The sequence below is a fragment of the Dromiciops gliroides genome, chromosome 1, assembly GCF_019393635.1.
Source record: "Dromiciops gliroides isolate mDroGli1 chromosome 1, mDroGli1.pri, whole genome shotgun sequence".
Taxonomy (NCBI): domain Eukaryota; kingdom Metazoa; phylum Chordata; class Mammalia; order Microbiotheria; family Microbiotheriidae; genus Dromiciops; species Dromiciops gliroides.
Window position 1 is genome coordinate 387,246,663 of NC_057861.1, and position 71,674 is coordinate 387,318,336.

At 38.7% G+C, this 71,674-nt stretch overlaps 1 protein-coding gene across 2 annotated transcripts; it reads left to right on the forward strand.

The window, feature by feature from the left end:
- The first annotated feature begins 30,617 nt into the window (after nt 1-30,617).
- SERPINB2 (serpin family B member 2) lies at nt 30,618-60,735 on the forward strand. 2 transcript variants are annotated; one of them, XM_043977345.1, is made up of 8 exons: nt 30,618-30,680; nt 43,467-43,643; nt 47,608-47,727; nt 52,574-52,702; nt 54,490-54,607; nt 56,587-56,729; nt 59,271-59,435; nt 59,787-60,735. In XM_043977345.1, the coding sequence occupies exons 2-8, from the start codon at nt 43,476-43,478 to the stop codon at nt 60,189-60,191; spliced, it is 1,248 nt and encodes a 415-aa protein (XP_043833280.1). In that variant the 5' UTR covers nt 30,618-30,680; nt 43,467-43,475; the 3' UTR covers nt 60,192-60,735. The 2 variants fall into 2 exon arrangements, with proteins under 2 accessions (XP_043833280.1, XP_043833281.1); XM_043977346.1 differs by having other exon boundaries at nt 59,271-59,375.
- Nucleotides 60,736-71,674: the final 10,939 nt, after the last annotated feature.

The window sequence follows — 71,674 nt, forward strand, 5'->3', positions numbered from 1 at the left end:
TAGTACAAGCATTTAGACCTCAAAAATGGTCAAATACTACAAATCAGAGCTTGATTTATTATTTTGTTGATTAGCAAAATTAGAAAGTGATGGAGAAAATATGAATAATGTAGATTTAAAAGTATATTGTAGGGACAGCTAGGGGGCACAGTGGATAGAGCACCGGACCTAGAGTCAGGAGTACCTGAGTTCAAATCCGGCCTCAGACACTTTACACTTCCTAGCTGGGTAATGCTGGGCAAGTCACTTAACCCTCATTGCCCCACTGAAAAAAAAAAAGTATATTGTATATTATCAAAGAGCCAGTTGTTAAAAATTTACCAGTACAACTTTGAGCAAGGGTACTATGGGATGGGCAGGCAGTGATTGGTTGCAATCAATGTTGCTGGAAGGAACTTCTGAACTAAAGAGACTGATGATGCATTTAAATATTTTATTAAACACAAGGTAATTTCAAGGGGGTGTGGGCACTAGTAACTGCAGGAATCAGGAAATATCTCATGTAGGAAGTAGAGCTAAATTTTGAAAGAAACTAGGTATTTTGAGAGATGAAGTTAAGTTGGATACTCTAGACATGAGATGGAAGATGGAATGTTTTATGTAAGGAATAGCAGGAAGGCCAATTTGGGAGGATCATAGTGTCTATGAAGACAAATGATATACAACAAAACTGGAAAGGTAGGGTTGGAAGCAGATTGTGATGGGTTTTAAAGGCCAAATATAAGGAATTCATGTCTGATCCTAGAGGCAACACAAAGCCAGGGGAGGCTATTAAATTAGAAGAGCAACATGGTTATAAGAATTACATGAGAGGACAAGTAGGATGAAGATTGAGAAAAGATCATTAGAGACTGTCCAGAATAGATTGAAGAGGGAAAGAAATTGAAATCAGAAAAAAACAATTAGGATACCAATGAACATTAATCTAGGTAGGACATATTGAGACCTGGATGAAGGGGGTAGCTCTGTGAGTGGAGAGAAAGTGATGGATTGGAGAGATATTGGGCAGGTAAAATTAGTAAGCATAGATAGCTGATTGGAAGTAGAAAGTGAAGTAGAGTCAAGTCTTAAAGATGACTTTAAGGTTGCAAATATGAGTGACCTGAAGCATTGTGGTAATAGATGTACAACATGGTGTGATAGAGAATATGTGGCATTTGGAGTCAAAGGACCCGAGTTCTAGTTCTGCCACTTACTAGATAAGTGACCTTGGGCAAGTCAGTAACCTCTCTGAGCCTTAGCTTTTTCATCTGTAAAAGGAGATTAATAATACCTGTAGATCTTCCCTCACAGAGTTGTTGTGAGGATTGAAGGAAGTGCTATACGTAAAATGATTTTCCCATGATAAAAATATTAAATTTTAGCCATTTATAGATATATGATCCTATAATCTATGACCTCTGATTAAAATGCTTCTCTGACCCTGGCATCAAATTGTGTGAAATGTGGATTGATTGAAATGACTGAGGAAATAAAGGTATAAGCTTCTGAGCATATTAATTTATTAGGCAATGCATGCCAATTGCCTAATAAATCAGGACTAGGCCTCCTCAGCTTGGCACTGGATCCTGAATATAGTGAGAGACAGATTTTTATGCATTGAAAGATAACAATAGGGGCAGCTAGGTGGCTCAGTGGATAGAGCACCGGCCCTGGAGTCAGGAGTACCTGAGTTCAAATCCGGCCTCAGACACTTAACACTTACTAGCTATGTGACCTTGGGCAAGTCACTTAACCCCAATTGCCTCACTATAAAAAAACAACAACAACAACAACAACAACAACAAAGATAACAATAAGCAGGACACAAAACAGGATATATAATTAGGTAATCAGATTTCTAATTGGGGGAAGGGTTAGGGGCTTTCTGAGTTAGGAGGGGGAGAACAAATAGGTGCAATTCCCTGAATTAAGAAAAGAAGAGGTGTCCCACTCCCCCACAAACATCTGTATTCAATCAAAGGAGCATGCTTTTCACTCAAGAAACCATTCTTTTTCCCCCATTTATTTAGAATTTTATTTTTTCCCTAAATTACATGTAAAAACAATTTTAACATCGATTTTGAAGACTTTGTGTTCCAAATTCTCTTCCTCCCTCCTCCCCGTTCCCCCTTAAGAACTCAAGCAACTCAATATAAGTAGTGTAATGATTAGAATGATGCCACCTACTGGAGACTTGCTGTGGGAAAGCTCCTCCATGAGGAAAATGCCTCAGAGGCATTGTGGCTTTTCCTTGGCGTCAGGAAATGACGTTTACTCATGGGTGCTGTCTATCAAGGCTACCAGCCAATCAACTTGAGGAGTCTCCTATTTTCTGGGAGGAGACAGGAAGGAGGAAAGGGAGCCTGCGTGGAGAGCTCTCTCTCTTTTTGGGTTCCTGACTTGATGGTGATGGTGGCGGCAGAGGACTTCACAGGAAATTTGAGGAAAGATAGGAATGCCAGGCTGTTGGAATTCTGTTCTCAATCTTTTTCTTTCTATTTTCCAATAAACCCTTAAAAACCTAAACTCGTTTTATCAGTGATTTTAGTCAGTTTTCCCCAAAACTGGGGGAACAGATTAGAATCCACATTTAGAATCTTAAATTACACAGTTGTCATGCAAAACATTTCCACATTATTCAACTTATGAAAGAAAACAAACAAAAAAAGTTTAAGAAAAAGGAACTTTAAAAAAATATGCTTCAATCTGTAGTCAGACACCATCAGTTCTTTCTCTGGAGATGGATTGCATTTTTCGTAAGTCCTTCAAAGTTGTCTTGGATCATTGTATTGCTGAAAATAGCTAAGTTATTCATAACTGGTCATCTTACAATATTGTAAGCAAGCATTCTTAAACATGGCCCAATACAGGGCCAGTTTTCATATAAGACATATGGGTTTCTTGAAAAATACAGTTATGAGGAAATTCCTTTCATCAATCTTCAGATCTGACTGGGTTTCTGGTCAACATAATCTAGGTTAAAGGTCTCTAAGCAATAGGTGGAGGTGGTCCAGCTTCCCAGCTACCTGGAGGTTCAAACAATGCTATAAAGTTTTCTCACAACCACCATAATTGAGTAAAGTTTTCTCACAAGATAGAAATGGACTAGACCCATAACTGAATAGAAAGGAAACTGAGTTAGCTCCAGAATTGAATCACAGGATATAGTCACTTTGGTTCACTCAATTCTCACAATTCCCATAACTGTTTCATTGGATTGTGGAGCTACAGAAGGAGGTGATCTTAGAAGCTATTGAGTTCAATAGTCTTATTTTACAGAAAAGAAGAAAGAGCTATTATTTCTCAGAAGGAAAAGGATTGCTTTTCATTTCATCAGCATGATTCCTTGAACAGAGTAGGCGATTAATAAATGCTTGTTGAAATGAATTGAATGCTAATTATGGGTATTATGTCCACAGTTATTGCTTCAGTCATCCCTGGTAAGGGAATTTCCTTAAATATCTATACCTAGTTTTGAATTTAATATGTACTAGTATGACTAATGCCCCCATGCTTTTTTTAAAGCATATATACACGCCTACAGTATCCAAAAAAACTGCATAAGCTTTTCATCATTCTTTGTCTTCTTGCCTCACCCTGGATGCGTGACTTGGCTATGGTTTGGGGGATGATTAACAATTAATGGCCAGCTTATAGGAAGTGCACTTCCTGACCTTCTCATGCAAGGAACCATTCTTCAGCATGCCATTTAAATCTTAAATTTGACCTCTTTCTATTTGCCAAAGAGCAAGATTCAGTAGCTCTCAGACTTTCAGGATTTATGTTTCATTGTTCCTTGAATTTTTATCATTGAATATTGAATAGTTCATTGAACATTTATTGGGATCAGAATAATAATAGCATGTTATCAGAATAACAATAACAAAAATTAACAAATATCAGAAGGGACCTGAGAGATCATCTATATATGAAACTTCTTGTTTTCCAGATGAAGAAACTGGGGACAAAGAGAGCAAGCAACTTGCCCAGGGTCACACTAGAAAATAGAAAAGGCTCTTCATTGTCAATCTCTTGCTCTTTCTACCATACCAAGCTCCCTGGACTACAACAACATGTGCTTTTCAAGTGAAAAATTATGAGCTAAGTATTGAGGGAAAGGCAGGAGTAAAGATCCATAACTATGCTGATTGGGTACACTATAGATTCATGTTATCTGATCTCAAATAGGTCTTACAACTCTATGTTAATACTTTACTCTTTTCTGATTGACTCTCATATAGGATCTCTATAACTTGAGCTGATATTTAGGATATTCAACATATTCTCACCTCTTCCCAAGCCCTCTATCTGAGTTGCCAAGTCTTGTTAATCCACCACCACCATATCTCTTTTATCAGCCCCCTTTTCTCTTATTAGTGGGTAGGTAGCACAATGGATAGAGTGCTGGACCTGGAGTCAGAAAGACCTGAGTTCAAATCTGGCACAAAATAGCTGTGTGACCCTGGACAAGTCACTTAACCTGTTTGCCTTGGTTTCCTCAACTGTAAAATGGGAATAATAACAGTACCCAACTCACAGAGTTTTGAGGATTAAATAAGATATTGGTGAAATGCTTAGCACAGTGGCACATAGTAGGTGCTATAGAAAAGCTTATTTCCTCTTCCTTTTCCCAACTTTCCCTTTAGTCACACCTAGTCCTGTTTCTTGATCAACACCCTAGTCCTCATTGCATTTCTTCTGGACTATTGCAAAAGCTTCCTAATTGAACCTCTGCTTTCCCCATTCCGTCTGCAATGTAAACTACCCAAATGATTTTCCCAAAGCACATTTGACTAGATAACACCACTAAGCAAGAAACTTCTGTGATAATAGATATGCCTTTCCACTTGACATTGAAAGCCCTTCACTCTTTGGCTCCAGAGGACATTTCTAGGCTTTATATACATTATTATCTTTCAATCACTCCGTGTTCTAGACAAGCTCTCCCACTGGCTAGTGTCCAAATTCAGTCTCCATACTTTTGCATGGGCTATTGCAGATGCCTAGAATGCACTTCTTCCTTAAGTGTATTTTTTAAAATACTTGCTTCCTTCAAAGCTCAGATCATGCATCGCCTCTTATCAGAAGCCTTTTCTGATCTCCCTAGTTGTGAGTGGGCTCTCCTTTCTCAAATGATTATACACATACTTATCTCTTTACATGCCATATTCCTCCAGCAGAATGTAATTTCCTGGAGTATGGGGACTGGTATTCAATTTGTCTTCCTAGCCCCTGGCTCAATACCATACACACAATAGGCTTTTAAAGAAATGCTTATTGGATTGGATTAAGTTGAATATGCTTCATTTCTAGAAATAATGTCATCTTGATATGCTTCAGTTACTCTAGCAGTATGTTGAATCGTTGTTCACGAACACAGATCTGATATTTATTGTTGCTGTTGAGTCATTTTTTTCAGTCATGATCAAATAAGATAATACTTGTAAAGCACTTAGCAGAGTACCTGGCAAATAGTAGGCATTATATAAATGCTCGTTATCATTCTCCTCTTCTCCTCCTTTTGTCTTTGTGTAGGTCATGGATCTCACTAGCAACATTTGTTGTTGTTTAGTCATGTCTAACTCTCCCATGACGCCATTTGGGATTTTCTTGGCAAAGATACTGGAGTGGTTTGACATTTCCTTCTCCAGCTCATTTTACAGATGAAGAGATTATAACAAACAGGGTTAAGTGACTTGGCCAGGGTCACACTACTAGTGTCTAAGGCCAAATTTGGACTCAAATATTCCTGACTCTAGGCCCGCCATGTACCACCTAGCTGCCCAGTTAATATCTGAAGATGATGTAAAAATTGTGTGAATTTAGCACTCATTGCTTTTCTTTATGTCATTCTACTATCATCCTCTCTTGAGAGTGTATGATATGATTATGGATTTGAGTCAGATTAAACTCTGAGGATGGGGTCTGGAAGGTACCCAGCCCTGACCCAATATAGTTTGTTTAGAAGTATATTGCTTTTCAAATTCTCACTGTCTCCTTTAAGTTTAATTGCCAATTATTTCTTTGACTTCCCAACATAGCCGAAGATAAATTTTAACCCTGTCATCCTTATCTTTAGAGACAGGGGCCTGGAGAGGGGAGTCAGTGGGAACTGTGAGATTTGAAACATCTGACTCTCACTCCCCTGTTTCCTTTTCCTTTGGTTTGACCTTGTTCCCCCTCCCCTTTTCCCCCTTGCTCCTGGAACACGTATGCATGTCTCCATACATTGATCATGAGCTGAACACGCACCTTGGATGAGACAGGATTGGATGTTAGATTGTGAGCTCATCCACCTTAGGCGTACGTGGGGACAGTCCTTTTCAAGATTACTATAAAAACCTAGAGGATTGGGCATATCTTTGCAAGACTTCAATGTGTAATTGGGATTTGCCCGTCCTCATGAGGATGTAATAAATCTGTTTCTGCTTGACTTGGTGGTCTCCTCGAGTTATTTGGGTAAACTGAGGCAGTTTGCTCCATACAGTCTCATCTTGGGGGGGGGTCTCATCCCAATGGTTGAGTTTCTTTATTTGCCTAGTTGCCACAGAGTAAAACTCCAGGGAAATCTATGTAAAGCTTAGGAATGGTTCATTTCTAGGTTTCCTCAAATGTAAATAACAGGGTCCCCAACCTTCTGCACAAGAACTGAATGTACAATATAGGTAGTGGGTATGAGATAGCTTGTATTTTACTCACTGTGGAAAATTCTTAAGGCCCAAAGATCCCTCTAACCAACTGTAGATACATAAAGTACTCAAACTATTATGCTGTCACTGAAATAAGAAAGACACTTTTGAACAAGTACTTCCCATTCACCTAGACCTGTCTTTTGAGCAACTCACAGCAATATCTTGGAAAGTTATCAAGGTCAAGATCTCATGGCCCCTCTTGTCATGGTTTTATTCTTTCAGTTGCCAAGCAATATTTTCTGGAAGATTCTATTTTCCTCCAGGCAATGTACCTTTCAAAAAATCTCTCTCCAGGAGTCCAGAGCTTGCCTTTTTTTAAATTATAAAAGTATTTTATTGTTTTGCAGTTACACGTAGAGATAGTTTTCAACATTTGTTTTTATAAGATTTCTAGCTTCAAAATTTTCTCCCTCCCTCCCCTTTCTTGCCCCTCCCCAAGACAGCAAGTAATCTGATATAGGTTATATATATACAATCACATTAAACATATTTCTGCATTAGTCTTGCTGTGAAAGAAGAATCAGAGCAAAAAAGGAAAAACCTCAAAAAAGAAAAAAAAAACAGCACCAAAACCAAAAGAAATGGTATGGTTCAATCTGTATCCATATTCCACAGTTCTTTTTATTTTTCTGGATTTAGAGAGCATTTTCCATGATGAGTCCTTTGGACTATCTTGTACCATTGCATTGCTGAGAAGAATCAAATCTATCACAGTTGATCAATACATAATGTTCATGATACTGTATACAATGTTCTCCTGGTCGGCTCATCTCACTCATCATCAGTTTATGCAAGTCCTCCCAGGTTTCTCTGAAATCTGCCTGCTCATTGTTTCTTACAGCACAATAGTATTCCATTACATTCATATACCACAACTTGTTCAGCCATTCCCCAGTTGAAGGGCAACCCCTCAATTTCCAATTCCTTGCCACCAAAAAAAGAGCAGCTATAAATCCACAAAAAGGGCAGCTATAAATCAGAACCTGACTTTTGAACTCAGAAACTATCACTGTCTTGGGAGTTAGGAATACCCAAGAGACGAACTCAAGGCTGGAAATAACCACTTATCAGAATCACAAGTTTGTGATTTTTGCTAATGAAGGAAAATAGAAAAGCAGAAAAGAGCAACTGGCAACTAGGGATCTAGAAACTTTCAGGCTTACTGGACAAGTATAGATCTCTGACTATATGCTTCTCATACAAGGCACCATTCATTTCCTTCCTTGGGTGGGGATGAAGGAGAAATCTCCTCTGCCTTTCAGTAACTTCTTTCCAGAAGGAAGCACGTGTAGGAGTATGGAAAGAATTCTCTCTCCTTCCACTCCCTACTACCTCACACATAAAAATATGTACACAATATTCATGTAAATTCACCCACACTCACACAGACACACAGGTACACACACTTATATACATACACACAGGTTCATACACACATGCAGTCATACATATTCACACGCATGCACTTACACATGCATGAACAAACAGGTATACACAAAATCATACCACTTATGGGGATTGGGGGTAAGAGAGGAAGGAGATGGAGAAGAGCCACCCAAATAGTTTGCGGAGATAGAGGATCCTAACTATGGAAGTAAAATGAGCTAATAGGACTTTTCTTTTTCTTTTTTTTTTTAATTTTTTTTTATTTTAGTGAGGCAATTGGGGTTAAGTGACTTACCCAGGGTCACACAGCTGGTAAGCGTTAAGTGTCTGAGGCCAGATTTGAATTCAGGTACTCCTGAATCCAGGGCCGGTGCTCTATCCACTGCGCCACCTAGATGCCCCATAGGACTTTTCTTAACCCTAATCCAGGTAATTGTCTGATACCAGGGACTTTAAATCAGAACCAGATATAGTGTCTATAGGAGACAATAAGCATAGACCATTCCCTGTCTTCATTTGGTGGATAGTAGCTTAAGCTAAGCAATAAAAAAGGCATGAGCTTGTCTATCAGGATCAGACTTTCTAATCATTGTAACTTAGCAGGTAGGAGCAGAGAGGAGTTTCAGTAGTCATTATGTCAGTGTAGATTTCTAATGCAGATGATGTCAGTCAATAAATAAATGTTAACTAAGCACCTATTATATGTCAGGCACTGTGCTAAGTCCTGGAAATACAAAAAGAGATAAAAGTCAGTCTTTGCCCTGAAGGACCTCACAATTTCACGAAGGAGACAAAAAACCAAACAAAGAAACTATGCTGTTCATTCTTTCTGGTCAAGTCAAACTCTTCATTACCCTATTTGGGGTTTTCTTGTCAAAAATACTGGAATAACTTGCTATTTATTTCTCCACATCATTTTACAGATGAGGAAACTGAGGGAAATGGGGTTAAGTGACTTGCTCAGGGTCACCCAGCTACTAAGTGTCTGAACCTGGATTTGAACTCAGGTCTTCCTGATTCCAGGCCTAGCACTTTATCCACTGTGCCACCTAGCTGCCCCAAAAGAAACTCTATAAAAAATAAATAGAAAATAATTGAGAGGGAAGGTATTAAAATTAAGAAGGATTAGGAAAGGTTTCCCATAGAAAACAGAGTTTTGATTGGGGACTTAAATGAAGCCAGGAACCCAGAAAGCAGAGATGAGGAAGAAGAGCATTTCCAGACATGGGGGACAGCCAGAAAAAATGTCTGAAACCAAGAGATGGAACGTCTTGTTTGTGGAATAGCAAGGATGAAGAGGAGCTGGTGGGGAATAAGTGCAAGAAGACTGGAAAAGTGGAAGGGGGCTGTGTACTTATGTGCAAGTAAAGTTAAGAGTGATCCAAGACCAAGGCACGGCAGGGCACAAACATGCATGTAAGTAAGCTAGGGACTCAAAAGAAAAGGGTGGGAGGACAGGATTGGTTTACCAAAGGATTAAGATGGTTAAAAGAGGAAAGTGAGGAGTGTAGGGGAGATGGTCTGGGAGAGAACTGAGAAGTCACAGGATTGGAGGCATCATATGGAGGAAAGGAAAGATTTGGCAAGGGAAAGAAGAAGGCAAGGTAGGGGGCTAATAGATGATGATCACATAAGCTGATCTGGGCATTCCTGAATAAGGAGATAGCACATTTGTGAGTGATGGCAAAATCAAGGATATGAACGTCTTTGTGTGTGGCAGAGGTGGGGAGGAAAAATGGGTCGTGGGAAGTGAGTAGGTTGAGAAACTGAGTGGTTAAGATGTTTGAGGAGAGAGTCAACGTGTATGTTGAAGTCCCTTAACATGAAAGTGGGATTTGGGGAAGAAACTGTGAGCCAGGTACCTAACTCACGGAGTAAGGAAGAGGAATGAACTGGAGGTCTGGAGACAAAAGCTACCAGATTTTTTATTGCTGTCCCTGACAACAGAGACATAATGTCCAGCACAGAAATATGGCACCCCAGCAGGGATGATGTGTCCAGTGAAGAGCGTAGATAGGAAAAGGTAGCAAAGAGCAGTGTGGTGAGATCACTTTAGAATATTAAGCATCTCTGTAGTGTTAGAGATGGGTGACTCCAGTCCTCTTTGTATACTGGCCACATATATCCCTTTGTCTGTATCCTTCGTCGCTGCTGGTCATCTATGTTCTCCATGTGTACTTTCTCCACTGATGTTTGTGCGAGAGCTTCCTTCTTTGTGCATTGAGAAATCTTTTATTATTTAATTTTCTATGTCATTTAATTAAATTACAAGGCACTATGGTATGATAAGTAAAATACTAGACTTGGAATTAAGAAGACCCGGGTTTAGATCCCGTTTTGTATACTTTCTTTGTGACCCTGTGCAATCACTTAACTTCTCTGTGGTCCATTTTCCTCATCTCTAAAATCAAGGGGTTGGAATCAATGACTTATAAGGTCCCTTCCAGCTATAAATCTATAATGCTATGAAATGTCTTTAATTTTAAATTAATATGTCCTCTGACTGGTTGGTAAAAGTAAGTACTTTGATGAGGACCCATGAACTATGGTTTTAAGTGAGTGCTGACCCACAGAATACTTCAAATTTAGGGTAGCTTTTCTGGAGGTTCGTGGTTAAGAGAAGTGCTACAAATAGTTTTAATATTGTTACAATTTCAGAGACAATCATCAAATATAGTTTGCTGTTCAAACACCAGACTGGTGAATTAAAAACATTAATCTTCTGTTGCCTACCAACTAGGAGATGACTTCTTTGGTCATCATGACTCATCAAAGAAAATTACAAAATGATTACTATATTTCGTTGGTCCCTCTTGTATGGAGCAAACTGCCTCAGTTTACCCAAATAACTCGAGGAGACCACCAAGTCAAGCAGAAACAGATTTATTACATCCTCATGAGGACGGGCAAAACCCAATTACACATTGAAGTCTTGCAAAGATATGCCCAATCCTCTAGGTTTTTATAGTAATCTTGAAAAGGACTGTCCCCACGTACGCCTAAGGTGGATGAGCTCACAATCTAACATCCAATCCTGTCTCATCCAAGGTGCGTGTTCAGCTCATGATCAATGTATGGAGACATGCATACGTGTTCCAGGAGCAAGGGGGAAAAGGGGAGGGGGAACAAGGTCAAACCAAAGGAAAAGGAAACAGGGGAGTGAGAGTCAGATGTTTCAAATCTCACAGTTCCCACTGACTCCCCTCTCCAGGCCCCTGTCTCTAAAGATAAGGATGACAGGGTTAAAATTTATCTTCGGCTATGTTGGGAAGTCAAAGAAATAATTGGCAATTAAACTTAAAGGAGACAGTGAGAATTTGAAAAGCAATATACTTCTAAACAAACTATATTGGGTCAGGGCTGGGTACCTTCCAGACCCCATCCTCAGAGTTTAATCTGACTCAAATCCATAATCATATCATACAAGACTTAGTTTGTATAAAAGGATCAAATGAAATAATACTTGTGAGGCACTTAGCAGAGTGCGTGGCAAATAGTAGACACTATATTAATGCTAGTTATTATTATTGTTACCACTACCACCATCATACTTGTGTCCTTATGTAGGTTCACTGGTAACACTTGTTTATTGTTGTTATTTAGTCATGTCCAAATCTTTGTGACCCCATTTGGGGTTTTCTTAGCAAAATTACTGGAGTGGTTTGCCATTTCCTTCTACAGCTAATTTTACAGATAATAACTTGCCCGGGTTTACACAACTGGTAAGTGAATGAGGCAGAATTTGAACTCAAGAAAATGAAACTTCCTGACTCTATGCCTAGCACTCTATCCACTGTGCCACCTAGCTGCCAAAGATACTGGAGTGGTTTGCCCCATTTCCTTTTCTAGTTCATTTTATAGAGGAGGAAACTGAGGCAAACAGGGTTCTGTGACTTGCCCAAGTTCACACAGCTAGTATGTATCTAAGGCTAGATTTAAACTCAGGAAGATGAGTCTTCCTGATTCCAGGTCCTGCTTGCTATCCACAGCTCTGGTAATACTTAAGTACTATCTTAAATGCTGTGATGGTTAAATGATAGTGAGAAGGGGAGCAGCTCCTAATGTTCCTGCCACCTCTTTCCCAATGCTAAGTTCTGCTTTTGATGTAGAAGAATGTAAGCATTTCAAGCAGCATGTAAACATTCTGAAGACAGGGACATTTTGTTCTTGTCTTTGTATCCTGAATGTCTCGCATAGTGCCTGTCACTTGCCAGGTGTTTAATAAATTCTAATTGAATTGAATAAAATTGTTAATAACAACGACACTAGTATTTCTCAGATCACTGGCCATTTTTGCTACAACTCTTTCTCGGAGCCTGTTTTGGAGAGAAAGAATTCTCTGTAGAATAGTTAAAGACCCCTTGACGACAGTGTTCTGGGTTCTCTCATTTTATCAGTTCCAAAGTCATCTAACTGCTCTATCATCTAGCTTGTATCTATACATCTTGTTCACAAGATTAGCATGAGAATGTTATCAAAAACTTTGCTGAATTCTAGGTGTACACTGTCTACATAATTCCCCTGATTTACCAAGCTAACAGGTCAGTCAATAAAGGAAATGAAATTAGTCTGGTATGATCCATTCTTGATGAAGCCATGCTGGCTCTTTGTGATCACTGCTTCCTGTTTTAAGTACCCAGAGACCATCCTTTTAGAATACATCTAGATGTGACAGGAATCAAAGTCAGGTTTAGCTGTCTATAATTTGAAGATTTCATTCCTTTTTGAAAATATAGACCCTTTGCCTTTCTCTAGTCCATCAGCACCTTTCCTGCAAGACTATTCTCTGTGGTCTTTTAAAAATCACCAATAATGGCTCAGCAAACATAGCTTTAGTTCTTTTAAACACCAAAGATGTATTACCCTTGAATCTACTAAACTGACTTCACCAAAATCAGCTAGATGTTTATATCTCCTCATTTATCATGAGTTTCAAGTCCCTGATAACTACTTTTTCCTGTTCTTTCTAATCTGAAGATTATTCCACTTGGCAGGAAAAGTGTAGTTAAAATGAGTTTAATGGCTCACCCTTCCTTTCTTCATTTGTTACTACTGTCCTATTTGTGTCCTAGCCCTCCCTTGATCTTTCTCTTTTCTAAAGACAGTTTAGATTTATTTTATTTTTTCTGTTGCATCTTTTGCATCTAGAAGACTTTTGCCCTCTGGCTCCAGATCAAATATGCTTTCCACTATAGCACAAGTGGGCGCGCGTGCGTGCGTGCGTGTGTGCGTGCGCGCATACATACACACACACACACGCACACACACGCACACACGCACACATACAGTGTTTGTAATCTTGCCCTCTGTGAATCCACTGTAATATTTTATATTTCTCCTATATATTCCCTTCTCTAATATACTACATTCGGCTTTGAATTATTATTGATCTTTGTGTATAGAGTCTATCTCTTCTATATTGTAATCTCTTTGAAGAAAGGGACCGTGACATTCATCTTTGTATTTCCCCTTAGTCCTGAACAGAAAACATCTGCAATATCAAATCCAGCTGTGGATACCACAATTTAGGAAGGACACTGGAAAGCTGGCAAGCATTGAGGAGAGGGTGAACATGATGCCGAGGGAGATAGAGACCATGCCATATGAGTAGCAATTAAAGCACTTCTCCTTTGAAGAAAGTTTAGGTGGCACATGATATCTATCTTCAAGTATTTGAGGTGCTTTTATGTGGAGGAGAGATTTAAATTTATTCTGCTTAGCCTCTGGGCAGAAGAAATGGGTGGGAGTAGTAAATTCCCATTTAGACTTGTCAGTCTACTATCTGTTATTAAGTACTTATTGGTCACAAGGTCACTATGTTACATTCTGGGGACACAAAGGCAAAAAAATAGTAGTAGCCTTCAAGGACTTCTTTGTCTAAGGGGAAAACAATATGCAAACAACTCTACTTAAACAAGATGCATGCATGTATGTTTTGGATGGGGAACTAATCTCAGAAGTAAGTCAGTAAGATTAAGGAGGACTGAGGAAGGCTTGCTGTAGAGAGACTATAGTTGAGACTTGAAATAAAGGGAGAAAAGGCTTCCTAACAATTATAGCTATCCCAAATTGGAATGGGCTATATAGAGAATGTGAGAAAATGGGTAGTTGTCACCTCTTAATGAGGATATAACTGTCAATCATACTCCTCCTGACCTGTTTGTAGGACAAAGGTCTCAGATCCCCTCCTCCCTCTTTGGCTAACAAAATCACATGGTTCAAGGAGCCCTGGTCTCAATAAGGTCTGCTCCTGAGTTGTGTCCATATAAGGAAGAACTGATTAGGGATAGGAATACTGCATTCCAATTAGCTAGTTTTTGTGTGTAGATTGTAACCCTTGAGTAATCAGACCAACGATGAAAAAGGAAAGGGTCCATTCGAGTTAGGGACTAGGATTTAAAACAGGGCCTGTGAGCCCCCTTTCTTGGCACCCACTAGCTGCACACTAAGGTGCTGAGTTCCTGAGAATTATTGAGAAGAGGATTGTTTTCCCTCACAGGGAGGTAATGACTTATACTTCTGTATCTATTTCATTCACTAGAAATCTTCAAGTGAAGGAAAGCTGATGTGGCCACTTCTCTGGGATGGTTTCTCTTCAGGTATGAGTTAGACTGCATGGCTACAGAGGACTCTTCCATTTCTGAGATTCTGTGTTTCTGAGGGTTTGAAACCTAACTGTTCATTAGTACTTGTGTAATCCTGGGCAAATCATTTCGTCTCTCTCAGCTTTATTGTCCTCATCTATAAAATGAATGGGTGGGACTAGATGACTTCTAAGTTTCTTTTGAGCACCACATCCTATGATACTACTTCTATATGTGGGAGCCTGTATTTTAAAGTCTAATAGGAATATGGAGCACAGAAAGATTAGGAGCCCTGGGAGTGGCAGCATCCCCCAGACCATCAGTCCTGTTTCCAGGCCACCCCCTTCTCACCAGCCATCATCCAGGGAAACGACTCCTAGGAAAAAGAGTCTAGTCATCTCCACCAACTGCCAATCAACCTGCTAAACACAGAGCCGGCAATCCAGTTTAGCTGAAGCAGCAAAGGACCCTTGGGAGAGATACACATATACATACATACACATACACACATCCATATACATATGTATATACACATATATAAGGTAGACACACACACACGCGCGCGCGCACGCGCGCGCGCACACACATATATTTCCCAGAATGTCCCTCAATTCTTGCCCAAGGACTATGTTCTGTATTTCTCACATTTGCATCTTTATTGTCTTTCCCAGAAATTTCCATATTTTTTCATATTGATTTCACCATAGATGAGGAAATTCTCTCTTGAGAATTATTGCTCATTCCATGGGCTGGATAAACTGGAATGAGTCCTGGATTAGGAAACAGAGCCTGGGTACGGACCCCAATTCCCTCAATAGCAGTGTGATAAGTAAAGTCACTTCCACTCTAAATCTCAATTTCCTCATGTGTAAAATGAGAGTTGAAGTCAATGACTTCTGTGGTCCTTCCCAATTCTAAATCCATGATACTATGGTTTTCTGTTGTATATCATACTTTCATAGAATGTCTTGGTCAAATAAAATAAAAATAAAATTTTTAAAGTTTAATAAAAACAAACAAGAATAAAGTTTTATGAGCATTTTCTCTAAATCATGCTACTTTAAAAACATCTCCCCTTAGAAAGACAAAGTATGGCATCACTAAGCTTCTGCTTTTGGCTACATTTCTAAGATGTTGCAAGGCTGATTACTCGGCTGACTTGTCACATATTGCAAGAAGTCGTGTAGAGATGGACATGAACTGTCATTGTAAATTATCTGGGAAATGGAAAAGCCATGGTTGAAGGAATAGATCTTCCTGTCTTTCCTTGAAAGTAGGTAGGGTTGCTGGGGAGACTTGGCTATATGTTTTGTCATTTTGATGTCAAAACCCCCAGGCTAAGGGCATCCAAATTCATTCCATGGAGGGAGGGGTGGAGTTAGGTGTGACATGATCAGAAATGCTTACCTGTGAACTACACAATTAAAAATTTATAGTAATAGTAAAACCATTCTCTATTCAAATATCAAAGTATTTATTTTAGCAACATGCATGAATGAAAATAATAAATGCTTATCATGTGTCAGAAACTGTCTTAAGTAATACAAAATAGTAATACAGTAATACAAAAGCCATCTAAATAACAACTGTAAACTTTATTCCTACAAAAGTACAATATTAGAGGCCTAGTGCTTGCTGTTGATAAATGTGGACCATCAATGAGAATTGTTAGCTTTTAACAGACTGAATTATTCTTGACAACAGTTTATCCAGTCAAGGTCCACATTAATTCTGGCTCCAGGTTTCCATTGCCAGTGGCAGCACTCAGCTTTATTTTCAGTGGTTTCATGGAAAAGAATATTCTTTCACAGAACCAGCCCGATGCAAACATTGTCCAGAGTCTGCCCACCATACTGGAAAATGATAGTCATTTAGGACCTTTGGACTTACTAACTTGTGGTGAGCTACCAAACTTTATTAAACTTTCTTTTTGGGGATAGTGTTAAAATTATGAAGTGAACTATACCCTCAATGACCCAACAGGATACATTGGTTCCATTAGCTGCATGTTGCTGAACGAGCAAAGCTTGGTTATAGGTGCTCACTTTATTTAACATGTCAGAAAAACAGAGACAATTATTGTTTGTCCCTCTTATCAAGTGAGTGGGACCTGGCATCACCTAGTTATTCCTTCTCTGGAGTTGGGGGAATGAGGCACCCCTCTGGAAGTCATAAAAAGCAGTATCTGGGGCAGCTAGGTGGCGCAGTGGATGGAGCACCGGCCCTGGAGTCAGGAGTACCTGAGTTCAAATCCGGCCTCGGACACTTACTAGCTGTGTAACCCTGGGCAAGTCACTTGACCCCAATTGCCTCACTAAAAAAAAAAAAAAAGCAGTATCTGAGGGAATTCAGGAACCACTAGGTGGCACAGCAGATAGAGCACTGGGCCCTGAGTTAGGAAGTCCTGAGTTTGAATCCAGCCTCAAACACTTATTAGCTGTGTGACCCTGGGACAAGTAATTTAACCCTGTTCACCTCAGTTTCCTCATCTGTAAAATGAACTGGAGAAGGAAATGGCAAACCACTCCAGAATCTTTGCTAAGAAAACTCAAAATGAGGTCATGAAGAGTCAGACACAACTGAAACAATTGAATAAGAGGGAATTCAAGGGGTAAAGATAGGAGCAGGCAGAATCAAACATGGAACTGGGGCATGACCTGAAAGATGTGGGGATGAGATATCAAATATTCTTTTGTTTTTTCCTTGCTGTTGAGCACAGAGGATGTACTCATTTAATACTTGTTGTCTGATTGTCCCAGTGGCCATGATAATGTTGTTTTGAGAGTTGCAAGCTTGGGAAGGAAAGCCGAGGATAAGGGGGCAAGCTAGAGGGGGTGAAGACCGTCAGAATAGGACAGGTAAATGTTAAAAACCAACTTATTTAACATAAAATTTTAAAACTAAAAATGACTTTAGTGCAGGCATTCTTAACTTCTGAGTTTGTGTATGCTGTTATGGATCTGTTTTGCAGTCTGGTGAAGCCTATATATTCTTCAAAATAGTGTATTTAAGTAATCAAAGGAAATGCTAAATTTCAGCTAGAAGTTAATAAAAATAGAGATGTAATTTTCTCCATCCAATTTCACAGAACCCATGAAACCTATCCACAGAACCCTGTGAACCCCAGTTTAAGGATCCCTGCTGTAGTTTAACCAAAGCCCAAACTAAGAATTCTAGGACCTGAGGCAAATTCATTCTATTGGGTAGTGGGGAAGGCAAGCTTAACGTATGCACTCTTGTGCCTACTTATGGTGGCCTGAAGATAGAGGCTGTGAGAATGGAAGAAACTTAGAGAAAAGAGTATTCAAAGGCAGTAGCAGTTGGGATAAAAAAGAGTGTAAGGCTGAGTCAGGTACTTAATTTATTGGAGAAAAGGGACAGCAGGCATGGAGGTCCGTTGGTGAGAGAAATAGCATCTAGAAGATAAAAAATTATTGTTGAATTGAATTGAATTGGACAAGATAGAGTGAATTTTAAAGGAACTAAAAATGGTTGCTGAGCAAGGCCATCAGAAGCAGGGTCTGACAGTGGCTGTGTGACCATGTCAGGGGTTAAGAAGCAGCCAGCCTTGGAGAGGGTAGCAAGAGATACAAGATCTCAAAGCAGAATGCCAGATTTCAGTGAGGATCAGAAGAAGGAAGGAATGTGAGAGGAAAAGATCTAAGAGGAAGAGGAGTTTTACAGCAGAGGGAATATTTCCAAAGGGCACAGTGGAAAAAGACAGCAAAGGAGAGAATCTGGGAAGTAAACTCAATGACAACACTCAGGGAACGCGCGTGAACAGCAGAACTGTGGGTCAGGCTGAGGAAAGGGAAAGGCAGGATGTGGTGGGGTTAGAATGAGGCTGCAGGGTAGTACATCACACACCATGCCATCCACCCCCTTGCTGAGAAGGTCATGGTGGGGCATAGATTATGTTGTAATGGACAGAGAACTTAAAGTTCAAGGAACTGTTAGGTTCTCTTTTGACATTGTAGCTGACTATGAATGTGTCACTTGATTTTGCTGAGTCTCAAGAAACCCTACGATGTTAACTTATTCATGAATTGTGATTTGACAGGTAGAGGGAGTTGCTACCTTGCTGAAATCCGAGTCATTGACGTATGATTTATTATACTAATTTATTATTAATTATTAAGTAATTTATACTACTACTACTACTAACAAGTCATCCTTGTGTTCCTGTAGATGTGTATGTGTGTGTGTATATATGTATATACTTGTATAAGCTTGTTAAAATGTAAATTCCTGGGAGGTAAAGATTTTTTAATTTACATACAAATCCTGAAGGACTAACAAAGTGTTTGGAGTAGAGTTGGCACACAATAAATACATATTGATTGATTAATTGAAGTGTTATCAGGGCAGCTAGTGGATAAAGCACTGGCCCTGGATTCAGGAAGACCTGAGTTCAAATCCATTCTCACACATTTGTCACTTACTAGATGTGTGACTTTGGGCAAGTCACTTAATCTTCATTGCCCCACCAAAAAAATAGTTATAATTTTTCTTCCTCTTTCCCCATACACTTCAGACTGATCTCCTCAGCCCTTGTCACTGATAATTTATTGACCATTTTAAACTCATGAGTTAGGTTTCTTTTCTGGAAAAAAGGAGGGGCATTGTCCCTATTAAAACTATGTTGACTTTTGTGCTGTAAATAAGCCCCATGAAAGTATTTCTCAGTCCCTGAAGTTCATGACTAGTTTAGTCCCAACATTATTATTATCTTTGTAGTTCTCCACCTAATGGGTACGCACCTCACTCATATTGTAGGCTCTCCCACCTGAGCCATTGTCATGGAGGCTTGGTGAGGCTGGGAGTGTCTGAACACTGGCATGCACTCATTATCAAGAATTCTCCAAGTTTCTAGGTACTTTTTTTTGACATTAGAAGGGGTTTTCTTGCACTGAGCATCAGAAAATGAGGACCCACTCCTCTGGAGCAAGTGTAGTGTGTTCTGCCTGATACAATCCCCAAATATACCTTCTTCCAAGCATGCATAATGGAGGGCACTGCTCTCCCCTTTGTAGCATGTGCAGATAGTCTATAGCTGCTTCCTATGTGGTTATAGCAAAAGAAGGACCTTTTGATTGGATGAGCTAAAACCAGGTGAGCAAACAATGAAAATTAATTGTCTGAACCAAGTTCCATTTTTGTCCTTGAATGGGGAGAATGAACTTTTGTAGGAAGGATCTTGAGTACTTTCTCACCAGGAGCCTCCATGAAGATTGTGAGCAAATGACCTTCTAGACAAGCCTGTGTCTCTGATGGAGCTACCTCTTGTTTGGGTCTTCTTTCTTTTGTAAAGGGCCTCGTGCAATCTTGAAAGGTTAGACGTCCATGTTGTTGTTGTTCAGTCATTTCAGTCATGTCCAGCTCTTTATGATCCTACTTGGGATTTTCTTGGCAGAGATACTGGAGTGGTTTGCCATGTCCTTCTCCAGCTCATTTTATAGATGAGGACAATGTGGCAAACAGGATTCAATGACTTGCCCAGGGTTACACAGCTAGTAAGTGTCTGAGGTCGGATTTGGCTCAGCTCTTCCTGACTCCATGCTCAGTGTGCTCTGCACTGTGCCACTTAGCTGCCCTAGAAATCCATAACAGAAACTTTTGATAACCAAGTCACATGAACTACCAGCAAAGCTCTGAGGAGTGACCCACAGGAGGCAGTTCAGCAGTATTTGAGGTGCCATGACCTTCAGCACTTCATAACTTCACACATTCTGAAATGAACTTGGTGGCCTTTTTTTAGTGGCCACTTTAATTTTAAACTCACTCTCTCCACTGACAGAAGGCTGTGCTCCTGACTTTGTGCTTCTGTTCTTTACCTCCTTAGTAGTTATCCCTTTACTAAATGGTGTTAATTGGTTAAATTGATACTGGGTTTGCTAATCACTGGGTAAATTATTTCTATACAAGAGATACCAATTGGTACTGGGGGGATTGATGATGGGTGGAGTGGGGGAGGAAGAGCACACCAGACTGGGGGCTCCAGCAGATAGTAGTGGAAGAATCACTCTAAGAAATCACTACCAGCCTTTAGGGTTACCCCTAGAATTCTGAGTGAGGAGTTATAACCTGGCTGACATCTGGGGGCCTGACTTGCCAGTGAGAGTGGGAGTTAGGCTAAAGACCTAAAGATTAGGTAGGCTATATATAGACTGCATTCCATGACTCACTGCATCCTGATGTCACTGAGAACATGCAGGTTTCTCCTAGGGAGATTTTGGGCATGAAAGGTCTTAGTGTGAATGCCATAGGCTCTCCCAAAAGCCTGAATCATAGAACACTGAATCTTTGTCCCTCCAGAAAACAAGGTGTGGGATCTATGGTAGTGTTTTGACTTGGCAACAACATAAATACTACACAGTTGAGGTTTTGACTCTCCCTGACCATGCCCTTTTTTCACTTGAACACTTTCACATAGCTATGAGTGTTTTGGGGCAAAATCCTAAAGCAAATAAAATTCAGTTAGAGCCAGATCTTCTTGAAAGACTATCCTGGCTTTCTTCTTTTATCTATACTCACTCTTTCAGGGACACATTACTGTCTCCTCTTTCAAAGCTTATTCCTCCAAAAAGCTCTGAGATCAGTAGTGGATACCTTATACTGAATCCAATTCACTGTCTCATACTCTAGAGCCTAGCTTCTTATTTTTTCTAGCTCTATGAAATAATTTCTCAGTAGTCTGATTGATATGGCACTGAATAAGTAAATTAATTTAGGTAGAATTGTCATTTTATTATATTAGCTCAGCCTACCCATGAGCAATTAATATTTTTCCATTTGTTTAGATCTGATTTTATATGTGTGAAAAGCGTTTTGTAATTGTGTTCATATAGTTGAGCCTAGCTACTTAAACTGTAGATTGTGGCCTCATATGGGCTCCTATAACTGAATATGGGGGTTCTGAAAAATTTGCCAACAGTAAAAGGTTATGTGTAGCTATTTAATATGTCTATATACCCGGGGTTGCATAAAAATTTCTCCTGTGAAAAGATATCATGAGTGGAAAAAGTTTAAGAAACCCTACTCTAGAGATATTAACATCTTATTTTATAATGTCCCCCAGGAAAATGAGTTTTGATGGTGTCATTGAGAATATGGGGAAAATATTTGGGGAAGGTTCTTTTGTCCTCCGCAAAAAAAAAAAATACCATTTTATATTTCTTGAGTTAAAAACACCATATAAAAACAAAGAACTATTAACTCTCTTATTTATTATATTAGTTAAAGTCCTTAGTGAAATGAGGACTCCTTCATTGTGAAATAATAAATCATTTAGGGAACATTTTAGCAAGCATTTATTAAAACCCTACTATATGCGGGATAGTGTGGGGGGAATAGAAAAATGAATAATCTATTTCCATCTCTTAGTTATATGCAGTTTATCTTGTGTATAGCTTCTTTATACATAGTTGTTTCCATGTTGTTTCATACATTCGATTGTGAGCTTTTTTTTTTTTTTTTTTTTTTTTTTTTAGTGAGGCACTTGGGGTTAAGTGACTTGCCCAGGGTCACACAGCTAGTAAGTGTTAAGTGTCTGAGGCCGGATTTGAACTCAGGTACTCCTGACTCCAAGGCCGGTGCTCTATCCACTGTGCCACCTAGCTGCCCCTGATTGTGAGCTTTTTAAGAGTTTTGTAACTCCAGTACTTAACACAAAGCCTACTTAATAAATAGCTATATTGAAAAGTCTATTTCCAAATTACTGTAGGCATTCTGCTTCCCAAGGGCTCTCTTTTGGGGGCAGAAAACTTGGAAGAAAAATTATTTCCTTACAGACAAGCAAAGGCAGGATGTGGTTATCAGCCCACAGATAAGTGTATTATATGTGGATTATTTCAATGATGATGTATATGCTAATGTAGGGGACTTCTTTTTTCACTAAGCAGGGATTGCTACAACACTTCCTGAGCATTTTCTGAACTACCACCACCCATGAAATGAATCAATAGGAAAAGTCTTTGATATCATTCAAAAAATTTGCAGGATATTGTGCTCCTGGCAAGTGCTGAGCATGAATAAGACCCTGAATTGAAAATACGTCCATTGCCTTGACATGCCCATGGTGAAGCAAAGAATGAAGTTTTGAGATTGGCTTGAAAGTCATTTACTTAATCCCTTCACTAGATTCTTCCAAAATCGAGGCCCCTTTTTCTCAATCTTCATCTTTCTTAAGCTCTCTGCAGTATTTGAAACTGTCGACTGGTTAACCCTTCCTCCTGAATATTTTCTTCTCTCTGGGTTTTCAGGACATTACTCCTTCTATGATCCACTTCTTACCCTGCCTCACAGTTCTTTCTCAGTCTACACCTCCATTTTATTGTCATGCCCCCTATATGAAGGTACAGCTCAAAGCTTTCCTAAGCTTCCTCTCCTTTCTATACTTTATCACATAATGAACCTGTCAGCTCCCATGAGTTTAATTATTGCATCTATGCAGATGACTCTTAGATCTATGTACTCACCCCTAGTCTCTTTCCGGAGCTGTAATCACATATACCCAACTGCCCATTGAGTAATTCTAACTAGATAACCCAGAGTTACATCAAAATAAATGTGCCTTAGACAAATTCATTATTTTCCCCCTAAATCCACTTTTCTTCTGACCTCTCCTATTTGTGTTAAAGGCGCCATCATCCTTCCAGACACACAGATTTGTTACCTCATTGTCATCCTTGACTCCTTCCTGCCCCATTAATTTTTACAATAAGAACATGCTATCTTTTCCAAAGGCCATATTAAATTGTTATTCAGCCCTGCTATGGATGGCATAGCAAAAATGGTAATCACAATCTCCCACCCCCAAATCTGACACAGGCTCCCACACAAATACACAGATTTCATGGCAGCAGGGATGAGTGAGCACAAACCTATGTAGCACAAAGGTAGCATTAAAATCTTTGCACAGGCTTTGCCCTCAATAATGAATCAAACTCAGAAAATTAAAGGAGCTTATTTAGCAGCTCAATAGGTGGCTGGAATTAATGGCTATTAGTCTCCTAGTTTATGGTCTTTCATAGTCTTCATATGAAGTTGAGCTAGTCAAGCTTTAAGCTCTTTCAAGAGGCAGAGTGCTTCTTTTATATCTGAAAGATTGTTGCTGTTGATCAGTCATTTCAGTTGTGTATCACTCTTCTTGACACCATACTGGAGTGCTTTGCCATTTCCTTCTCCAACTCATTTTACAGATGAAGAAACGGAGACAAATAGAATTAAGTAACTTTCCTAGGGTCACACAGAAAGAAAGTTTCTGAGATTTGGAATCTTCCTTACTCAAGATCTGGCTTTCTCTCCAACAGGAATCTGGATAAGTGTATCCAGTAGGTCACCATACCTAAAGATAGAGTACCTCACTGAGGGAACTTGCTATCAACCAGCAAAGAATTGTCCAAGATTAGAAGATAGACTTCTCCCATCACCTGCTTGGAGGTGACAAAGCTTACTTCTGAAATTAAAAAGAGAGAGAGAAAGGTATCTGTCAATTACATGCATGCACAGATATAATATATACATATATACATACACACATATATCTATGTATCATCAAAATATAAGATATAAACATGGTTTTAGAATTTACTGGAGTAGAAAACTTTGAGAAAAGCAACAAGATGAAGCAATTAGAAATCTAAGGACTAGGATATATATATATGTATATATATGTATGTATGTATGTATGTATGTATATATGTGTGTATATGTGTATATATATATGTGTGTGTGTGTGTGTGTGTGTGTGTGTGTGTGTGTGTGTGTGTGTGTGTATATATAAATGAATAGCTTCCAAAATGTTGCAAACCAGTTTTTTTTAACCATAAGACCTAGCTACTGAAAGACCAGTCTTATTAAACTGTGTCACAGTTTACTGAATTATACAAAGTCTTATCACTAGAAGGACTTAGAAAAATTGTCTAGAAACTCTGCGCAAGAGATCTGGAACATGGAAATGTTTGAGGAAATGCCTCCACACACTTGCAGCTGTTTGAGAGATGCATAGGAAGTGCTTGCCAAACCCCTGAAGATCAGGAATGCTGCAAAAGAACTTGGCACCCCTCTGGCTACTGTAGTATTTGGGTTTCTCTATTCACCTATTGTAACTTTGCTTCTTATATTAGTCCTGAACTTGTAAGTTGATTATCGTTTCTGTGTACACTGATGCTGATTAGGAACTAAAGCCCTTGTACTGCACATTTGCCAGTCATGGTCTGCCCATGGTGTTTGTGCAGAGGCCCTTCATGTGGTCTCTAGCTGTCTTTCTTATCGAGAGTCTAACTCCTCATGGAAGAAAACTGTGATAAAAGGCAGGGGTTAGGAGTATGAAAGTGAGTGCCCTACCATTTGTATACCCACAGAGTTCACTATATATTGAACTCCCAAAGTCTATGAGCTACAGATATGTTTTGGCATGTAGGACTTTTCAGTGGCTAAAGTATCTGTGGGTTTTCTTGTGTATCCTCATAGGGACCATGTGCTATTTATGTTTACAGTACCTCCCTTGGTAGCAAGACTGATCCCCAAACCAATTCCCACATTTACAGGTGACAGAAATTGGGATGAAAAAGTTGAAGATAGAGGGCCAATATAGGTCCAATTGTGGTGCTGTACCATGAATATGTTTGAAGGGGGAAATTACTGAAATTTGTTCTGAGTCAGTCTGAGTGACCCCATTGTTTCTTGTCTTGTCTTCTAGGTACATGCCAGGCAGTCTTTAGGGAAGGGAGGCATGTACTTTGACCCATTCCATTCTCCTTTGTAGTACCTGCTAGCCAGCATGTAGCTACATGTGCTTTCAGTCCATCTCCTTATTGCTAATCTCATTTCCTCATGATGCAGGAATAAGGCAAGGAACTGAGAGCCCCTAGCCCATCCCCTTTTAGAAATGCTCACTTATCAGGATTGTCTTTCCCTTATTAGGAAATCTGTCTATAAAAACAGTGCATGGTTCAGAGCCCAGTCAACCTCAACGCCATGTTGTCTTGAAGCTGATTAATAAGATCCTTTAATTTTCTCTGAGTTTGCTTCATTATCGAGGGCAAAGCCTGTACAAAGAGCGATGCTGCGTGTACAAAAATATTTATAGCTGCTCTTTTTGTGGTAGCAAAGAATTGGAAATTGAGGGGATGTCCATCAATTGGGGAATAGCTAAACAAGTTGTGGTATATGAATGTAATGGAATACTATTGTGCTATAAGAAATGATAAGCAGGTAGATTTCCAAAAAACCTGGAAAGACACAAATTGATGCTGAGTGAAATGAGCAGAAATAAGAGAACACTGTACACAGTATCAAAAATATTGTGTGATGATCTACTGCTACACTTAGCTACTTGCATCTGAAAGGGCTTCTCCTTGATAAATCAATTTCTGTTTTCACTTCTTTTGACTTTCAACTAAGGTCTAAAGGAAGCATATTTTTACATAAAAAACTTGACTTGACCTTGCCATCCCCCCAAATTCTTTTCCTATTACTTCTCTCTTTTACTATCAAACTCAGAAAAAGTTACCTGCTGCCTCTACTTCCTCACCATCTATTCCTCAACCTTTGCAATCTAAGTTCCAATTTCACTACTCTTATCAGGTCTAAAAAGGTCCCAATGTTCCCTTCATTGCTAAATTCATTGCCCTTTTCTCAGTCTTCATTCTTCTAGAATTTTCTTCAGGTTTTTATGCTGTTGACTATCTTTGTCTCCTGGATACTTTTCCCTTGCTTGGTTTCCATGACGTTGTTTTCTCTTGGTTCTTCTGTTGGGTCAAATGGCACCTTCTCAATCTCCTTTGCTAGTTCCTCTACTATCACCATCCCCTAAACGTAAATGTCCCCCATGACTATTCTATAAGCTCTATTTTCTTCCCTTTCTATGTTCTCTTTTGGTGAGCTTATTTGTTGTAAAGGGTCCAAGTATCATTTCTATGCAGTTCACTCCCAAATCTGGATATTGAACCTTAATCCCTCTCCTGAACTCCAATCCTACAATGATAAATTGCCTGTAAAATAGCTCCAACAGTCCATCCCATTGGGACATCTCTTCTGCAAATTCAGCACATCCAAAAATAGAGCATATCAACTTTTCTCCCAAAACCACAACTCCTCCATACTTCTCATTTCTGTTGAGTGTCTCATTATCTTTCAAGTCACCCAGACTAATGATCTCAGAGTCAACTGTGACTCTTCTCTCTCCACCAGCCCAGCCCCATCCAAACACCTGGCAAATTCTTCCAATTATACTTCTTTAAAATCACTACATTTGGGGGCAGCTAGGTGGCTCAGTGGATAAAGCACTGGCCCTGGATTCAGGAGGACCTGAGTTCAAATCCAGCCTCAGACACTTGACACTTACTAGTGTGACCCTGGGCAAGTCACTTAACCCTCATTGCCCCACTAAAAAAAACCCAAAAAACAAAACAAAAAACAAAAACAAATCCCCTTATTTCTACTCATACAACCATCAGCCTAGATCAAGCCTCTTTTACTTCTTTTTTTTTTTTTGGTGGGGCAGTGGGGGTTAAGTGACTTGCACAGGATCACACAGCTAGTCTCAAGTATCTGAGGCCAAATTTGAACTCAGGTCCTCCTGAATCCAGAGCCTTTGCTTTATCCACTGAGCCACCTAGCTGCCCCCACCTCTATAACTTCTTGCCTAAACTACTATAATAACCTCCTAATTGCTTTTCCTACTTTCAGGTTGCCTATCTCTAATTTATCCTTCATAGAGTTGCCAAAAAACAAAAAGAACAAAAAACCAAAACAAACAAAACAAACTCCAAAACAAAACCAAAAAAAAATGCTCTCTGTCATTCCCCTGATTTTTATTTTGGTTTTTTGTTTTTGTTTTGTTTTTTTGGTGAGGCAATTGGGATTAAGTGACTTGCCCAGGGTCACACAGCTAGTAAGTGTCAGATGTCTGAGGCCCAATTTGAACTCAGATCCTCCTGAATCCAGGGCCAGTGCTTTATCCACTGTGCCACCTAGCTGTCCTTCCCTTGATTTTTTTTTTAAATGAAAACAAAAACAAAAAATTGAGTGGAGAAAATACAAATTTCCTACACTGCCATTTGAAGTTCTCCATAATCTGGCTTCAATGTTCTTTTTCAGCCTTATCTTGCATTACTCCCCTTCATACATTCAACATTCTTTTCCCCTGACCTCAGTATTCCATGTCCCTCACACAGGTTGACCTATAGATTTGTAATTAACTCTTTCCTCATTTTTTTTCCTCTCTCTCTCAGAATCATTATCTTCCTCCAAGGCTGTACTTGGGGATCTCTTTGTGGACTTTTTCCTAATTTCCACTCCCCCGCCCCCACCTACTTCATGCTCCATTTTCTATGAAATTCTCTTATATTTACCCATCAGTATATATGTGAATCCTCCAACAAAATGTAAGGTCTTTGAAGGCAGTGACTGTTTTGTTTTTCTCTTTCTATCTTCAGGATCTACCTAGCACAGTACATTACACAAACTAGGTGTTTAATTCTATAATCAAATGGAATTGAATTTATTCATTAAGTCCACAAAATTTTTTAAGTGTTTAATGTTTATAAGCCATTGTTTCAGGTAAGGAGCAGGGAGAAGAAGCAATTTAACACCTGAATTATTTCCCTCAAGGAATTTGCTAGATGGATTTTCCTAAAACACCAATTCCATGAAGACAGTCAGTCTTTTGTTCAAGAACTTATAGAGTCACCCCAAGCACTAAACTCACCCTCTTGGTGAATCTCTCTACTAACCATTCATCGGTCTCTGTACTAACCCTTGCTCTACTTATGCAACCTTAACTTCCCATGATTCCTCAACAGGGGTACACGCTGAGCCAATCTGTGAAAATAGATACCTTGATTTGCTTGAGTTCCCCACCTATCCAGATAATCAAAACAACTTACAAGGACTGGCTACATTGGCTAACATGCCAATAATCCTTTGCAGTGTCCAAAGTCAACCTAGCTGAAAAATTAGTAGCTCTGAAGCCAATTAAGCTTATATCAGAATTGAAGCAGATCCTGAACAATTTGGTGACATTCCTATCTTACCTGACTGCAAGTTATAAGACTATGAACATATCCAATTTATGGTTTTATCGTCTCCAGCTCTGGGACTCTCAGAATTATCCTGTTTTGGAGAGATCTCCTTATCAAGACATCTCCGAATCAAGCCTTGAATTGTAAACTGCTTATCACCAAGGATGCTTTCCGATTTGTGTATCAAAGGCCACCTCCTTTACCCCCCTAATTCCTCACCCCACCCCCCCTTTTGAGAATGGAACACACTTAACTAAGCCTGCCTTTCCATCCAAAATTCTTAAATGCCTTTGTTTAAAATGTTTATCAACCCACACAATCTACTTCCTGGTGTCTTATTCAGCATAGGCTGGATAGGACCCATGCAGCATGTTAATTTTTTTCCTCTCTTCCCTGCTTAATAAAAACCTTTCTTTAATTTTACAGGCATTGTCTTCCTCTGCTTTCCTTCCCTTTGGGGAAGAAGGGGATTTAAATCTCAAGAACTGTCCTTTGAGTTCTCCTGTCTTCCCCTTTGGGGAATGAGAGATCTAAATGTCAATTAACAGAGGTTTGCCTCAGCTTACAAGTCAAATTGGTGTCCATTTTGTCTCAAACCCTCCAAGTAACAGTATCAATCGTTTCCATTCTTTAGTGAAGAAAAAACAAAAATAGTCGGTGGAACAAAGATGAGCCTGACAAAACTATCCATATGATGGTGTCCCTAGGTAAGGAGAAATTCTAAAGCTTGCTGTTATGTTTTTGCCATGTCTGGCTAACTTTCTTTGCTTTAAAATACGTTACAGGATACATATAGCCAGGGAATTGTATGAGTTAAATTTTGAAATGTTTAATTTCTGGTTAATAATAATAAACTATACTATTCAAGAGCTAATTTGTAATCTAGATAACTCAAATTAGTTCTTGAATAGTGCAGTTTATCAGTAATTAAAGTCCAGGCTTCAGTTAGAAAAAAATCAATGTGAAAAGTAATGATGGAGCAGGAGGATTTCAGAGAAACCTGGAAGGACTTACATGAACTGATGCTGACTGAGAGCAGCAAAACCAGGAGAACATTGTACACAGTAACAGCAACATTGCGTGATGAACAATGGTGATAGACTTGGTTCTTCTCAGCAGTGCAATGATCCAAAACAGTTTCAAAGAACTTCATGATACAAAATGTTCTCAACATCCAGAAAACAATAAAAAAACTTTCAAGGCCCACCTCCATGAGGGACCTGTGAACAATGTCACTAAAATACTGCCTGACATGTTTTGAGTTGAGAAGATATAAACTAAGCTTAAGATAAAATTATGGGGGCAGCTAGGTGGTGCAGTAGATAAAACACTGGCCCTGGGTTCAGGAAGACCTGAGTTCAAATCCAACCTCAGACACTTGACACTAGCTGTGTAACCCTGGGCGAGTCACTTAACCTTCACTGCCCCACCCCCCAAAAAAGATAAAACTATGAATTAAAAGAATTTTACTTGGATCTTTGGGAGTTTTATATGGATAGAACTCAAGAAAGGAAATGAAACAGACTGCCTCCCCTGCTATTTTCAGCCTACAAGGGTGATTAGGATCTCTCCCCCCACCCCCAAATAAGAGAATTGAGTCTATTGTTTCTAAAATGTATAGAATAACCACATATGTTCACCGTGGTGTCCATCTGATAAGGGAGAAGAGGGTTAAAAGGGGTGCCCTAGAATGAGAAAGCTTCAGCCACGGAAAAGTTTCAGCCTCTTTGGATTTTGTATTATAGTTATTGCCAAACTCCAAAGTTTCTGCATGATGTCACTTTCCCAATAACTTTCTCAAGTTTCTGCTTCTACACAGATAAGCGTTACTATTCTACTGATGACCTCCTGAGTAAAATGTTGAATCACCCTGAATGATAAAGAAAAAAAAATGGAAAAGCAGTTTGGGAGTGGCAAGAACTGTATAAAACCAGTCATCCATGAATGTAAACTGAAGTAAGCCAGAGGGAAACCTTAGCTGTCAAGCAAACAGCACCTCAGTCTCCAAGGTATGGTAACTTTTCTTGTGACTATTTTTATGGGAAGAGGGGTTTTTATTTTCACTATGTTTTCTTACTAATATTCCTAATGTTTTCAAGGTAGAAATGTAGGGGAACATTTAGTGGGAAATTAAATGACAGTTGTGAGGCTTCTGAAAGGAAAAGAAAATATTTTAGTTTAACATTTTAACAGCCTTTAGGGTCAGTTTTTCACCTTTTTTGTGTCATAGACCCCTTTGGCAGTCTGGTGAAACCTATTTTTAAAATAATGTTTTCAAATATATGAAATATAACACCTATGATTTCAAAGGGACCAAGTTATATTGAAATATAATTATCAATTTGTTAAACCTAAGTTCATAGACTACAGATTAAGACTTTTCTCACTAAATCATTAAGAGCCAGAATATGTTTCTATGAATTTTTTGGATAAAATTTATATTCAAGAGGTTTGCTTAATTTTATGAGACAAATTATCACGAACTAAGCTTCTGTTTACGGTTTTCTATTTAATGGCCGTAAACAATATGGAATGAAGGAAAGTGCTACATTTGAAGTCACAAAACTTGGGTTCAAGTCTCTGCTCAGGCATCTACTGCCTGTGTAGCTTTGCACAAATTATTTAACCTACCTGGGCCTCAGTTTTCCTTTCTGTAAAATGAGAAAGTTGGATTTGGTGATATTTAAAGTCCAATTTAGATGCAAATCTATAATCTAATGAATAAAACACAAATGAAACTATATTTTTCTTGAGAAGATATATTCTCAGATTTAGCAACAAAACTGTGAATAAGGATATTTTAATTTTTACTTGACTCTACACTTTTAAGCAAATTTAAATAACTGAATGTACTTTGAATCATGAGAATGAACTTCTATCAGTAAGTTTAATCAGTGAAGATTCTTTAGTTTTCAACTTTCATTTTTAATTGGTGTCCACAATGTAGAGGAGTTAGAGAATTTTCTTTAAGAATGAATGGGAAGGGGGCGGCTAGGTGGCGCAGTGGATAAAGCACGGGCCCTGGATTCAGGAGTACCTGAGTTCAAATCCGACCTCAGACACTTGACACTTACTAGCTGTGTGACCCTGGGCAAGTCACTTAACACTCATTGCCCCACTAAATAAATTAATTAATTTAATTTTTTTAAATGAATGAATGAATGGTGGGGGCAAAAAGGGGGGGGGGCAGTTAGGTGGCACAGTAGATAGAGCACTGACCCTGGAGTCAGGAGGACCTGAGTTCAAATCTGGCCTCAGACATTTGACACTTACTAACTAACTGTGTTACCCTTGGCAAGTCACTTAACCCCAATTGCCTCACCAACCCCCCCAAAACAAACCAAAACAAAAATAATGAATGGTGGGTTCAGCTAGGTGGCACAGTGGATAGAGCACCAGCCCTGGATTCAGGAGGACCTGAGTTCAAATCCAGCCTCAGAAACTTGATACTTACTAGCTGTGTGACCTTGGGCAAGTCACTTAACCCTCATTGCCCTGGGACAAACAAAAACAAGAATGAATGGTGGTCAACAACCCCTGTAATTTTTGCTGAAGCAGTAGCCTGTCCTTGGGAGTTTGATGCATGACACTCATATTTCCCAGCATCTTCTTTAGTCAGAGGAGATATCAGAACCCAGCCTGTTACAGCATGCTTTTCTGGGCCACCTTGAGTTTGGATAGCTACCAACCAAAAAAGATGAAGGTGCTGACCAGTGAAATCCTTCAGAGTCTTCATCAGTATGCATAGTTTAAAACAGTCATGGAAAAACTACAACCACGGTTGTCCAATAACAAGTTTCTTTTAATCTAATCCACTAACCCCTTACATTGTATTCACTGGTATGTAAACATACCTTTTGCATGGTATAAAATAAATGACGCACAAATTCTAACTACAAAACTTTATTCTCTATTTACCAAAAAAAAGTGTCATTAAACAAAAACTTGCACTTAAAAAAGAAAAGAATGGTGGTGTCGACAAGACCCCCAAATATGTTGATTCGTTCAAGAAACTGGATTCATTAAATAGGAGGAAAATATTCTTACTGGATATTTGACAGCACTGACCAGCAATTTGACTGACTGAGTGGATCGTTTGCTTCCAAATATGGCTCCATGTTGAGCCATCAACTTTTCTCTGTCATGCAAAATACCAAATAGACACGACTGCTTTTCTTTTTCCTTTTGGGTGTGGATGAGATTTAGTGATTATTTGGGAGAAGATTTAATTGAAAAACAAGCCAGTTCATCTTGTTTTCTGGTTCTTTACTTTGGTTTCATTCTTCATGTGTTGTTACCATACAGCAGCAAGGGATACAGAGGCCATCCCACAACAAATATGGATCTGGGTTAAAGGGAGTGGAGCAATAGGCAGAGTTTGTGTTTTTAGGGTTTGATCAAATTCTGATAGCTGCCACCCTTGCCAAGGCCTAAAGGATCTTTTATCATTGTGTGAGAACTGGCAGGAGTAGCAGCAAGTTCAAGCTATTTGCAGAATTTCTTCCCCCATTATTTCCAAGGATAATATTTATTCCATAATAATGTCCTTTCCAAGGACAACATTAATTAAAAGCCAGCTGTTTGTTATCTAAGGATGAAAGTATTATCATTTATGGCATCATTGAGAAATCCATGACAGGTGTTTTCTGCTTTGATGTCACTTGTCCCTTTATAACTAACTTTATGTTATTGGCATTTAAGCTGAAAAGTCCCACAAAAAAACAAACAAGACATCGACATTCTGGGCTTACAGTGGCAGCAGTTACTTGGACTTGTGTTGACAACTAAGAAGAGATATGATTTGTATGAAATTACAAAGGACCTCTGTGCTCAAGCACCTAAAAGTTTGTAGTTAATAGATTTCTGTACTGTATTTATGCAAAATAAATCTTTGTATTAAGACGATTGAGTTGAAACTTTAGATCATAAGAAGTGGTGGGGTTTATAGCCAGAAAGGACAATAGAGAACATATAGTTCAATCCTTTCATTTTATAGATTAGCAAACTGAGGACCAGAAGAAGTGATGTGACATACCCAAGTTCATTGTTGTTGTTCAGTCATTTCAGCCATGTCTGACTCTCTATGGCCCCATTTGTGGTTTTCTTGGCAAAGATACTGGAGTAATGTGTCATTTCCTTTTCTAGCTCATTTTACAGATGAGGAACTGAGGTAAATGGGGTTATGTGGTCAAGGTCACAGAGCTAGTAAGTGTCTAGGGTCAGATTTGAACTCAGGCCTTCCTGACTCTAGGCCCAGAGCTCTATCCACTGTGCCACCCAGCTGCCCTTATCCAAATTCACATGGATATTAAGTTGCAGAGCTGAGATTCAGACCTAGGTCCACTGGGGCAGCTAAGTGGTGCAGTAGATAAAACATCAGCCCTGGATTCAGAAGGACCTGAGTTCAAATCCAGCCTCAGACACTTGACACTTACTAGCTGTGTGACCCTGGGCAAGTCTCTTAACCCTCATTGCCCTGCCCAAAAAACAGAAAACAAAAGACAACAACAACAACAACAAAACAGACCTAGGTCCATTGACCAACTATGATTTGAAAAGGTTCCATTTGGTTCAATTCAACAAGGATTAATGAAGACCTACTGTGGGCTGGGCATTGTGCTAAGGGTTGGAGATAGAAAGATAAAAGCAAAATAGTCAATCCCCAACCACAAGGATTCTATTCTATCTGAAGAAAAAAGTAGCATGAGCCTTGAAAAGTGCAAAACACAAAATAAATACATTTAGAGAGGGATAAATAAAAACAACTGAGGTAATCAGGAGAGGCCTCTTGTAGGAGGTGACCCTTCAACTGAACCTTAAAGAAAGGTTCCAATTTCAGGAGTTGGAGCTGAGGAGAGAAGAGCATTGGAAGCACAGTGGTAAAGGGGGTGGGGGATAGGGGTACAGAGAGAAGAGCAGCCTGGGCAAAGACACATAAGTCGGAAATGGAATGCCTAGTCCAGAGCTAGATCTAGAGTAGGGAAGACTTTCATTCATTCATTCATTTGATAAATATTTATTAAGCACCTACTATGTGCTAGTCACTGTGTTGCCAAACCCTGGGGACACAAAAAGAGGTAAAAAAAAATCATTTCTGCCCTCAAAGAACTTACAATCTAATGAACTTGAGTTCAAATTTGACCTCAGTTATTTAGTAGCTATGTGTACCTCTGCAAGTCATTTAGCTTCTGTTTGTCTCAGTTTCCTCAAATGAAAAATGGGGCTCTCAAAGGTTTTTTCGAGAATCAAAAGAAATGATTTACAAAGCATGGTGCCTGCCACATAGCAAATGCTTCCTGTATGGGAACCCCACCTTATAGGTGGGCTAGTTTGTGCGGAATGTAGAGTGCATGAGTAATCATCCTAGAAAGATAGATGAGACCCTTGGTGAGAAAGGCTTTATCCTCTAAGCAGTAGGGAGCCACTGTAGTTTAAGTGCAAGGGAGTGATATGGTCGAACCTGTGCATTAGGAAGATCATCTGGGCAGCTGAGGGGAGGATGAGATGGGGATCCGAGAGACTGGATACAACAGAGACCAGGAGCAAGCTTTTTCAGTAGTGCAAATGAGAGGCACTGAGGTACTACATTAGAATAATTGTAGTAGGAGACAACAGAAGGGAACAGAAACATAAGAAATGGAAGTAAAAAGGTCTCATTCACTAAACATTAAACTTTTATTAATATGGTTTAGGTTTGAATAAACTGGGAGGTGGGGGTGCCACCTAATCCAGCCTGACGTCCAATAATGCCTCCAGATCCTATCATAAGTGGCTTAAATTGTGAGAATAGCTGGGAGCAGGAGTGTTAAGGGGAACCTTGAGGGCCAGGTTTGAGAACTGGGGTCTTTCATGGACTGTGTGAATCAATAGATTCACAGCTAAAATCAATAGATTTCGCAGCTAAAAAAGACCATGGGTCTTAAGTGTCATTGAGATGTCTCACTTTCAGGAACTAAAGGCTGATGATGCCTCCATCCTTTGGATAGACTCCATCTTCAGTATTGTACTTAATTCAGGGTGCTATATTTTAGGCAGTTAGGTGACACAGTGGATAGAACACTGGGCTTGGAGTCAGGAGGACCTGAATTCAAATCCAGCCTCACTTAAGTTGTGTGACCCTGTGCAAGTCACTTAATCCTGTTTGCCTCAGTTTCCTTATCTGTAAAATGATCTGGAGAAGGAAATGGCAAACCACTGCAATATCTTTGCCAAGAAAATCCCAAATGGGCTCACAGGAGAGTTGGACATGACTGAAATGACTCAACCATAGCACATTTTAGGCAGGACATGGACAAGCTGCATTCATATACAGAAAGAGAACCGGATAGTGAGAAGGTAGAAACCATTACATTTAGAGATCTGGTTGAAAGAAATTGGGGATGTTTACCTTGAAGAAATGAAGACTGAGGAGATGGGAAGGGGACATGATAATTGTCAGGTATTGGAAGGGCTCTCCTGTATAAGAGGGATTGCATTTGTTCTGTTGGCCCCAGAAGGCCAGAAGGAGAACATTGCAGGGGCTGGGGGGGGGGGCGGAGTTGCACAGAGGCAGGTTTTAGCTCAATATAACTATGAGACAAGGAGAGTTGTTCTAAAGTGGAATGGGACAGGAATGAAGATAAGGGGAAATAAGTGTTTGTTAAATGATTACTAACTGCCAGGCCCTGTCCTAAATACTTTACTATTATCTCATTTTATGTTGATAATAACCCTAGGAGGTAGAGACTATTATTACCCCCATTTTAGGAGTAATTTTAAGGGGGAAACTGAGGCAAACGGAAGTTAAGTGATTTGCCCAAGGTCACACAGCTAATTTGAACTTAAATCTTTTTTTTTTAATTTTAATTTTTTTTTGCAGGTCAATGAGGGTTAAATGACTTGCCCAGGGTCACACAGCTAGTAAGTGTCAAGTGTCTGAGGTTGGATTTGAATTCAGGTCCTCCTGAATCCAGGGATGGTGCTTTATCCACTGCACCACCTAGCTGCCCCTGATCTTCTTGACTCTAGGCTTAGTACTTTCCCTTCTTCAAGTAAGGCCTGTGTAATCACTTGGTCAGGTTATTAATAGCTAATATTTTATAGCACTCTAAGGTTTATGAAGCACTTTGCAAATATTATCTCATTTTATTTTCATGAATATCCCTGGGAAGTAGGTGCTTTATTCCCAGATTACAAATGGGAAAACTGAGGTGGGCAGTTAAAGTAACTTGCTGGGGAGTCACAAAGCTAGTAAGTGCCTGAGACAAGATCTAAACTCAGGTCTACCTTTAGGACAAGCATTTTTTTCTTCTGTACTACCTAACTACTTTGTAGTCTGATGTGGAACAGATTCTGTACAGGTAACGGAAAGACTAAGTAACCTCTAAGGTCCCTTCTAATTCAGATTCTATAATTCTGAGAGTACCTTCAATTGCCCCCTAGTTCCATAAAAGAAAACATAGCCCTTACTCCCAAAATAAGAAAACAAGATTTATAAGAAATATTTTTAAACAAAGATTTTATTTGACTTGTTCAGTCATTTCAGTTGTGTCTGACTCTTCAGGACCCCATTTGGGTTTTTCTTGGAAGAGATACTGGAGTAGTTTGCCATTTCCTTCTCCAGCTCATTGTACAGATGGGGAAACTGAGGCAAATTTTAAGTGACTTTCCCAGGGTCATGTGGATAGTAAGTGTCTGAGACTACATTTGTTTTCATAGAATTATTAGTTCCAAATGTTTCTCCCACCCTTCCTTCCCTCCCTCCTTCCCAAGATGGAAAGCAATCTAATATAGGTGTTTATATATCTATATCTATATCTATATCTATATCTATATCTATATCTATACACACACACACACACAATCACATTAAACATATTTCTGCACTAGTTGTATTGTAAAAGAAGAATCAGAGCACAAGGGGAAAACCTCAAAAAGAAGGGGAAAAAACAGCCCCAAAGTAGAAGCAGTATCGTTCAATCTACATTCATAATCCACAGTTCTTTTTTCTGGATGTTAAGAACATTTTCTATCATGAGTTCTTTGAAACTGTTTTGGATCATTGCACTGCTGAGAAGAGCCAAGTCTATCACCATTGTTCATCACACAATGTTGCTGTTACTGTGTACAATGTTCTCCTGGTTCTGCTGCTCTCAGTCAGCATCAGTTCATGTAAGTCCTTCCAGGTTTCTCTGAACTCCTGCTCATCATTTTCTTACAGCACAATAGTATTCCATTACATTCATATACCACAACTTTTTCAGCCATTCCCCAGTTGATGGATATTCCCTTGATTTTTAATTCTTTACCACCACAAAGAAAGCTGCTAAAAATATTTTTGTACATGTGGGTCCTTTTCCCTCCTCTATGACCTCTTTTGGATACAGACCTAGAAGTGGTAGCACTGGGTCAAAGGGTATGTATGAACAGTTCCATAGCCCTTTGGTCATAGGTCCAAATTGCTCTCCAGAATGGTTGGATCAATTCACAGCTCCACCAATAATGTATTAGTGTTCCAATTTTTCCACAGCTTCTCCAACATTTATTATTTTCCTTTTTTGATGAGACTAGATTTGAACTTAGGTCTTCCTGACTTCAGGTTCAGCACTCTATCAACTGTGATACCTAGCTGACCTTTACTTGACTTAAATACTGTTATACTTTTTTCCCTATCAGTTTGGCTCCCAAAGTAAAAAAATCAAATATTACCATAAAGTTTTATACTTTATATGAAAGGTTAAAAAAGAAAAGTCCAAAACAAACCCTTGAGATTAAGTGAAATTTAAGAATTCCCTGATCTGAAATGAACCAATTAAAAAATTTTTACAAAAATTAAATTCTTAATAAATCTAAATGTTTCTGATGTGCAGAACTTCTCTGTCAGTCAATGGAAGTTTGTCCTACCACACTGTTTGCTATACACTGATCCACCTCTATAGAAACAGATTTCTATGTTGCCTTCAGTACACTCACACATAGATTTCTAAATGGCCCAGAGAAATTAGTTTATCTTTGGGTAGAGTGATTCTTGAATATTTAAGATTTGCATTTCATATGAGATACATTTGGAAATCCCTTTCGTATTATTTTTTTAATTGAATGGGAATCTATTTTTAAATGGACTTTTGAGCATCATAATGGCAGTGTTGTTTATTGAGAGTGGCATTAATTGTAGTTAGTCTTCATATGAGAATTTGTAAGAGCCAGGGATGAACAAACATGTATGTGGAATAGATGGCTCCCCACATGGTGAAAATGGAAGGGCAATTGGAAACATGACCTCCTCTAGAAAAGAGCTCTCCGACTTAACTTATCTGAAATTTCACTCTTAGAGAACCAATCCTTTAATTTTAAAAGATACCCTCTTTGAAAATGTTACAACATACACTTATGAATTAGATTATTCATGATTGTGGAAGCTGGCTGAGAGTAGGGCACTGAAAGATGTGGCATTTTGATGGGTTAGAAAAGAGGAAGATAAGGGGCACTTTTTGGAAAGGACTAGTCAGGGCAATGTGCTGTGGGAGGACACTGGGACCTGAGGGGCAGGGAATAGAACAAGGGCAAAGAGAGATAAGGAAAAGGAATGTGGTCAGGCACTGGAAATAAAGTCTATTTCATAGTTTGGCCAATGGGTAACTTTGAGAAGAATATATATGCACTAATTAGTAAGGTGGAATACTGGTGGTATTCCATTTTATTAATTTATGGGAACTAGAGACCCACACAAAGAAGTGTTTAAAGAACCACAGGACTTAGGGTTGAACTGAGCCTGAATAGTCTTCTAGCACAAGAGCACATTCAATGGGTAATCGGTTCTCTTTAAGAATGAAGGATGAACAACAATAACAACATCTAGCTTCTGTTAAACTCTTTGGTCAAGGGACTCGCTCCTTTATGAGGGAACAACTCTACTGGTTAGGATTTTATTCCTTGTTTTGAATCAGAAATAATTTCTTGTGTTGGAAATTAAAAGAAAATTAGAGAGATTACTCGTGAGAGAGAAGAGTGACAGAGAGATAATCTGTTAGTGAAGGGGTAGAGATAGGGACTGCACCTGTGATTTTCTTGTTACAAGGTACTCTTGGATGCAGAAATTCCTACTACCAGTTCAGGTCTGCACTTTCTCTGAAACCTAGAGTCTCAGAGCCCTGAAAAATGCATGCAGCCTGGATATATACTAAGTATGATTTGATTGCAGTTCTGCCTGGCTTTATGGTCAGCTTTCCAGCTCTGTTTGCCTTGTTTTCCCCATCTGTCAAATGAGCAAGAGAAGTAAATGGCAAACCACTCTAGTATCTTTGCCAAGAAAACCCCAAATGGAGTCACAGAAAGTCGGACACAATTGAACCAGTTTGATATGCCATGTTGCCTCCCAGCAGAGAGCTTAAATGATGACAGTTCACTTTTATTTATTGCTTGAAGTTTACATCACATTTTCTCCATAGTAATCCTATGAATTATTATGCCTGTTTTATAGACTAGGAATCTTAGGCTTAAGAGGTTGAGGTCACAGTCACACACCTAGCAACTGTCAGGGCTGGGATATTTGTAAGACCTTCTGCATCCCTGGGGCATTTTTTTTTCTCACACCTCACCCAAGCTCTGTGAAACTGTTGTCACTTGAGAAATATTTCTTTTGGGAAGATCAGTGTCCATTTCACTTGGTGTATTTATGTTCTTTACTAATTGTAGGGTGGCTTTTTAAAAAGGCCATTGTGTAAGCCATACAGTTGTGTATATGTTCACCAGCCAATATCGAGACACACTCCTTGGGCATGTGCAAGAATTCAGCCACACCTTGAGCCATAGACACACCCGAGGTGTGTCTACTTCAGTTGATGAATAAATTATCTGTCACGTTTGTTAGTTCGCTAAGTGTGAGAAGGTGTATTTCTATCATATAGCAACTAGATGCCCTCCACAGGGCTAGCCTTGGGGTCTGTGTTGTGGAACTGGGCTATAGCTGAAACAATATGAGAAAGGAAACCTTTGTTCTGATTTTCAGGGCTTAGGTCAGTGACTGGCACGTGTTATTGTTGAGTTGGTTCTGACTCTCTGTGACCTCATTTGGGGTTTTCTTGGCAAAGATACTGGAGTGGTTTGACATTTCCTTTGTCAGCTCATCTGATAGATGAGAAAACTGAGGCAAGCAGGGAAAAGTGACTTGCCCAGGGTCACAAAGTTAGTTAAGTATCTGAGGCTGAATTTGAGCTCATATCCTCTCATCTCCAAGGCTGGTGATCTATCCACCGACAATAACACCTGGCTGCCATTATATGTGGTTGGCACATAACGGACACTTAATATATACACACTGGCTTGATTTCTAATGAGAAATTTCAAATTCTGTGTAAAATCATTCTTTTTTTTTAAACAAACCTCATACTGGCAAATTCTGATAGCCAGGGTCCAGGAACTATAGGTGTGTTTGTGTTCATGTAGCAAAACTATAAGGTAGGCCAAAAGTCACAAAAGGCTCTGATGTTTTAAGAACTTTTTGAAAATTTTTTAAATTTCCTATATATGTATTCATACATATTTATGTATATATATGCATTTCCTACATATGATGATATGGTATTATAAATATTAAAAAATAAAGGAATTATTAAATATTGAAACCCCTTTGTGACTTCATGACTTTTGGCCCACCCTGGAGAACTAAGAATTCTGGTACCTAGGGCAAATTCAGTTGCAGGAGGAACTGAGAACAGTCGGCCACAAGTGACATACAGTCGCACTGGGCAAGCCCTGAGAGGAGACATGAAGTTGGAGATAATAGGCAGCAAGGGCAAGAGATATAGTCTAAGAGACAGTAGAGGTATATGGTGTGAGGTGGGCTCCAAGACAGGGCTGGAACTATCATGATAATTCTATTGCTTATTCAGTCATTTTTTCTGTTGTGTCTGACTCTCTGTGACTCCATTTGGGGTTTTCTTGGCAAAGATATTGGAGTGGTTTGCCTTTTCTTTCTCCAGATCATTTTACAGATGAGGAAACTGAGGCAAACAGGGTTAAGTGACTTGCCATGGGTCACACAACTAGTAAGTATCTGAAGATGGATTTGAATTCAGGGAGATGAGTCTTCCTGATTCCTGGCTCAGTGCTTTATCTACTGTGCCACCTAACTGTAAGGCCAAGAGAGCAGGAGGCTGAAGAGTCACTGAAGGAAGTAACCCCTTATATATGGGTTCATATCCTATCCATACTGGTTGTATGACCCTAAACAAGTCCCTTAACCCCTCTTGGCAACTCTTTCTAAGACTATCAGTTGCAAAGAAGGTGTTGACTTATATGACTTGCATTGTTAAGGGGAATTTCCTCACTTTAGAATTCCCCAAATTAATGAAATCACAAGTCCAGTCCTTAATTCCTATGAAAGTGAAAGGTACATTGAGAGGAGGGAGTATTATGTATTTGAAGCAATCTCCATGAGGTTTCTTAATGATGGAGAAATTGCATATGTAAGCATTTATTAAGAAACCGAATGCTTTGTAATTATAATAGAATGTGATTATCATCATATGTCTCATCAGAACATTTTCTACATAAACATTAGATGCCTGCTGACTATATAATCTTTTGAAATGGAGCACATGCCTCCCCCAGGCTCCCTCTTCATGAAAGGTAATGAGTAAAGGCCAACTGGAATAGTATTGCATCATTATCTCCACTCTGGGAAGACAGGGGATCCTTGTGAGAATACCAAGTCGTGGTCCTCAGTCCGGCCTCAGACACTTGACATTTACTAGCTGTGTAACCCTGGGCAAATCACTTAACCCCCATTGCCCTGCCCCCCCCCCAAATCAGGGCTTTTAATACTATTTCTTTAAACCTTGAATACTTCAATGAACATGAGATGCACCATAAGGCCACGTGGTACATTATTAAGGGTGCTCCCTTCAGTCTGAAGACCTGATTCCAAATCCCAATGCCTCTAGTGACTACCTGGGTGACCTTTTAAGTTTCCCAATGGCAAATATTGTTACGTTTTTGTCATTTTATCTCCAGCATCTAGCACAGGACCCTGGCCTAATTGTAGGCACTTGATAAATATTTATTGAACACAAAGCAGCACATCATTCAGCCTTGCAAGCAATGCTGTTTCTTCTGATTCCAAAGTGGCATAGGTGACCAAAATCCAACCATGGCAATCTTGACCAGGAACTGGGGTGGGATGGGGAAAATCCTGGCTTTAGGATGAGAGGACCATACTTTATAGACTATCATTCAGGGTCAAAGTTTTCATGTATGCAATTGACAATGTATGTATCTAAGATCGGATTTATACAAATAAAAGAGTTATACAAAGTAAATAGGAAGTAATTTGGGGCTGATAGAACAGTAACTGGGAAGAATGAGGAAAGAGCTCTCATAGGAGGTGGAACTTGAACTGAGCCTTGAAGGGAATTCAGGGTTCCAAGAGAGGAAGGTGAGAAGGGAGGGTATTTCAATCCAGGGATTAGCAAAAAGGCCAGTTTGACTGGATTCCAGAGTGCATGAGAGGAGTGATGAATAATGAACCTGGAAAGAGAAGTTAGAGTCCGATAGGATCCGAATCCTGGCCCTGCTAGTATTTACTACCATTGTGACCTCATTTCATTTCTCTGGAACACAGTTTTCTTACCTTTTAAATGAGGGGACTAAACTAAATTAACCCCAAGGCCCTTTCTAGTGTTAATCCTATCACCCCACAAGCAGGAAAGATTGGTATCATCACCCTATCTGGTACTTGTATTATGTTGATATTGCTACAACCAACAAGGAAAATAAATCACCTTTTAAGTTTTCTTTCTCTCTCATTTCCTTCCTAGGTTGAAACAATGGAAGGTGTGCAGGCAGCAAACACAGAATTTGCCCTTGACTTTTTCAAGCATCTGAATCAAAAAAATAATAATCAGAATGTCTTCTTTTGCCCTTGGAGTATCTCATCTACCTTAGCCATGGTCTATATGGGTGCCGAGGGCAATACGTCAGACCAGATGGCAGAGGTAAGTTTGACTTCCATTGTCTTCTCATGGCTGTAAGACAAAGCCACTATTGTCTTTCAAGAAGGTTAGACTAATTGAAATAAAGCCAGTGATCATCAAATACTAACAAAATAGAACCCTATTTCAACTTTTCCTATTATTTCAAATATATAGCTATATCCAGGGATGTGCTGGGGCCAGCTTGAACCAGTTTATGAGAGCCAGTTGTTAAATTTTCAATGTGAGAGTTTTTACCTCAGATTTTGGCAAACACTAAATTGGGGCTTGATTTCTTGTTTTGTTGATTCGATATTCTTAAGAAGGTAAAGAAAAAATGTTAATAATGCAGACTGAACTTTAAAAGTATATTGTGTGTAACTTTTTTTTTCAAAGAGCTATTTGTCAAACATTTACCAGCACATCCCTCGCTATATCCTGATTCAAACTATGTCCCCTGAAACATGTTAACTAATACAAAAAAATTCTGACATTGAATAGTTAGCCCATGGGTGTTTTCTTAGAAATATTTCTTTAATAATTAAATATTTCAATTAATGTGAGATCCATTGAGAAAAAGAATGACACAGTGTCAAGAATTCTCTATTTGGAGTCTGATTTCAAATCCCAGCACTACTGTTTATGCCCTCTGTGACCTTGGACAAGTTATTCCACTTCTCTCGTCTTTAGTTGCCTTATCTGTTAAATGAAGGGATTGGAGCATATGGCTCATAGGTCTAAATCTGTGATCCCCTATTCTCAGTTCAGGCACTCCATCCAAAGCTGCATACAATGATAACAAAAGGCATTTCATCCATGCCTTTTCATCCTGTTGCTTCGGTCCATTAACATAATAATATTTTCTATTTTATAACATTTTATTTGGGGCAAATTTATTATCTGTAAATGTTAAACTTTAGTAAAAATATAGCCAGGATTATGAGTCAGGAGATTGGGTACCAATTCTGTAGCTAATTATGTGACCATAGGGAAGTCCCAACCACCCTGGACCTGAGCTTCCTCGTTTTTTTGTTTGTTTGTTTGTTTTTTGCGGGGCAATGGGGGTTAAGTGACTTGCCCAGGGTCACACAGCTAGTAAGTGTCAAGTGTCTGAGGCCGGATTTGAACTCAGGTACTCCTGAATCCAGGGCTGGTGCTTTATCCACTGCGCCACCTAGCCGCCCCACTAAGCTTCCTCATTGTTAAAAGAAGGAGTTGGTATACAGATGACTTCTCAAAGTTTGCCCTTTGACTATTATTTGACCTTTCTCATTACCTTTACAAACAGGAAGGGAATGTAGCTTTATATCCACTTTAGTGATGAGGAAACAAGGGCGAACTCTAGGTACGATTCTGACAATTTTGTTTCAGGCTCCTCTCTTCTTTGTCTTGGTGGGTGGACACAGCCTTAGGTAGATTTGGTCCATGTACTGAGAACATGGGCCTGACCAGTTTAACTAGGACATACTGTAGGATGTGGTTTGGATAACTTGGACAAGTTTAGAATCAACATTTCCACTTTCTGGATTAGTGACCCACACATGTATATTACCTCATTAGTTGTTTTTCAGTCATGTCTACCCTACTTGGGTTACCTTATTATCATATTATTAATTACAAATACACCACAAAACTTCCCTATTTTACTCTTTCAACTGAAAGAACAGATTTTCCACCTATTGAACCCTGCTTCTCTCCTAAAATACATGGTGCTCTTGGAAAATAATTTCCCCTTGGTACCCATTTAGTGACCCATTTAGAATGGTCCATACCTATGTAATTATGTTGAAACTTAATCCTTCCTTGTTTTTGCTATAGGTTAAATAGAGGGACTTGCACAAAGGTCACTTACACAACATCCCTATACCAGTAACATTTTGTAATGTTTCTTCCCTTTTGACCTTTTTTTTTTTGCCCTAAAAAAATAAGGAAATAAAACAGAAAATAATGTTGGTTTAAGCAATGTCAGGGTCTTCATTTTCAATGTTAAAATCAGAGTAAACACATACAATTTTAAAATCTTTAAAAACTATTATTACCTTTTTAAAACCATTCTTTTTACCTCCTTAACTTCTGTCACACGGAAGTGTGAGAAACATTTACTGTTTGGTTGCTTAGATGTTTTGGGTGCATTGTATACCCTTCTCTATAGCCACATCTTTCTATTGAGAAGAAAAAGCACATTTCCTTCTTAGTCCTCTAGGACCCATTTTATTCACTATCATTTATCAACGTTTGCATGATTTTCAGTGTTATGACTTACATTGCATTCATGTATCTTCTTCCTGGTTCTGCAATCTTCACTCAATCAGAGCAAATTTTAAGAAGGACAGAGACAATACTGAATGAAATAATCTAGTGACTAAAATGAAAATAAGTTTCTGTTACTAAGTTAGGCTTTATTTAGCCTTGGCTCAACTTGGACATAGCACAACCTCCCTGTGTTACAGTCAGTCAATGATTACAAAAAGGTATGGAGATCTTTGGACCAAACTCTGTGAGAGAGGAACTTTTTAATTTTCAGAAAAGAGTTTTGTTTTTTTCTTTACATTTAAACACCATTAGTATCATTTATTCCTTACAAAAGAGAGAAAGTGAGGTATTATAAAAGCCCAGTATACAACTTTATGGAAGTAGGGGAGGATGAGAAGGGGGCAAGAAAAGGCTTTTCTACTCTTAGGTTTGGGGCCTCACAGGCCTAGGAAGAAGGGTTGTGGTCTGTGATGGGCCAGAGACCAGATCAGCTATGGATGACCTGTTATTCTTCTGATCATCCAGGTACTTTTCTTAATCTACTTTCCACATGGGCCAAGAGAATTCTGATTCAAGTCAGGATCAGTAGCTTTGGAGGGTAGTGTTCCTTTTGTTGAATCAGGAAAAGAAACCCAAGGGGAGGGGAGCATGACTAACCCCACTACAAAAATAATGGGTCTTTAAAGTGTGGTTTGAACAAGGGTGTGCTGGTAAATGTTTAACAACCATCTCTTCAGGGGAAAAAAATATCTATCTATCTCTATCTATACACACACACACATATTATATATATATATATATATATATATATATATATATATATATACAATACACTTTTCACTTTAATTTGCATTATTAACATTTTTCTATCACTTCCTTAAGTTTAGCTGATCAACAAAACAACAAACCAAGCTCTGATTTGTAGCATTTGCTAATTTCTATGGTATAAATACTCACACTGGATATTTAATTTATTATTTTTTTTTTAGTGAGGCAATTGGGGTTAAGTGACTTGCCCAGGGTCACACAGCTAGTAAGTGTTAAGTGTCTGAGGCCGGATTTGAACTCAGGTACTCCTGATTCCAGGGCCAGTGCTCTATCCACTGCACCACCTAGCTGCCCCCCACACTGGATATTTAATAATCATCTTCCCCTGTCATGACAAAAGCTCCATTCCCCTGCCTTCTAGATCCTGGAAATTCTCATTATTGAAGTCACTAATGTGTTAGACAACTAAAGTAGCCCCCCCCTCAAAAAAAATTGCCCTGGTTAAACTATCAGTCACTTATTTGTTGTGCCAATGAATGAATTTTTCAAATTACATCAACTCTGGTTTCCCATGAGGAAGAACATCAAGACATGTAGGTTTCACTGGTCAGTTGGGAAGGCCAAAGATTCAAATACTTCAGTGGGACCTGGATGAGTTAATGGCTGTTGGGGGGTGGGGGCTGGAGTTTGCTAGCCAGAAAGAGCAAACCTCTAAGAACAGGGCAATTGATTTTGGCTTGTAGGAGGCAGCCCTAAAGATAAGCTTTGCCTACTTTGCTTAGGACCTCCTAGGCGCACTAAAAGAAAATGGGTGCTAGATGTCTGTGATTATTTTCCTAATACAATATTAGGTTTATAAAGAGAAGAATAAACATTGAGCAGAGTTAGTTAGAATGTCCTGTTGGTGCTTAATATACAATGTGGTTACCTTTCTCTAGATCCATCTCTCTTCTCATTCTAATCACAGGTACTTCGGTTTAAGACTGGAAGAGATGAGGTTGGCTTCCCTCGGATGCCAAGTATGGATACAGGCTGTGGGATGATGCAGCAGAACCTGAAGCAACACTACCCTCTTGCCATTCAGAAGGTACCATCTCGCCTCTGCTTTGTCACTTCAACCCTAATTCTCCCTTTTCCTTCCCATGATTCTTCTCCTCCCCCACCCCATCCCATCCATCCATACTGGTACCAAAGGATCACAGAATACACCGGAATAAAGAAACCTTACACATCAGATGGTCCAATATCCTCATTTTATATATGGACAAACTGAGACCCCAAAAGTAAATTAGGATATAATGAAGCAGTGGGGTATAATAAAAAGAGAATTAGATTTGGGGTTAGAGAACCTGCATTCACTTTCCCCTTCTGCCATGTATTACCTAGCTGTGTAACTTGGGACTGTAAAATGGAAATAGCAAAATTATACTACCTGCCTCTGTGGGGTTGCCTTGTGGATCAAATGTGACAATATAAATAACAAACCATAAAGGTGAGAGGAGGAGCTGCCTGAGAGCCAGAAAGATGTGGGTTCAAGTCCTGGTTCTTATGTATGGTTATTATTATGGTTCTTATGTTGCATGGACAAATCACTTATTCTCTTTTCTTTTTTCTTTTTTTTTTCCTTCTTTTTTTTTTTTGCATGGGGCAGTGACTTGCTCAGGGCCACACAACTAGTAAGTGTCAAGTGTCTGAGACTCTTACTAGCTGTGTGAGCCTGGGCAAATGACTTAACCCTGGCTGCCTCAAAAAAAAAGAGTTCAAAAAAAAAGAATTGTAGGCAACTTTCTAGAATGATAAAGTTACATCAGTATTGGGAGTCTCCTCATCTAGGAGTTCACTACACTGATTGAAAACCCCAGCTACACTCCCTATGTTAACATAGAATATAAATGTCATTGACCTTACCTGACTTGCTCAAGAGACACTGCAACCTCACAGCAATGGAAAGATGAGAGTCAGTTTCTGTAATTAACATCTATATTAAAGGCTCCAGAAGGACATTAAAAGCTCCTGTATTTCTTATGTTTGTATCTCCCACAGTCCTTAGAACATTGCTTTGCCTATAGTAGAACTTCAATGTATGTTCAATACAATTATAGACAGACAAGCAGAACTTTGACCCTGTTGCCTTAAGGCTTGTGTGTTTTGTGGTATACAAAGATTAAGACATTATTTTGTAATACAAGGTTCAAATTATGAAACAAAATGCTGGCTCACTTGCTGAATTACATGTGAAGTCTCCCATTTTATTTAAAACAGGAAAAGCAAAGGTAGATTTTTCAATCATGTGCCCAGTGACATTTCGATGAAACCCTTTAATCCATGGGAGCCTATGGGTAGCCCATTCTTTAGTAAGAAAGAAATAAAGGCCAAGAGAGAACTATTCATATTTTACTGAATGAGATTCATCGTAGATTCAGAGACAGAGCTGCAAGCATCTTTCAGTCTAACTGATCCAAGTGAGCATCATCCGATCCTCATTTTACAGATGAAGGTCCTGAAGCCCAGCAGGGCTGAATCCCATCCCTAGTTGTGGCACAGCCTGGGTTAAAGCCCATGCATGTCTCCCAGTTCCTCCAGAATTTTCTCCTATGTCAATTGTGGTATCACAGACTACAAGAGCCCATAGAGCTTGTATAGTTCAAGCCTCTCATTTTAGAGATGAAGAAACTGAGGGACAAGAGGTAAAATGGCTTTTACAGGGTCACAGGCAACAAGAAGCACAGACCCAGATCTCAATCTAATATAATTCTGCCTTCTAGTCAGATGAGTTGGCTTACTTTGGAAATAAAGACTTAGGAGGGGGAAAATACCACCATCACCAACAACAACCCCAAATCCCCTCACCAAAATAAAAACCCTTTTAGGACAGTAGAAGGATAGGACTAGTAATATATTCTGATAACCCAGGCAGTTAAGTTTCTATGGGTCCCAGACTATTTCCTGGCTCAGGGATTGGTGAAAGAGCCATGTTGAGGGCCTTAGGGAAGTCTGGGGAGTCAGGGTGTCTTGAACTTGGAGGAGAGGCAAGGGACCCTCTCTGCACAAAATGTCCTCATTTTTTCTGAGTCTTATCTTTTAGAATCAGAGACTTAAACCTGAAAAGGGCCTTAGAGATCTGCCAGTCCGATCCCCTCATTTTACAAATGAGGAAAGTGAGGCTCAGTGAGAATAAGTATCTTTTCCAAGGTCACAAGGATAGCATTAAGTCAGGCAATTAGCATTTATTGACTGCCTATTTATGTTCCAAGCACACACACACACACACACACACACACAAATCATAGAAGATATCCCCTACATTACTGTGCTATAAGAAATGATGAGCAGGAGGATTTCAGGAAAACCTGTAAAGACTTAAATGAACTGAAGCAAAGTGAAGTGAGCAGAACCAGAAGACCATTGTATGCAGTAACAGCAATGCCGGATGATCCAAGACAATTCCACAGGACTCATGATAAAAAAAAAAAAATGTAATCCATCTTCAAAGAAAGAACTGATCGGGTCTGAATGAAGAACATAGCATACTATTTTTCTCTTTATGTATTTTTTAATGTTTTGTGGGGGTCTATATCTTCTTTTACCACATGACTAATATAGTAATATGTTTTGTATGATTGAACACGTATAACCTATATAAAATTGTTTACTCTATAATGGAGGGGCAAGTGAGGGAGAGAGAGACAAAATTTGGAACTCAAAAACTTTTTTTAAAATTAATGTTGGGGCAGTGGATAGAGCACCGGCCCTGGAGTCAGGAGGACCTGAGTTCAGATCCAGCCTCAGACGCTTAATACTTACTAGCTGTGTGACCCTGGGCAAGTCACTTAACCCCAATTGCCTCACCAAAAACAAAAAAAAAAATTAAAAAAAATGAATGTTAAAAGTGTCTTTACATATAACTGGGGGGAAAGAAAATATTATTTTCTTAAAAAAGATATTTCCTTGAGGACATCCTAAGTCTAACGAGTGAAACAACTTGAAAACAACTATATGCAAGCAAGCTTTATACAGGATAAACTGGAAATAATCAAGTGTAGGGGAAGCACTAGAAATAAGAGGGATTGGGCAAGGTTTCAGGCAGAATGTGAGGTTTTAGTAAGTGTGAACCCAGATCTTCTGGTTACAAAGGCAGCATTTCTAATTCCCTTTTCTGCTTTCTATCTCAACATTTCAGTTAGTGTAAGAGATATTTATATTCCCTGTCTTTCTCCAATGCTTGGTCTTGAATAGACAGATTAGGCACAAGGACGAGATGGAACGTTTGTTCTTGTGAGCATTTTTATGAACATGACCAGCTCCCGTGAGCCTCCTCAGGAATCTTTACCCATCATCGCCCTCCTGAGAGCTCTGACATGTTGCTAGCAACCCATCTCTGGGAACTTTAGCCTTCTTGGGGCAGCAGAGGGCGCTCTGTGATACAAGGCTTTCAAGTAGTGGTGAGAACCTTAGATTGGGAATCAGAGGACCTGGACTCAAATCCCCATTTTGCAATTTACCATCTGTGCAGCATTAAGCAAGTCTCTTCCCCTCTACAGGCCTCACATTCCTCATCTTCAAAACAAGACCACAGTAGGAGGAAGTATGGGAAAGTGGAAGGAATACTGATTCTGTAGTCAAAGTAGCTGGGTTCAAATCCTGCCTCTGTATAACCTTGGGCAAATCACAATCTCTCTCGACCTAATGTCTGTTATCAAATGAGAAGGTGGAATAGATGGCCTCTGAGGTCCCTTCCAACTCTAGATCTGTGATCCCTTGGGGCTCTAAATATTGTGATGAGAGAGGGGGGGAAGGGAGGAAGGAAGGAAGGAAGGAAGGAAGGAAGGAAGGAAGGAAGGAAGGAAGGAAGGAAGGAAGGAAGGAAGGAAGGAAGGAAGGAAGGAAAGAAAGAAAGAAAGAAAGAAAGAAAGAAAGAAAGAAAGAAAGAAAGAAAGAAAGAAAGAAAGAAAGAAAGAAAGAAAGAAAGAAAGAAAGAAAGAAAGGGAAAGGAAAGGGAAAGGAAAGGGAAAGGAAAGGAAAGGAAAGGAAAGGAAAGGAAAGGAAAGGAAAGGAAAGGAAAGGAAAGGAAAGGAAAGGAAAGGAAAGGAAAGGAAAGGAAAGGAAAGGAAAGGAAAGGAAAGGAAAGGAAAGGAAAGGAAAGGAAAGGAAAGGAAAGGAAAGGAAAGGAAAGGAAAGGAAAGGAAAGGAAAGGAAAGGAAAGGAAAGGAAAGGAAAGGAAAGGAAAAGGAAGGAAGGAAGGAAGGAAGGAAGGAAGGAAGGAAGGAAGGAAGGAAGGAAGGAAGGAAGGAAGGAAGGAAGGAAGGAAGGAAGGAAGGAAGGAAGGAAGGAAACCCTCAGGTTGTCTGTGCTAGCCACAGAACTGGTAGAAAGGGCTCCCACCTCCCATAGACTGTGACTGAGGGATACATCCTATGTATATATGGAGACCTCAAGCTGAGAACTGTAATCAATAAGTATCTTTTTGGTATTCTATAAGGCAGATCCTCCTGTGTATGGCGTAATCTTTAGTTGGAACTGTATCACATCAGAAGAGGCAAAAAACTTGCTTAGGCTATTTAGCAATTCAATAGGGTATAGCTTCAAGGTACTTAGAGGCTCCCAAGGGATATAAAATAATTGATACAGTTTTGAAATTTTTATTTTCATGGGTGTCACCTGTCCTTGTTGCATCTGACTCAATGTTTGTCCTGTATTGTGTAGTAAGGTCACAAACCATAACTTCAGTGAGCATATTTTCAGACTTTATTTCACTGTATCACATTCTTGCCAAAATATATTGAGGAAAGAGGTCTCTGGGGGAAAAAACAATTGTTAATATGCACTTTTCTGTTCAACTCAAAAAAGTCAAGGAATATATTAAAAAGAACTACTCTTCCTCCCCTCCTCCTTCTTTCTTTTTCTTCTTCTTTCTTTCTTTCTTTTTTTTAAAGGCACAAGCTGGAAACAATATCCACTCCTCCTTCAAGGCTCTCAGTGCTGCTATCAACCAACCTTCAGATGATTATCTTCTTGAAAGTGCCAATAAGCTGTTTGGAGAGAAGTGTTCAAAATTCAAAGAAGTAAGTGAAGTCCATCCAACAGAGATTTCTAGTCTCCTGGGATTAGGAGAGGGAGAAAAAAAAGGAACCACATAAGACATGTTTATGGGGAAATTGATCATTGTGGCCTCCAAAAATTTCATCCTAGTCATGAATTTGCCTGAGAAACTTTCAACCTATTTGACTCAGTATTTTCTATATAGGGTACTGTCATTCAACTGTAGGGTTAGACTAATGCAAATATACCAGATAGTTTTCCAACTTTTTATTTCTTGATTAGGCAATGTAGGATAATGGGTAAAAAAAAACTAGCCTTGAAACCCAGAAGACCTGGGTTCAATTTCTGCTTCTGAAACATATGGACTGTGGAATCTCAGACAAATCATTTAACTTTTCAATATTACTTTTTTCTTTTTCTTTTTTTTTTTGTGGGGCAATGAGGGTTAAGTGACTTGCCCAGGGTCACACACAGCTAGTAAGTGTCAAGTGTCTGAGGCTGGATTTGAACTCAGGTCCTCCTGAATCCAGGGCCGGTACTTTATCTACTGTGCCACCTAGCTGCCCTCAATATTACTTTCAAGTCTACAAGTTGTCAGGAACCTGCTTTGGTAGAGGGTATTTCCTCACCTGGGAGTTACCCATAAACCATGGGTTCAGCACCCCCCCCATCCTTTGCATATAAGAATGGGTAAGTTCAGCAGAGCTTCCTTTTTTATTTAAATATCATATTGATATTTTCCTAATTTTATATTTTGGTATGAAAAATACTTAAATTATTAAAAATGAAAATGACTTTCAGATTAATAAATTCATTAAAATACACGTATTAGTTTTTGTAACCATACTACATACATACAAATTATTTTTTTGCAACCATACTATCTAGTGACTAATGACAGACGTACTTAGGTAGAATTTATTTGGAATGACTTTGTTTTGCCTTTGTTTTCATAAACCATGTAGTGTCTTTCATTGATAGCACAGTTATAGGAAATAAACTCGGACATTCTCACATTTTTAATTGTAATAAATCTGAGTGAAGAAAGCATGGCTTTCTCAGCCTGTATGGTAGGTGATGAGAGTTCCACAAGGTTCTCTTAGGCTGTCTTTTCTCCCCAGCCCTATCTCCCACTCCTTGGCAATGGCAGCTGGTAATTGGATACCAGAGACTAAATTGCTTCTTTTACTGATTGTAGTCATTACACAAGGCAAATAGTAAGGGATGCAGGAGAAGCGCATTGCTTTTCCCTTAGCTCTAACTATCCTCTCTCCTACCCTACACACAAAGCCTCCTGTCCCCTGTATAATGCTAAGTCTTCCAGGCAGTCAATGAAGAGAAGTGGCTAGTACAGTGGAGAGAGCACTGGGCCTGGAGTAAGGAAGAACTGAGTTCAATTCCAGCTTCAGATACTTACTAGCTGTGTGATCCTGGGAAAGTCACTTACTCTCCTCCTTGTCTCAGTTTCTTCTGTAAAATGGAGATAACTACCTTCTAAGTTTGTTGTGACAATCAAATTAGATAATACATGTAAAAGTGCTTAGCACAGTGCCTGGAATATAGAAGGAACTATATAAATCCTATTATTGTTATTAGAGCCAAAAACAGGATGGGGAGTGAATGAGGAGGGGGCAAGAGGAAGGAGATATTTAGATTTCTAGGGAAAGCTTTGCGTCCTCAGTTCCACCCAACCTTAGCAAACATTTGTGATACAGCCCTCATAGCTCCTAACCTTGAAGAGATTTACTGTTATATCCCTGTCCCGTCCAGGTGAAAATTGTATGAACCTAGAGATATTCTTGCTTTTAAGGAATACCTGAGGCGTTGCGAGGAATATTATTCTGCAGAACCACAACCTGTTAACTTTAGACAAGATGCGAATGGAGCTAGAAAGGAGATCAACTCCTGGGTTGAAACTCAGACAAAAGGTAGGAAAATCCATATATTGGTGTCTTTCTGGTTAAAAAACTATGACTCAGCAGTGGATAAAGCACCGGCTCTGGATTCAGTAGTACCTGAGTTCAAATCTGGCCTCAGACACTTGACACTTACTAGCTGTGTGACCCTAGGCAAGTCACTTAACCCCCATTTCCCCACAAAACAAAACAAACAAAACAAACAAACTTATGACTCATCTATATTTGTAGACATATTTGAAATTGGCTTAATTTAGTTGATTTAGTTCAATAGATTTCCCCCAGTAAAAATTATATTTCTTTAGAACAAGAGGACTTTAATTTTTGCATCTATTCAAGTCTGGTGCCCTACTCTTTTTTTTTTTTTTTTTAGTGAGGCAATTGGGGTTAAGTGACTTGCCCAGGGTCACACAGCTAGTAAGTGTTAAGTGTCTGAGGCCAGATTTGAACTCAGGTACTCCTGACTCCAAGGCCGGTGCTCTATCCACTGTGCCACCTAGCTGCCCCTGGTGCCCTACTCTTAGCAGAGACATAATAGGAAGGAAGCGAGAAAGGAAACAAACATTTATTAAGCACCTACTGTTGTGCTGGACTCTGTGCTAAGTGATCTTATGCTACTTTTACAGTTGAAGAAGCTGTATTTATAATATAGATGTTGAATTTAGAAAGTACACTCCTTTCAAGCTAGGATTGCTTTGTTCTTTGCATTTGTTTCCCTGGGCCCTAGTGCAGTACCTGACATGTAGTAGGCCTTTTTAAAATGTTTAGTTGATTGGTTGAATTGAAAAACAAAGACCAACTTAGTCTCTATTTCTTTTGGTGAATATGGCTATCTAAATTTCTTATTTAAAGTAATAGTCCCCAAACATTTGCATTTCAGGATCTCTTTACACTTTTAAATATTAAAGAGCTTTTGTTTGTATGGACTATATCTACCAAAATTTGCTGCATTAGAAATGAAAACTGATAAAGTATTCATTTATAAGTTCATTTAAAATAATAATAAACCTATTGTCCATTAACATACATAACGTTTATTTAAAAAAAAACCCTACTTTCCAAAACAAAAAATAATTTGCAAGAAGAGTGGAGTTTTGCATATTTTTGAAAGTCTCTTTAATGTTTGGCTTAAAAAGAAACATTTGTTGTTCTGTCATGTTCAACTCTTTGTGGCCCCAATTGGAGTTTTCTTGGCAAAGATATGAGTGGTTTGCCATTTCCTTCTCCAGATCATTTTACAGATAAAGAAACTGAGGCAAATAGGGTTAAATGACTTTCTCAGGTACACCCAGGTAGTAAGTGTCTGAGGTCATATTTGAACTCAGTTTTTCCTAACTCCAGGCCCAGCACTCTATCCACTGTACCACCTAGCTACCCCAAAAGAAACACACTTGCATTCTAATTTTTGCTTCTGTACTTAAACTGTTATAATATGTTGTTTTAGTTGAAGCATAAGAAGAAAATGTGGCCCACACATATGTAGGTGGAAAAGGAAGAAGTATTTTTATAAATAAATAACACTTTAGCATTATTATGAAATTAGTTTTGACACTGGGGAACAAATTTTAAATTAGCACATGTGTGCTTTGGGAATGTATAAAGGACTGAGATTATTTAACTTGGAGATGATGATGATGATGACAACGACGACGATGATGACGGCGATGATGACTTTCTTTTCCACTGAGGCTAGAACAAGGGAAAATAGGTTTAAGGCACACCTAGAACCATTTCTATATTAACTCTATAAAAAAAGACAGGAGGAATGAGATGGTGATTATTATAAGAATTCATTAGATGTATATCCTTCTTGGGGGCAGCTAGGTGGCACAATGGATAAAACACTGACCCTGGATTCAGGAGGATCTGAGTTCAAATCTAGCCTCAGACACTTGACACTTACTAGCTGTGTGACCCTGGGCAAGTTACTTAACTCTCATTGCCCTGAAAAAAAACAAAAAAACAAAAAAGATGTATATCCTTCTCTACAGGTAAAATTCCAGAACTGTTACCCGAGGACTCTGTGGATGACAAGACCAGATTGGTCCTGGTAAACGCTGTTTACTTCAAAGGAAAATGGAAAACTCCTTTCGAGAGTAAAGCAAAGAAACCACAGCCTTTCCGAGTGACTTTGGTATGAGAAAATATGATAAGATTTCATATCACATTATTATAACCTAAAGACTGGAAAATGGACCAACACAAACAGAGAGCAGCCTAACTATTCCCTAGCTTTACAATGTTGGCTTCTCTGTTGATTCTTCTTGGCTTTATTCATGTCTCTCCATCCCTCCATTCTGAAATGGATCCTTCTCTCCTTGCCTCTGCCTGGTGAAATCCTCAAAACCCCTTCTTTCAAGGTAGTTAGGTGCTATATCTTCCTTGAAGCTATTCATAATGCTTCCAACTTGAAGTAATCTTTCCTTGGAGAATTTTTCTTGATCTCTCTTTTTCTCTTTCCATAGGCCTTGGAGACAGAGGTGTCCTTTGATAGCATCTAGTTCATTCTACAGATCTGACACTTTTAAGACATTTTTTATAGCTATTTGTATACATATCTCATCACTCCCATTAGAAAGACTAGAACTGACTTGAAGACGCGGGTGGTATCCATTAAAAACAAAAGAAAACAACAAAACTTTGTATTTCTAGTACTTATTATATAGTATTTTTAATATTGGCTATTACTGGGGCAGCTAGATGGCGCAGTGGATAGAACACCGGCTCTGGATTCAGGAGTACCTGAGTTCAAATCCGGCCTCAGACACTTAACACTTACTACCTGTGTGACCCTGGGCAAGTCACTTAACCCCAATTGCCCCGCAAAAAAAAAAAATATATTGGCAATTATTAATACATATTGGATTGCTTTTTATTTCAATCTTCTGAGTGTCTTGCAGTAAGGTTCTAGCATTATACTAAGTAATGGTAATAAATAAGACATTTAGTTTGTTCTAAGAAAAGTAGAAATTTGTCCCTTCTTAAACATGAGAGTCTTAATGCAACTTCCCCATTTACCATCTCTAATGGACTACCATTAGACCAGTTCTCTTAGCATCTGTAATAGTGTACTTCATGTACATATCCATTCAATTTCTCATTCCTTTTTATCTGTTTTTTAAAATGGATATATATATATATATTTTGGGGGGGTGAAAAATGGATATATTTTGGCTTGGCACAACAGATACTGATAAACACCCAGAAAAATTCCCCCACAAAGAACTCACTTCATCATTATGACTAATAGGAAATGTCACTTTTCATTTTCTTAGTTCTCTGTTAAAAGAAAGGCAAGAAGAAAAAAAAAAGGCAAGGTGTGCCCTTTGGCCTCAGTCATTTGGTCTTTACATTCTCACTTGTGTTTGGCTGGAGTCTTGTCATATAGCATTTACATAGTTGTTGTCTTTGTTCATATGGTTCTTGTGACTCTGCTTTGTTCACATTTTATAATTTTCCCAACTTCCTCAGAGCTTCTATTAAAATAATATTTTACTATAGTTATATGTTAAAATTTGTTTAATCATTCTACAATTGTATTTCTCAGGATTTTGTCATTACAAATAGTCCTGCTGTGAATATTTTGATATTTCCGTGGGTCTTTTCTTACTGCCATTGGCCTTCCTCAAGATAGAAACCCAGTTTTGAGATTATTAGGTCAAAGTATATGAATAATTAGATGACTTCTGTTGCATAATTCTAATTTTTTTTCCTGAATGGTTAGACCAATTCACAGCTTCACCAATAATGAATAAAGTGTCTTCTCACAGTCTCTCCAACTCTGAATTTTTCTGTTTTTGCCAACTTGATAGGTACAAAAGTGATACCTCAAAGTTGCATTTCTTTATATGGCCATTGGATAATACGCAAATTTTCTTTCAAAACCTATTCAATAGGGGCAGCTAGGTGGCACAGTGGATAAAGCGCCAGCCCTGGATTCAGGAGGACCTGAGTTCAAATTTGACCTCACAGACTTGACACTTACTAGTTGTGTGACCCTGAGCAAGTCACTTAACCCTCATTGACCTGTCAACAACAACAAAACAAACCCTATTCAATAGATAGCATTTGTATAGCACTTTAAGGCTTACAGAGCATTTCACAAATATCTTATTTTATCTTCACAGTAACCTGGGGAGGTATAGACTATTACTATTCTCATTTTGATGGTAGCTTTCTCTGGGGGAGGGAGGCTGGAAGAAAAAAAAGAAATGCACATGATAACTTTATTATATATTTAAAAGGAGTAGCACATATATAATAAAGTTTCATGTGCAATCATCTTTTTATCACATTGTTATGGAAATGGTTGTTTTATTCCATAAATTTAAAATTAAATATATATTTTTAAAAAGATACCGAGGTAGCCAGAAGTTAAATGGTTTGCCTAGAATCACACAACTATGAAGTTCCTGAGGCCAGGTTTGGACTTAGATTGTTCTGACTTCAAGTCCTTTACTCTATTCACTATGACATCTAGCTGTTTTTTCTATATCCTTTGACCGCTTGTCTATGAAAGAACATCTCTTAATTCTTTAAGCTTGTATCAGGTCCCTAGACATTCTGGACAACAGACTTTCACCAGAGCTGTACAATGAAAAGATGTTGAATGTTATTGAGTATTTCATTTATATGCCAGTTTTCAAACATCATATTTCTCTTTGTTCTACCTTAGACTGAGCGTAAGCCTGTACAGATGATGTACCTGAAAGCTAAGTTGCACATTGGCTACATACAGGAACTGAAGGCTCAGATTCTGGAACTCCCCTATGCTGGTGAGGTCAGCATGTTTGTCCTGCTTCCTGATGAAATTGCTGACTCATCCACTGGGTTGGAATTGGTGAGGAAATTAAGACTTTAATCATTAGTGTTTGATGCTAAAAGTACTTTTCATGAGATGATCATATCTATTTTTAGAAAAGGTGTTCATGGAGATGTGCAAACCATGCTACATGAAAAAAAAATTTAACTGAAACTTTTATCCAAAACATCAAATAAAATGCCTTGAAAATGCAGCAAATTCCATTTTCCTGTATTTTTATAAGGCTATTAAATCTCATTTTCATTCCCATGATGACTAGGCTAAAATAATTTCAAGTAGAAGAGGAACACATTTTTGACACTGGAACTAAATGGCTTTAAAAACAAAACAAAACATTGATATGCCTTGTGTTTATTTTTACTCTTGCAGCTAGAAAGAGAAATTACCCACAAAAAACTTAATGAGTGGATGCAAAAAGCCACCATGGAGAGTGACGATGTTCATGTGTTCCTGCCCAAGTTCAAGTTGGAAGAAAATTATGAACTCAAGTCCCTCCTGCAGAGCATGGGAATGGAAGATGCGTTTAGCATAAGCGAAGCCGATTTTTCTGGAATGTCAGAGAATAATGATCTCTTTCTGTCCCAAGTGTTCCACCAAGCTGTGGTAGATGTCAATGAAGAGGGCACAGAGGCAGCTGCTGGCACTGGGGCTGTCATGACGGGGCGGACTGGCCATGTTGGACTTCAGTTTGTGGCAGATCATCCTTTCCTTTTCTTTATCAGGCATAACAAAACCAATACCATCCTTTTCTTTGGCAGATTCTGCTCCCCCTAAAATGGAAACATTCTGCCTTTGCACAGTATCTTATGCCATGAGCAGAAAACCTCAAAACTGTTATCTAGCAGTGCAAAAGTTTGGAGGCTTTTCATTGTGTTCCTGTTTCTCTGGGCAAGTTTTGTAGATTAGGAATGATTAACTGCTCTCGTTGCTATAATAGAAATGGAAAGAATGATTTGCACACTTGAAGTGGGATGAGCATGGCTTTGACGGTCCCCTCTTAGTTTATTGTAGGGTATAGTTTTTGCTATGTTATTTATTATTTTATAATATGATATTTTATAAATATTAACAGCCATTTTTCTGAGTAAAAAACTAATGAAGCTGCAGTCTGCCAATAGGAAAACTGGCCTAGTAATAATGTATTTAGTCATTATTTCCTGCAATTAATGGTTGGAAAATGTTCCCCTTCAACAACTCCTTGGGAAAATTAGAATAACTAAAATGTACAAAGGAAAAAAACTTTTGAAGGAAAATTAAATTATATCTAAATAAATGTCATATAAATTTCTAATATCAGCATAGAGACGTAACTGAAATGGAAAAGCAATTATAAATAAACAATGTCAATAAAGTCTTTTTTTGTTATATTTCCATTTTTTCCCAAGTAAGTAGGCAACAAGCATTTATAAAATCCTTACTATATACAAGGTATGGGCAGCTGGTGGCTCAGTGGATAGAACACTGGGACTGTAGCCAGGAGGACACAAATGCAAATCCAGTCTTATACTTCCTAGGTGTGTGGCCCTGGACAAGTCACTTAACTTCATATTGCCTGACTAAATGGATCCACTGGCTCCACTGGAGAAGGAAATGACAAACCACTCTAGAATCTTTGCCAAGAAAACCCCAAATGGGGTCATGAAGGGTCACACATGACTGAAACAACAATAATGTGAGGGAAAACGATCCTCTTCTCAATAATTCTCAGGAACTCAGCAGCAATGTGACAAAGGCTCTTTTATTTCCTTCCTGTGAGAAGGAGGCACCCTAGTGTGCAGCTAGTGGGTGCCAAGAAAGGGGGCTCACAGGCCCTGTTTTATACCCTAGTCCCTAAAGTGAATGGACCCTCCCCTTTTTCATCATTGGTCCGATTACTCAAGGGTTACAGTCTACATGCAAAAACTAGCTAATCAGAACACAGTATTCCCACCCCTCTTATTTATGTGGGTACAACTCAGGAGTGTACCTTATTCTTCCTTATATGGATACAACTCAGGAGTGGACCTTATTGAGACCAGGGCTCCTTGAACCATGTGATTTTGTTAGCCAGAGGGGGAGAAAGGGATGTGAGACTTTTGTCCTACAAACCTGTCAGAAGGAATATGATTGACTGTTATATCCCCATTGAAAGGAGACAACTACCCATTTTCTCACAAATAACAAAAACATGCTGGGCATTGTGCTAAGTAGTAAATTTATATAAACAAGCAAAAAAGAAAGGCAGTCCCTGCCCTCAAGAAATAAAAATTCTAAAAGGGGAAGGGAATAAGCATTTATATTAACACTTAATATATTCTAGGCACTCTGTTAAGTGTTCTTACAAATACTATTATATTTGATCCTCACAATAACTTTTAAAGAAAGGTGATATTTTTAATCTTCATTTTAAAGTTAAGGAAACTCAAACATTAAGTGATTTGCCCAGAGTCATACAGTTAATAAATGTCTGAGTTCAGATTTGAACTCAAGTCTTCCTGACTCCGGGCCTAATGCTCTATGAACTGCACCACCACTTGCATGAAAAAACTATACATACATACATACATACATACATACATATATATATATATATAAGATATATACAGCATAAATATATATAGCATAAACTGCAGGTAATTTCAGAGGTCAGGCACAAGAATTTGGGAAACACGAGGGAAGGACTCTTACAGAAGATTTAATCTGAGTCTTGAAGTCAGCCAAGGAAGCTGGAAGACTGAGGTGAAGAGGGTGATCATTAAGACACAGAGTTGGGAGATGGAGCGTCATGTGTGAAGGACAGGGTGGCAGTGCCCTTGATAAGGATAGGGAAGCTGGGAAGAGAACAGGGCTTGGGAAGAAAGGCTGTCCTGTTTTGGACAAGTTGAGTTTCAGATCCCTAGTTGTAGATGTCCAATAGGTAGTCAGTGATAGAATAAGAGATTGGAGAATTATCTGGATAGTGATGATAATTGAATCCATGTGAGTTCATGAGATCCCCAGATAAGATATTATAGAGGGAGAAAAGATGAGGGCTCAGGACAAAGCTTTGGGAGGCAGGGAGGGATTACCCACAGTTACCAGTCATGCCTGGGAGAAAAATCAAGCAAAGGAGAGTGAAAAGGAGCAGTCAGGCAGCTTGGGAAAAAACTAGTAGAAAAGCAATGTCACAAAAACCTAGTGAAGAGGGGCAGCTAGGTGGTGCAGTGGTTAGAGCACCGGCCCTGGATTCAGGAGGACCTGAATTCAAATCCGGCCTCAGACACTTGACACTTACTAGCTGTGTGAACCTGGACAAGTCACTTAACCCTCATTGCCCCGCCCCCCCCCAAAATCTGGTAGGACTTCTCCACCTATTTTCACAAATAGTTTATGTAATATTATAATTAATTGCTCTTTAAACGTTTGGTAGAAAGACTTCCTGTCACAATTACTCCAAAAAAACCTCCAAACACAGCCAGAAAACAACTCCTGGAGAAGCTGAACACAAAAAAATGGCTGAGATCATTTTTCAGCCAAAAACACCTTGGAAGTTCAGCAGAAGAGGGAGCTGAGCTGGGAGTGGAGTCCATCCCCATGATTGTGCTGACACAGATCCAGCCCCAGGCAGGCTTAGCCAGAGAAACTTACCCTGAGCCTCTGAATCAGCTGCAATGCTGGTGTCTTCTGGAACTAAGCTCAAGATCTGGTGAGAGGGCTGAATGACTGGCTGTGGGGTAATCTACAGGGGTGTATGCAGGAGCTAAGGGGGGATTTGGATGTTCTACCCCACCAGGGAACTAGGAAGAAACCCTGAGCAGTGGTGGCCCAGGTGGGGAAGGGGTGCAGGCTCATCAGACCCAGCAACCACAGCACATAAAATTTTGCTACTTGCTTGATTGGCAAGTTGGCCTGGGGTTGCCTACAGACCAGAGAAGGGGCCAGGTGAGTGAAGAAACTGCCCCTCATTAAATCATAACACTTGGCACCCCCTGAATCTTGGGACAGTATATCCTGGAAGGAGGACCCCACACTAAGAAGGAGTTAAAAGTCAAGTGAAAGATGGGCAGGATGAGCAGGCAGAGAAAGTTGCAAACCATAGAAAACTTCTTTAGTGACAAGGAAGATTGAGGTGCACATAGCAATATCAGGGCCCCTACATCTAAAGCTTCCAAGAAAAATATGAAGTGGTCTTAGGCCATAGAGGTGCTCAAAAAAGACTTTGAAGATAAAGTTAGAGAGGTAAAGGGAAAAAAATGGAAAGAGAAATTAAGATGATGGAGGAAAGATGAGAAAAAAGTCAACACCTTGAAAAGCCAAATGAGAAAGGAGATACAAAAGCTCTCAGAATAAAATAATTGCCTAAGAATTAGGATTGAACAAATGGAAACTAGTGACTTTATGAGAAACCAAGACACAATAAAGCAAATCCAAATGAATAAAAAAAAATAGAGTGCAATGTGAAATATCTTCTTGGAAAAACTGCTCACCTGGAAAACAGATCCAGGAGAGATAATTTGAAAATTATTGGACTACCTGAAAACCATGATCAAGGAAAGAGCTAAGACACCATCTTCCAAGAGATTGTCAGGGAAAATTGACCTGATATTCTAGAAGCAGAAGGTAAAATAGAAATTGAAAGAATCCACCAATCACTACCTGAAAGAGATTCCCAAAAGGAAAACTTCCGGGAATATTATAGCCAAATTCCAGAGCTCCAAGGTCAAAAAGAAAATATTGCAAGCATCCAGAAAGAAGCCATGGTAAGGATAGCACAGGATACAGCGGCTTCTATATTAAAGGATCAGAGGGCATGGAATATGATATTCTGGCGGGCAAAGGAATTGGGATTACAACCAAAAGTCACCTACCAAGCAAAACTGAGTATAATCTTTCAGGGGAAAATGGTTCTTCAATGAAAAAGAGGACTTTCAGGTATTTGTGATGAAAAGACCGGAACTGAATAGAAAATTTGACTTTCAAATGCAAGACCCTAGAGAAGCATAAAAAGATAAACAGGAAAAAGAAATCACGAGAGATGTTAAAAGGTTAAATTGTTTGCATTCCTACATGGGAAGATGATATGTCTAAATCATAAGAGCCTTCTGAGTATTAGGGCAGATTATAGGAATAAATTTATGTGGAAGGCACAGGTGGGAATTAATTATGAAGGGATGATACCTATAAAGCATTTATTTTTTTGTTTCTCTTTTTGGGGGGGGGGGGCAGGGGGCAGTTGGGGTTAGTAAGTGTCTTGTGTCTGAGGCCAGATTTGGACTTGGGTCTGCCTGCATCCAGGGAAGGTGCTTTGTCCACTGTGTCACCTAGCTTCCCCATGATGCCATCTTTGGGGTAAAATTTAGGGAGGAGAGGAATACACTGGAAGAGGGGATAGGGGAGTGGCAGAATGGGGTGAAATCTCACATGAATGAAGTAGGAAAAGGCATATGTAGTGGGGGGAGAGATGGGGGAGGTGTGGGGAAGTGAAAGATCCTTATACACATAAGAATTAGCTCAAAGACCTTAATCTCATCAGAGTTGGCTCAAGGAGGGAATAACATCTACACCCAATTGGGTGGAACAATCTATCTAACCCTGTAGGAAATTAGGAGGGGAAGGGGATAAGGAGGGAAGGGTGAAAGAAGGGAGAGCAGAGTGGGGGAGGGGGCACTCAGAAGTAAATCCCTTTTGAGGAGGGATAGGGTAAAAGAAGATAGAAAATAGAGTAAATATCATGGGAAGGGAATAGGATAGAGGGAAACAGTTATGGTGATTGATTATAATGGCAAAATATATGGTACTTACTTTGCTGGGCTATTGTGAAGCAAATTCTTTGTCAAGTTTAAGATACTATATAAAAGTTATTAAGAACAGGATGCTATCAGAAAAGCCTGGAAAGACCTGCATGAACTGAAGCAGAGTGAAATGTACTGTGTACAAAATAACAGCAATAGTGTAAGATGATCTGCTGGGAAGGACGTTGTTATTTTCAGCAATGCAATGATCCAGTATAACTCTGAAGGACTTATGAAAATTGTAATACATCTACAGAGAAAGAACTGATGGTATCTGCAAACAGATTGAAGCAATTTTTTTTGATGGTTCCTCAATCCGAAGTTTTGTTTTTGTCTGTTTTCTTTCACAACCTGGCTAATGTTGAAATGTTTTGCATGACTACTCATGTATAACTTATATTGAATTGCTTGAGTTCTTGGGGGTGGGAGGTGGGGAGAGAGGTAGGAAGAGAAGTTGGAACACAAAGTTTTTAAAAATTGATGTCAAAATTTGTTTTTACATGTAATTTGGAAAATAAAATTCTAAACAGAAAAAAAAAAGCAAAAATAAATAAACATTTGGTAGAATTCACTTGAAAATCCGTTTGACCCTGGGAATTTTTTCTTAGGGACTTCACTGATGGCTTCTTCAATTTCTTTTTCTATGATAAAATGATAAGGTTATTTAAGTATTATATTTCCTCTTCTATTAATCTAGGTAATTTACATTTTTGTGAATATTCATTCATTTCATTTAGATTGTCAAACTTATTGGCATATACTTTGGCAAAATAGCTCCCAATTGGGCAGCTAGGTGGCATAGTGCATAAAGCACTGGCCTTGGATTCAGGAGTACCTGAGTTCAAATTCAGCCTCAGCCACTTGATAGTTACTAGCTGTGTGACTCTTGGCAAGTCACTTAACCCTCCATTGCCCCTCAAAAAAAACGAAAGACAAAAAAACAAAAATAAATAAATAAATAAAAATAGCTCCCAATTGTTGCTTTCATTTCCTCTTCATTGGTGGCAAATTCATTTTTTTCATTTTTAATACTGGCAATTTGGTTTTCTTCTTTCTTTTTTTAAAGTCAAATTAACCAAAGGTTTATCTATTTTATTGTTGTTGTTTTTTATAAAACCATATCTTAGTTTTATTTATTAGTTCAATAGGTTTCTTACTTTCAATTTTATTAATCTCTCCTTTGATTTTTCAGGATTTCCAATTTGGTGTTTAATTAGGGATTTTTAATTTGTTGTCTTTCTAGCTTTCTTAGTTGTATGCCCAATTCCTTGATCTGCTTTTTCTCTATTTTACTGATGTAAACATTTAGAGATATAATTTTGCCCTAAGAACTGCTTTGGCTGCATCTCATAAATTTTGCTATGTTGTCTCATGATTGTCATTCTCTTTGATGAAATTATTGTCTCTAAGATTTGTTCTTTGACCCACTCATTCTTTAGGATTAGATTATTTACTTTCCAAATCTATGCTTTATTGGCTATAATTTTTATTGTATTATTTTCTGAAAAGGATAAATCTAATATTTCTGTTCTTGTATTTGACAGTGCCCTAATGCATGGTAAATTTTGTGTAGGTGCCATGCCACATACAACTAGGAAAAGGGTTTATTTCTTTCTATCCCCATTCAGTTTTCTCCAGAAGTCTATCATATCTAACTTTACTAAAATTCTATTCACCTCCTTAACTCCTTTCTTGTTTATTTTATGATTATTTATCTAGTTCTGGAGGGGAAAGCTGAATTCCTTCACTATTATAACTTTACTGCTTCCTCCTGTAAGTCATTTAACTTCTCCTTTAAAAATTTGGATGCTATATGTTTTGGTGTATATATGTTTAGCATTGATATTACTTCATTGTCTGTGGTATCTTTTAGCAAGGTTTTTTTTTTTCCTTTGCCTCTTTTAATTGGATCTATTTTTGCTTTTGCTTTGTTTGAGATCATGATTACTACTCCTGCTTTTTATTTCAGCTGAGGCATAATGTATTCTGCTCCAGCCTTTTACCTTTACTGTGTGTGTTTCTGTTTCAAATGTGTTTCTTATAAACAACATATTGTAGAATTTTGGTTTTTAATCCACTCTGCTATATGATTTTGTTTTATGGGAGAGTTCATCCCATTCAGATTCACAGTTATGATAGCTTAACTGTGTATTTCCTCTCCTATTTTTCCCATTTATACCTTTTCTTTCCTTTTACCCTGTCCCTCCTCACAAGTGTTTTGCTTCTGACTACTGCCTCTCTCAATCTTCCCTCCCTTATATCAATCCTCCCTTTTTCTTTTCCCCTTCCACTCCTACTTCTGTATAGGGTAAGATAGTTTTCTATATTCAAGTGAGTGCATGAATTATTCCCTTTTTGAGCCAAATCCAATGATACTAAGGTTCAAATAATGTTCAACCACTCCATTTTTTCCCTTTTCTGTAATGTATTTCATGCCTCTCCATGTGATATAATTTACCCCATTCTGCCTCCCCTCCTTCCCTCTCCTACCAATACAACCCTCTTTTTCACCCCTAATTTATTTATATCATCACATCAAAATCAACTTATACCCATACCCTCTGTCTATGTAAACTTCTAACTACCCTAATAGACATGTAGTTCTTAAGAGTTACAAGTGTAGGGCAGCTAGGTGGTACAGTGGATAAAGCACAGGTCCTAGATTCAGGAGGACCTGAGTTCAAATCTGGCCTCAGACATTTGACACTTACTAGCTATGTGACCCTGGGCAAGTCACTTAATCCTCATTATCCCACAAAAAAAAAAATAGTTACTAGTGTCATCTTCCCCTGTAGGGATATAAACAGTTTAACCTTATTGCATAACTTTTTTTTTCTTTCCTATTTACCTTTTTATGCTTCTCTTGAGTCTTTTATTTGAAAATAAAATTTTGTATTCAGCTCTGTTTTTTTTTAATCAGGAAAAGTTTGAAAATCCCCTTTTTAATTGAATATTAACGTTTCCCCTGAAAGATGATACTCAATTTTGCTAGTATTTGATTTTTGGTTATAGTGCAACCTCCTTTGCCTTCTGGAATATCATATTCCAAGCCCTCCAGTCCTTTAATGTTGAAGCTGCTATGTCCTATGTAATCCTGACTATGGCTCCTTGTTATTTGAATCATTTCTTTCTGGCTGCTTGCAGTATTTTCTCCTTGACCTAAAAGTTCTGGAATTTGGCTATAATATTCCTTAGAGTTTTCGTTTTGGGATGACATTTGTGAAGGCCAAAATTTGATATATGGAGCATTATTAGGATGACTCACCTTAATATTGGGGTCCCAGGAATATGAGGGACTCTTTTAGGTTTAATCTCCCCTTTGAACTTTCCTTTTTATATATTCCTCCCAGGCTAATAAGAAAAGGAGCCTCTGAGCTTTAGTTCATAAAGGATCAGGTTTTATTACTTTCACCACAAAGGTGAAACCAATTAAGAAAATAAGGAAGTAGAAATACAGATAGATAGTCTTAACTCTAAGTTTAGCCTATGCAATCCCAGAGCATTCCCAATTAAGCTAGTTCAAAGGAATTTAGGATTTTCCTTAATAAAACTCACCAAACCCTGGTCAATAAACACATGCCTCTGCCAGGTCCAGGACCACCACCAGACTGCTTCGCCAGGCCAAAAGAGTGCAAACTTTTGAACACGCCCCTCCTACTGGAAGTTCTCTCCCTTCTGATCGAGTTTTCCTCCCCCAAAAGGGAGGTCCTTCAAAAGCTGCTCAGTAGCATGCGCAATCTCAGGGTGGACCAGGTGTGGCCCCTCCCAAATGATTCAGCTAAAACTTTCGATATTAATCTTGACCACAAATAATTTTTATCACACATTCCTGAGGTGATTGGTGGATTCTTTCAATTACTATTTTATGTTCTGGTTCTATGATATCAGGGCATAATAATAATTTCTTGAAAGATGCTGTCCAGGCTTTTTTTCAAAAAAACATGTCTTTCAGGTAGTCGACTAATTCTTAGATTATCTCTCCTGGATCTATTTTGCAGGTCAGTTGTTTTTCCAATAAGGTATTTTACATTTTCTTCTATTTTTTGATTCTTTTGGTTTTGTTTGATTGATTCTTGATGTCTCATAGAGTCATTAACTTCCACATGCCTAATTCTATTTTTTAAGGAATTATTTTCTTCAATTAGCTTTTGTATTTCCTTTTCCATTTGGCCAGCTATATTTTTATAAGTTGTTTTCTTTTTCTAAGCTGTCAGTTCTTTTTTCATAATTCTCTTGCATAATTTTTATTTCTTTTTCCAATTTTTCTTCTACCTCTCTTATTTGATTTTTTAAATCCTTTTGGAGCTCTTCCAAGAGAATTCTTTGGGCCTGATACAAATTCATATTCCTCTTTGAGGCTTTGCATCTAGGCATTTTGACATCATTGTTCTTTTCTGAGTTTATGTTTTGATCTTCCCTGTTTCCATGGTAGCTTCCACAGTCAGGGTTTTTGTTTCATTTTGGGGTTTTTTTTTTTTTGCTCATTTTCCAGCCTATTTCATGACTTTTAAAGTTGATCTATGTTCCTGTGGTACAGCAGGCACTGTTCCAAGTTTCTTGGGCAGGGGGCTGGGGTCCTGGTCATTGGCTTTCTGCCCCAGGGCCTCTATGGCTGGCTGCTTGTTTACTGCACTAGTTCTGCCTAATGTGCTGGATGTTCTGGGGCTAGCAGTTTGCTTGATGCAGTGGGGCTAGAGGCCTCATAGCTGACCTGGTGGGCTAATCATTGCCTGCTGAGCTAGGACTTCAGGGCCACAGTTTCTGACCTGTACTGTGGCTTAGAGCCTCCTACTGGCTTACCTGGACACTTCCTGTGCTGGGCTCCACTCCCCTTTTACCCAAGTGAGACAGACCTTTCCTGAAGTCCTAAGTTATCATGGATTGGAAAATTATTTCACCCTCTTTTCTGTGGGTTCTATTGCTCCAAATTTTATTTAGAGGCTTGATTTACAGTTTCTAGGGAAACTAGGGTAGTACAACTTCCTGGATTTTCTCTGCCATCTTGGTTCTTCCTCATTTTCGTTATTTTTCTTGCTTTTTTTCTTAAACATAGCCAATGTGAAAATACGTTTTGTATGACTTCATATGTATAATGGATATTGTATTTCCTATGTTATCAGTGGGTGGGGAAGGGACTGGAGTGATAGAGAGAATTTGGAACTGAAAATTAAAATAAAATAAAATAAAATACCTAAATCATGCAAAATAGAGAATGAAGTAAAAATGAATCTCAGATGGATTATTTTTAAAATATATAAGTGCTAGCTGTTACTGTTATCATCATCATCATTATTTTTAGATAACCAGGGCAAACCATTTTTGATGTCCCAGGCACCTGACTAAAACCATAAGTTGCAGAAAAATTGCTGATCTATCCAAGGTAAAAAGAGCTTCCATAGCACGAAGCTCTCTGCACTGAAAAATCACAAATTTAGAAAAAAAATATGTTTTTTCCTACTTCTTCTTTGGGGAGTCATTGAAAATATTTGGAACTGAAAAATGAAAAATATAGATAGATAATTATCTATCTACATAGATACCTATTGAACCATCTTTATAATTGAAAGGAGGAATGTCTTTACACATCATTGTGTTAGCATGTTTTTTTAAATAGTCAGGCCAATAATTTACAACCTGTAAAAAGTAGAAGTTATTTTTGTCTAAGACAGAGCTGTGACCAGGGCATAGTTACAGGGACTTCACTGAAGGTTGCTAAATTTAGTTTGGCATCAAAAGTACTTGCAATCCTTCAGCAGTGTAGAAACATAGCTTATCATCTAGTTAAGACAGTTAATTTGTTAAAATATAAGGTTACCACACCATGGTTTTTTGTGAACCACTTGTTTTAAGCCTATTCCTCCCTTCCCCTTTCCTACTATCCTTAAGTAAATAGCAGCCTTGATATGATACCCCCCATTTTTGCCTGCCCCCCATTTTCTACCAACTTATGCTAGAAATAGTTTGTGGCATTTGCCTTAGGTGCAAAAAAATCTTAGGTAAGTTTTTATCTGTGAACTCTAACCAACAAAGGCATGACAGTTATATCCCAGGATTCTAACAAACGGTTCCAGGATCAGAAAAGAGCAGGAGTTTACAAAATGGAGGAGAAAGCAAAGAATATATTAATATGAAGATAAGACAAAAAGGAAAATGTAGAAATGTAGGCAATTACTTGTATAATTCAGCGGTGCCCCCCCCAAAAAAAGCCAAATCTTAGTAACAAAAACTAACCCATTTGATTAACTGCCTCAATTCTCTACTATACTTTCTGAGTTTAGACAGATAGCCCAGTGAGCTTCCTTCTTATATACTACTCAAGCGGGAATGAATTACCTTCCTCTCTACTGCCTCTATATAATTCTTATGGCTGATAATAGATTCAGGAGAAACTATGGGTTAAAAATATTTGCTAACAGAAATCAGAGCCACTTTCTGGGGTGATTTCCCAGAAGGAATGACAGGTATCTGTCAAGAGGAAAATCAAAGATGAAGAATCAATGAATGAAG

Bases quoted from the DNA above. Each gene is read 5' to 3' on its own strand.
- SERPINB2 (XM_043977345.1), top strand. From the start codon at position 43,476: ATGGAAGGTGTGCAGGCAGCAAACACAGAATTTGCCCTTGACTTTTTC. The intron at 54,608-56,586 runs GTAGGAAAATCC...CCTTCTCTACAG, and splicing joins GGTTGAAACTCAGACAAAAG to GTAAAATTCCAGAACTGTTA. The intron at 56,730-59,270 runs GTATGAGAAAAT...GTTCTACCTTAG, and splicing joins AGCCTTTCCGAGTGACTTTG to ACTGAGCGTAAGCCTGTACA.